Source organism: Quercus lobata, chromosome 6 (genome assembly GCF_001633185.2).
Source record: "Quercus lobata isolate SW786 chromosome 6, ValleyOak3.0 Primary Assembly, whole genome shotgun sequence".
NCBI lineage: Eukaryota > Viridiplantae > Streptophyta > Magnoliopsida > Fagales > Fagaceae > Quercus > Quercus lobata.
In genome coordinates, this window is record NC_044909.1 from 30,408,029 (window position 1) to 30,480,117 (window position 72,089).

General features: G+C 37.2%; 3 protein-coding genes across 6 annotated transcripts; 1 reads left to right on the forward strand and 2 right to left on the reverse strand.

Annotated features, from left to right (window-relative positions):
• The first annotated feature begins 16,716 nt into the window (after positions 1–16,716).
• On the forward strand, positions 16,717–38,644 carry LOC115994990 (protein TONSOKU). 4 transcript variants are annotated; one of them, XR_004093292.1, is made up of 20 exons: positions 16,717–17,229; positions 17,401–18,198; positions 19,872–20,048; positions 20,348–20,439; positions 22,150–22,248; positions 22,556–23,037; positions 23,296–23,339; positions 23,430–23,696; positions 23,919–24,063; positions 24,743–24,859; positions 32,809–32,915; positions 33,055–33,178; positions 33,324–33,433; positions 34,049–34,160; positions 34,426–34,530; positions 34,615–34,681; positions 34,763–34,883; positions 34,991–35,158; positions 37,677–37,805; positions 37,885–37,976. XR_004093292.1 is itself a non-coding variant. In XM_031119373.1 (20 exons), the coding sequence occupies exons 1-20, from the start codon at positions 16,954–16,956 to the stop codon at positions 38,433–38,435; spliced, it is 4,080 nt and encodes a 1,359-aa protein (XP_030975233.1). In that variant the 5' UTR covers positions 16,720–16,953; the 3' UTR covers positions 38,436–38,644. The 4 variants fall into 4 exon arrangements, 2 of the variants coding, with proteins under 2 accessions (XP_030975233.1, XP_030975234.1); XR_004093291.1 differs by having other exon boundaries at positions 16,718–17,229; positions 37,888–37,975; XM_031119373.1 differs by having other exon boundaries at positions 16,720–17,229; positions 37,688–37,805; positions 37,885–38,644.
• A 732-nt stretch (positions 38,645–39,376) lies between these two features.
• Positions 39,377–40,812, reverse strand: LOC115950109 (nodulation-signaling pathway 2 protein-like). The gene is given in 2 exon segments (XM_031067358.1): positions 39,377–40,122; positions 40,125–40,812. Coding segments are annotated over 2 exon segments (1,434 nt in total).
• A 10,181-nt stretch (positions 40,813–50,993) lies between these two features.
• LOC115995119 (autophagy-related protein 13b) lies at positions 50,994–59,079 on the reverse strand. Its single transcript, XM_031119556.1, has 4 exons — positions 58,915–59,079; positions 57,269–58,742; positions 57,007–57,188; positions 50,994–51,595 (listed from the first exon to the last, which is right to left on the reverse strand). The coding sequence occupies exons 2-4, from the start codon at positions 58,628–58,630 to the stop codon at positions 51,280–51,282; spliced, it is 1,860 nt and encodes a 619-aa protein (XP_030975416.1). The 5' UTR covers positions 58,631–58,742; positions 58,915–59,079; the 3' UTR covers positions 50,994–51,279.
• Positions 59,080–72,089: the final 13,010 nt, after the last annotated feature.

Consider the following 72,089-nt stretch of genomic DNA (forward strand, 5'->3'; position numbering starts at 1 on the left):
TACTTAGTCAAATTCTTTGTGACTTACACCCATTGAAGGGATCTTGACATTTTTGGCTTCGTCAGTAACTTACATTCATCTAGGCGGAATCTTGTTACTTAGCCAAATTCTTTGTGACTAACACCCATTGAAGGGATCTTGTCATATTTGGCTTCGTCAATAACTTACATCCGTCTAGGTGGAATCTTGTTACTTAGCCAATATTTTTTTTTATAGCTTTACACGCATCACACTAGCTAAATAATTCTTTTATTGCCTTATTTCAAATATGAATACAATTGTCCATTACATTTGCTGATGGTATTGTTTCAAATGCTCGAAATTCCTTGGTCGTGGCAATCTCCTTCCATCTAGTGTTTCCACGTGATAGATGCCTTGCTTGGAATAATGGGTTACTTTGTAGGGTCCTTCCTAGGTTGGGCCAAGCTTCCCCTGGGTTAGGTCCTTGGTAGCCAATGTGACTTTGTGTAGGACAAGATCTCCTATGTTAAGTCATATGAGCTTCATTCTTTTGTTGTAGTACTCGGCCAACTTCTGCTAGTACTCTACCATTTTGTGGGATGCTCCGTCTCTGGATTCGTCCAAGCAATCCAAGTTGATTCTTAGTTGATCATCATTGTTGCCTTCGTGGAAAACTTCTTGTTTCGTGCTAGTGATCCCTACTTCAATTGGGATTACTGCTTTGGTGCCATAAGTGAGACTAAAAGGGGTTTCTCCTGTTGGGGTCCTCGTTGTAGTCCTATATGGCCACAGAACGTTGGGAAACTCTTCTGGCCATGCGCCCTTTGCCTCGTCTAACCGAGCCTTGATGATCTTGAGCAGAGTTTCGTTCGTCACTTTTGTCTGGCCATTAGCTTAGGGGTGACCAGGGGATAAGAATTGGTTCTTGATTCCTAGCCCCGAGCAGAAGTCCCTGAAACCTTGACTATTAAACTACAGCCCGTTGTCTAATATAATCGCCTGTGGTATCCCAAATCGGCAAACTGTATTCTTCCACACGAAGTTGTGGACCTTTGCCTTTGTTATGGTTGATAGTGCTTCTGCTTCAATCCATTTTGTGAAATAATCAATGGCAACTAGTAAAAATTTTACCTGTCTTTTACCTTGGGGTAATGGGCCGACGATGTCAAGTCCTCACTAGGCAAACAGCCACGGGGAGGTTATTGTCGTCAATTTCTCAGATGGGATGCGTTGGATGTTCCCAAACCTTTGGCATTTGTCGCACTTCTTAACAAACTCCTTTGCATCCTTCTGCAAGGTAGGCCAAAAGTAACCCGTTCGGATAACTTTGCTAACCAAGGATCTTAGGCCTGCATGGTCTCTGCAAATTCCTTCATGGATCTCCTTCAAAATATATTTGGCTTCCTCCTCGTTGACACACTTCAGGTAAGGCATGGAGAAACCTCTTTTGTATAGGGTGTCATTCAGGATCATGAACCTTGCTACTCTCTTCCAGACCTTCCTAGCCTCTTCGACGTCCTGTGGAAGCCGTCTGTTCTGAAGGAAGGATAGGATTGGGGTCATCCAACTACTTTCGCTCTGGATTGTGAAGGTGTGGACCTCTTTGATACTGGGGCATTTCTAGACTTCAATCTTCAGGTTTGTGCTCGTTGGTCCTACTTCTAACGACAACTGTTTTGCTGGCTCGTCTACCCTCATATTCTAGCTTATGAGGATCTGTGTGAACTTCACCTGATCAAACTCCTATGTCAAAAGTTTCGTCAACTTTAGGTATTTTTGCATCCTTTCCTCCTTTGCTTTGAATTCCCTTTTTATCTGACCTACAACGAGCTTTAAATCGCTCTGGAGGAGCAAGTTTTTAACTCCTAGGGCCTTCCCGACCCTTAGTCCTATTAGTACTCCCTCGTATTCAGCTTCATTGTTGGTGGCCGAGAATGCTAGCTGAACTCTGTATTTAAGCGTCTCTTCTTCTGGGGTGATGATAATGACCCCTACTCCGCCCCTCTTTTAGACTAACGAACCGTCAGTTTGAATCGTCCATCTTTCCACTTCGTCTGTAGCTCCCTCCTCGTCGGGGATTGTAAATTTGGCGATGAAATTTGCCAATGCCTATACCTTAATAGCTATCTTGGGGTGGTACTTAATGTTGAATTGGCTGAGCTCGATAGCCCACTAGATCATCTTTCCTACAGCCTCGGGCTTGTTCATCAACTTCTTTATAGGTTGGTCTGTCATCACCAAGATGGGGTTCACCTGGAAGTAAGGGCATAGCTTGCGTGAAGCTACAATCAAAGCGAATGCAATCTTCTCTATGCATGGGTATTTAGCTTCTGCCCCTTGGAAGGCCTAGCTGACATAATATACTGGGAGCTACCTTCTGTCCTCTTCTCAAATCAAGGCAGCACTCACCGCTGTAGTTAACACTGCTAAGTATAAATACAGGTTTTCTACCTCCTTGGATGGGCTTAGGAGGGGTGGATTGCTCAGGTAGCAATTGAGTTCCTGGAAAGCTTTCTCACACTCATCCGTCTAAGCGAATGCCTGCTTTAATGTCTTGAAGAAGGGTAAGCATTTGTCCGTTGCTTTCGAGACGAATTTGTTGAGCGCTACTATCCTCCCTATGAGCTTTTGGACTTCTTTCATGGTCTTAGGCGACATCATCTCTAGTATGGCTCATACCTTCTCTGGGTTCGCTTCTATTCCTTTCTGGGACACCATGAACCCTAAGAACTTCCCGAATGCCACCTCAAAGGCGCACTTGCTGGGGTTTAACTTCATCTGATATTGTCTGAAAGTTGCAAACGTCTCTTGGAGATCATCCAGGTGAGCAGACTCTTCTTTACTCTTGACGAGCATGTCATTCACGTACACTTCCATGTTCCTCCCAATCTATTTACTGAACATTTTTTTTTACCAACCTCTGGTAGGTAGCTCCTGCATTTTTCAACCCGAAAGGGCATCACCTTGTAGCAATAGAACCCTTGGCTTGTGATGAAGGCAGTTTTCTCTGGGTCTTCCGCTACTATTTTTATCTAGTTCTACCCTGAAAATGCGTCCATAAAAGTCAGGAGCTTGTGTCCTGCTGTGGAATCCACCGGCTAATCTATCCTCAGCAGAGGGAAGCTGTCCTTCAGGCAGGTCTTGTTCAAGTCTGTGAAGTCTACACACATCCTCCATTTCCCATTTGCCATTTTTATAAGGACGACGTTAGCCAGCCAGTCCGAGTAATAGACCTCGCAGATGAAGCTTGCTACTAGTAGTTTATTTACTTCATCCATGAACGCCTAGTTTCGTTCTAAAGCAAACGCTCGTCGTCTCTACTAGACGAGCTTTTTCTCAGGGTCCACTTTTAACTTATGCTTAATGATCTCTATGGATATGCCTAGCATGTCCTCATGGCTCCAGGCGAAGATGTCCAAGTTTTCCTTAAGGAATTGGATTAGTTTCTTCTTCATTTCTGTACTCATGGTTGTCCCTACTCTTGTAGTCTTCATTGGCTCTCTGTCTACCGGCTCCAAAGTTTCTAGGGCTTCCACCTTCTCCTCTTCTTTTTCCTCGATCATCCACGTATGGTTTTCCTTTGCTGCCAACACTGCTTGGTAGCACCCCTAGCCAGTACTTGATTTCCTTTTGCTTCACCTACACCATTTTTCGTTGGAAACTTTATCTTCAGGCAATAGATGGATGTGGCTACCTTCCAGCCACTGAAGCTAACAAGAGGGGACTCAAAAGGGTGTAGCCTCCCTGTGTCTTTATCTCCCCGATCACACTTGGCGGACGTTGGGAAGTGAGGTCTTCATCCTTTGGTGAGGCTTCGCACTTGCCCTTGTTATCATCCCCGAACCTACTAGGTTCTCCCTTCTTTACAAACCTTTGCAATTTCCATTTTTGTATGAGTTCCTCTATCTGCTCCTTCAAATCCTTGCAATCCTCTATGTAGTGGTCGTGATTCTTATGGAAACAGCAATTTTCTTTTTGTCACGTACATTGGGTGACGAGTGTAATGGCCTTGGCCATTTGAGGTAATGCTCATCCTTAATTTGCGCCAAAATTTTGTCAAGAGGCATAATTAAAGGAGTGAATTTTACCAATCGAGGAGCTTTATCGTCCTTCCTTTTGCCCCCGTCGTTGTTCTAACGATCTGAACGCTCCCTTTTTTGTCCTCTCTGATCGTCCTCCTTCCTTCCCTTTTCATTGGTCTTCTCTCTGTCTTTTATCGTTGCTAAGGTGTCTTCGATGTTCATGTACTTCTGCGCCTTTAGAAGCAACTTTGCCATCGTCTTTGGAGGATTCTTTGTGAGTGAGACCATGAACTTCCTGAATTTCAATCCAGCTTTAAAGGTTGTCAACTGTACCTTGTCATCAACTTCATCGACTTCTAACGTTTCTTGAGTGAAATGCTTCATGTACGACCTCAGGGTCTCATTTTTTCCTTGTCTGATGGTAAGTAAGTGGTCAGCTGGCCTCCTCGTGCGTTGTCCCCCAACGAAGTGGCATACGAAGGAACTGCCCAACTACTCGAAGCAATCGATGGACGATGTTGGTAACTTCTTAAACCACTCCTTTGCAACTTCTTTAAGAGTGGTGGGGAATGAATGGCACAGTATTTCGTCGGGAGGCTGTTGAAGGCCTAAGGTTTTCTTGAAAGTGTTAAGGTGATCCAGGGGGTCCTTCAACTCGTCAAATGATTCAAGCTGAGGCAGGCGAAATTTTGACGGCACTGGGCATTCCAGGACTGCTGCCGTGAAAGGTGAATCCGTCATCCTGACCATTCTATCCAGGCTTCGATCTGTTTTCCCTTTAATGGCACTTCTTAGCTCGTCCATCTCTTTTCTCATTTCCTGGAGAAGATCCGAGTTTGGTCCATCTAGAGTGGCTGGCTTTCGACGGTCACTCCGTCTATGACTGTCTCCATCATCCTCCTGATTGGACCTAGACCGGTTCTCCTTTTGTTGAAGTCGTAGTCTCATCTCTTGGTTCTGACTGGTGAGTTCTTCCACACTAGCTGTAAGTGTCTGGATTTGTAGGGCTAATGCTGCAGAATCTTGGTTGGACTCCACCTGAATTTGGAAATTGACTGGAACTACGCTTTGGAACCTAAGTGCAAAAATGTCGTCCCCATAGATGGCGCCAAACTGATGATGTGAAAATCGTCAGTAGTTGTCCAAATGGAGTGAAATCCTCGTCACTATACCTGCAAATGTAGCGCAAAGGCTTTCCTTAGGTGGTCACTGTTGTGGTGCCTGCCACAACGCCTCTGATACCAAAGTCAGTGTACAAAAGTTTTTGGGGAAATAAGAGAGTTTAGAGTATCAGAATTACCTCTGCTTGTGCACTTTGGGTGTGTATATATAGTTTTGTAGTTTCTAATCGTTGGGGCCTTAATTGTGGCTTTAGTGCTTCTTCTGTTACGCCTCAGGACTTGTTAATGCGGGTTTTGAAGAGCTATCAACAGTTTGACAGTTAATTGGTAACAGTCCGAGGCATTGAAGCTTCTCATTAATGGTTTGCTTTTCCTCGTCCATGCCATGGCTAGGTAGACGGAGGTATTTGATGAAGTCGTCTGGGCAAGGGAGTTCGTTGATCCCATCAATTATGATAACCAAACCTCATCACAAATTTACAATTGATATTACTCAAATAATTTATAGACACATTCAAATAAATAATCATGTAAATTGTATTTTGATATAAACTCAAATTCTCACTTCTAGAATATCTAAAAATTAACTCAAACCAAAACTATAAGAGGGATAGAGAGTACATGTGATAAATAACTCAAAAAATACACCACAAAAGTGTATCATCCAAAAGTAGAGTTGCAAGAAAGAATTAATAAGAGAGAGAGAGAGTAATCACTTTTTTTTTTTTTTTTTGAAGAGAATGTGAGACAAATAACAAAATTATATAAAAGAAGATGAGTAGAAGAATATTCAAAAGAAAATGTATAGTTGTAAACACCAAATTATCCAAGTCATGCTATGTATTAGAATAACTTTAAATCATTCTGTAATTTCATAGGATAACATGTAACAAAAAAAAATGAAAAATTAAAATGAAAAAGATAAAAAATTAAAATATAACTAAATCATATCAATCTCAAGTAGAGTTATGCATAAAAATTCATCAATCTAAATTAGAGGTGTAATAAAGAGTTAAAAATCCATCAAAAGAAAGAATATATATATATATATATATATAGAGAGAGAGAGAGAGAGAGAGAGAGAGAGAGAGTATTCATCTTTTTGTGTGAGAAAAATATAGATTGAATGGAAGAGAATATAACAAATTTTTATAGTAAAAAAAATGAGGAGAAAGAGAGTCAAAATAAACGGAAGATGAAGGGATGAAGAAATTGTAAAGTTAAGGTATAGAATAGTGGGGAGATAAAAAGGTAAAAGTAAATAAATGTTGGAAAAAGTGTAATTGTAAAGTGGGAAATTAATATGGAGAAAAATAATTAAAAAATGAGAGAGAAAATATTGAAAATAAGTTGATGATGTGACGCTGATGTGGTTCAACAGGAGCACAATAACATTAAACATTACGCTTCAACATTTTTTTTTTTTTTTTTGAGAATCCACATCACAAACTTTTATTAACTATGGCTATGAAAATCAGTCTGAAGTATATTTGCAATCTCTAGTGGTACATCTTCCATCTAGACTTGTAATGAAGAAAGAAATTGCTCGCCTCGCAAGCGAGTGAGCTACAGTATTACAATGCCTCTACATAAGAATAAGAAATAATGGAGAACTGAGAGGCTAAGTGCTGTATATCATTAACAATGTGACCAAACTGTGAAAAGCTGTGAGAAATTAATTTTAGGGCGTTCATGAGGATCAGTGAGTCACCCTCCAAAACTCCCTTATTGAGGCTAGTTTCCAAAGCCAACTCCATTGCATGCCTTGCTACCAACGCCTCAACTTCTATAGTTGAATAGGGCAGGGGGATTCGCTGTGCCAAGGACACCATCACCTGCCCCTCACTATCTTGGATTACCACCCCTATTTCGGCCTAATTCTTTGCCTTGAAAAGTGCCCCATCAAAGTTAATTTTGTACTGTTGGTGTGCTGTGGGCTGCCACTGAGTTAGAGGTCTTTCAATGGGTCCTACCTCTGCATTATTATGCAGCAAAAATTCCCTTACCCTACTGCAAGCTTGCTGCACAAGATTTGGGAGAGTTTCTCAACTTTTCCCCACCCTCATGTCATTTCTTCTCTTCCATACAGCCCATACTACCATAGCAAACAAATCTGGGTCCCTATTCTCCGCCAGAATACATCCCATGAGATCAACAAAACTCATCGTTTGCCGTAGACTGCGCTGATTCCATGCTTGTATTGAGATCCAAATTTCCTCTAATTTCGGGCAAAGATAAAGGGCATGGAGGGTGTCTTCATGTTCTGTTTGACAGTGATCACAATAGTCCTCGTTAAGAACCTTTCTTCTGAATAAGTTTTGCTTTTTGGGAGGGAGGTTTTTGAAGTTCGCCAAATTAAATTCTTCACTTTGCTTGGTACATTGAGACTCATATCCCTTTCCACTGCGACTTGAGCATCAGAGGTTCGGATTGTCCTAGTTGTTGGTTCTGGTACTCTATTTGCAAAAACCTATGACCCGTCTTGACCGTGTAAGCACCATTAGCACTTTGAGGCCAAATTAATTCATCGGGTTGCTTAGTAAGGCAGAGGGGTATGCTTTTCACCATCTTTGCCTCAAAGTCCAACAATGTTTCATTGATTAATTTCATCCTCCAACATTTTCTATCTTCATCTATCAAACTATTGACTTTAGCTTTAGCCAGCCCACCTACTTGGGAGATAAAACCAGTGGTGAATGTTTTTGGGGCAGCCACCTATCCCCCCAAATATGAACTAACTTCCCATCACCAATTCTGCAAATTGCTCCACGCTCTCTCCCCTTTATAATGCTCTTCCATGCATAGGGTGTCGAGCTTAGACAAGTGGCTTCCATGATCGAACAATGTGGGAAAAATCTCGCTTAAAAAATCTGGTAAAACAGTGTGGATTTATCATGTAGGAGTTGCCAATTTTGTTTAGCGAGCAATGCATCATTGAAGCGTGACAAATCCTTGAAACCCATCCCTCCTTGCTCCTTTGGCTTACATAGTTCTTCCCACCTTACCCATGCACCTTTCGACTGTCTCCCTGTTGCCCCCAAAAGAATCTTCGAAAGAGAGCTTCAATGCCATGGCAAAGAGTAACCGGTAGTTTGAAACATGACATAGTGTATGTAGGTAGTGCTTGAGCCACTGCTTTAATTAAAATTTCTCTCCCCGCTTGTGATAGTAGTTTGCCTCCCCATCCTTGAAGCTTTTTCCACACTCTTTGCTTGATATTGTCAAAACTGTCCTTCTTTTTTCGCCCTATGAAACTTGGTAATCCCAAGTACTTCTTGTATTGTTTGACCACGGGTACTCCAAGGGCCTTTTGAATTGAAGCTTGCATTTGTTGGGAAATGGACTTGCTAAATAATAGAATTTTTATCTCTATTTATTTGTTGCCTAGATGCTCATTCATAAGTGGCTAAGATCTCCAAAAGCTTCTCACACTCATTTATTTTTGCCTTGCAAAAAATAAGGCTGTCGTCTGCAAAAAGAAGGTGTGTTAGTTTTGATGCACTTCGACAAATAGAAATACCCCTTATGTCTCCATTCTCCTCCGCTTTTCTCAATAATCCATGGAAGCCTTTCGTGCATAATAAGAATAAGTATGGAGACAAAGAATCTCCTTGGAGCAGCCCCCTCGTGGGAGTGATGTGACCATGTGGCTCCCCATTAATCAAGACAGAATAAGTAGCTTTGGAAATACATTGCATCATCAGATTTATCCAAGTGTCTCCAAAACCTATATTCTTCGTCAGTTTCTCCATATACAGCCACTCCACTCTATCATATGCCTTGCTCATGTCTAATTTAAGTGCCATATACCCCGTCTCCCCCGAACTATGGTTTGTCATATAATGGAGGGTTTCGAAAGCCACCATAATATTATCAGAAATCAACCTGCCCTTCACAAAAGCACTTTGTTGTTCTGACACTAAGTGGGGTAGAACTTTCTTTAACCTGTTAGCCAAAACTTTTGAAAAAAATTCTATACAATACATTGCTAAGACTAATAGGGCGATATTATGAAATATATTCAGGATTATTAACTTTAGGGATCAAAGTTATAAATGAATGACACAAAAATGGAGGGAGATTACCCGAATTTAGGAAATATAGAATATCAACAACCACATCGCTGCCCACCAAGGACCAATAATGTTGGTAAAAAAAGGGTGGCATTACATCCAGTCCGAGTGATTTCAAAGGAGCCATCTACTTAAGGGCGGTCTCTACTTCGTCTACTTTAAATTTGGCCAACAAATCATTGCTCATCTCGGCTGTTACAACCCGAGGTATTTGTGCCAAAATCTCATCAAAGTTATCTGGCCTTTGGGAAGTGAAAAGAGCTTGATAAAAACTCTAGAACAATGTCCTCTACTCGGCTAGGATTAGTGCACCATTGGCCATTATTATTATACAGCCCCTTAATATAATTTTTCCTCCTTCTCTATGAAGCTATGCTATGAAAAAACCTTGTATTCCTATCCCCATCTTTTAGCCATTGCATCTTTGCCCGCTACCCCCACATCTGTGCTTCTTTATCGAGGAGTTTGTTTATTTCTTTCTCTAGCTTTTTCATCAAAGTCACTGACCCCCCACTGCATGCTAGTCTCTCAGCCTAGGCAAGTTTTTTCTTTTTTGTTCTAGCTCTCTTCTCACATTTCGAAAACATGTCTTGCTTCATTTGGTCAATCTTTTCCCACAGTTGTCAATTTTTTTATCACTTTCTCACCCCTCAGATCAGCCCCTGCCTGCTGCCATACCGCTTCAATTGTTGCCTCACACCCCGGTTCACACATCCATATTTGCTCAAACCGAAAAGGCCTCTGTTGCTTGCATTCCATCCCATCCTGATTAATTAACAAAGGCTTATGGTTCGAAGTAGTAACATCTATATGATGAACTTGTGTATCTGAAAACAAAGAAAACCACTCATTGGTTGCCATTGCCCTATCCAATCTCTCCCATATTGTGAAGTTATTAAAATGCTTATGCCAAGTGAACTTTGATCCCACAATACCAAGATCCATAAATCCACATTCATCCAAGATGTCTCTAAATTCTTGCATCTGATTATGAGGTCGAGTTCTTCCACCCAATTTCTCCGGTTGCTTTATAACTTCATTAAAATCTCCCACACATAACCAAGGTGCTTGACTTCAGGTTCTCAAATTTCTCAAACGCGCCCAAGCTTCATGTCTAAGTTGTGTATCCGGTTCTTCATAAAAACCTGTGAATCTCCACTCCCCTTCCTTGTTTTTGCAAATTGTGGCATCAATATGGTTCTTTGAAAAAGTCTCTATTGTTAAGTCAACCTCCTCTTTCCAGTACATCACCAAACCCCCTGATTTGTTTCTCCTAGGTGTAATAAATTTGTGCTTAAACTTTAAATGATCTTGAATTAAAATTAGCCTAGCTTCATTCGTCCATGTCTCAGCTAAAAACACAATGAAGGGATCTTTTGCCCACACTAATTCTGCAAGCTGATTTTCTGTATGTTGGTTCTTAAGTTCCTGACAATTCCAACATAAAAGACTCATTGGTTTTGGCAGGGCTGGGAACCAGCCTTCGCCAATATCACATTGTCACCTTTGCCAACCCGAGAAATAATCTTCTTCTTTTTCTGTAACCCCGACTGACCCCCATTAGGATGAGCACTCCTCTTTGATCCGACTGCATTTGCCATAATGACATCCGTGCCTATGATGAACCTAGCCAAACATTTCCAAGTAGCTGAATTCCTTGTGTTAATGTTTGAAGTATCAGGTAGAACAGAAAGTGGTACACAAGGACAACCATGTGATGTTGCATGTGATTGAGTGGACTTCAGAAAAATCTCATTAATTGTCATTGAGTCCAAATTATTTTCCTTACCCATGGGAGAGTTTGATTTTGAATGAAATTCTGTTGCCGCATCAAATTTCCTCAAATCACGATTTATTTCCTCTAATTTCTCTTCAAATAACTCAGCAGATAAACTCCCCCTATTTAGATCCGTATTAATAGCATTGATTTCACCCAAATCGTTGTGATTTGTATGGAAAGGACTTGATTCAATCGGATTTGCCTTTTGAAAATCTGGGAATTTAATTCCTTCCTGATTTGGTGTCTTACTACCCTGGCCTGATCTGACAATCTTCGACGCCGTACCTCCTCTTCGGATCACCACCTGTGGTTTTGCAGACGACTTTGGGGTGGACATTGTAGTTAGACTGACGGATTTTGTTTTATAAAATCCAGGAACAGAAACTGAGTTTCTTTTTGATTGCACGAAAGGTGGTGCTCTAATCCATGCACCATATTGTTGAGCCTCAGTTGGTAGCGTGCCCTCACTCTCAATCCACAACTCGCAATCTTGTTCATCATATGTGAGGCTGCCACACCAATAACACAAGTTTGACAGCCGCTCATACTTGAAGGTTACCCAAAGTTCCTTGCCATTCTTCAAAGAAATCACTCGGCCTCTGCACAAAGGTTTTGAAATGTCCACCTTAACCCATACTCAAATAAAACCATCGCCCATAATTTCCCTTTCATCCATGTTCTTGTCCACCAAACCAGCAGCGCCACAAATTTTTTCAACTACAGCCCTTGTTCAAAAAAAAAACTGGTATGTTGTGTACCTGAATCCAGAAAGTAACCATATTAAAATCAATATCCAGTACGTCAACCTCTTTATCATACCAATGTAAAACCATAAGGTGCTTATCAAAGCTCCATGGTTTTGTATTAAGGACTCGCTCCACGTCAGTTTGGTTATCAAAAGTAAAGAGCACCACATGATCACTCTCTTTAGTCACCCTAAATCCATTTTTCATTCTCCATATGGGTGTGAATGTTTTGGCAATAGCCTCCACGTTCAAAGCCTGCTTGGTGAGAAACTTTATAGTAAGGACGAAATCTGAAACTACTTCTTCCTCTGTAATGCCAACATGAGAACCTTCCACATCCGAGAGGGTAAGACAACTCCAAGATTTTGCTAACTACTCCATTGATCTGAAACTAGAATAAAAAAGGGAAAAAAACTAAAAACAAGAAAGCGTGTTTCCCCACCCTCGAAAGAAAGGAAAAAACCACAAAACCTTGAAGGTAAACCTATTACCTCAAGGTACAAAAACACCTTCAAGAGAAGGGACGGCTATTCTACGACGTAGGAGAAAATTAAATTCTACATAATCTATATCTATATATATCTAAAAGCTGAAGTGTAGCATTTATTGTTACTATACTCATATTGCACCACCTCATCCGCCATGTCATTGATTACGTAATCATTCTTTTTCTTATTTAATTTTTATTCCTAAATTTTGTTGACAATATTAAATATATAAATATTTTTTGAGAATATATTAAATATATGTATAGATTGACTTTACACATTTATCTTGAGTGGTTTTAACTTTATATATAACTTTGCCTTTACACATTCATCTACTTTAATTTAGATATTATAACTAAGCAATAAAATCAATGAAGAATCTAAAATAAAATAAAACAATGTCTATACATATCTATCTATACTATTATACAATAATGGAAGCATTAAAATAAATTTTACAAAAGCTCTTTTTGTGTCATGTCATTAGCAGTCTTTTTTAATTTTTTGCAATTTTTACTTTGTTTAACCTTTCATCTTTTTCAACCATTGTCTTCTTAGTTCAATTTTTCATCTTCGCCAATTATTGGCTTCTTAAATTTTTCATTTGATTTCCTTTATAAATTTTTAAATTTTCTCATTTATATCTTCATAAATTCTATGATTTCATTTTTTTGAACCTTTCATCTACTTCCACCCTTCCAACCTTTCATCTTCATAAATTCTACAATTTCACTTTTTTGAATCTTTCATCTGCTTTTACTCTTCCTCTTCCAACTTGATTTTCTTATAAATTTCTTTTACTTCATTTCCACCTCTCTCCCCTATTCCATCCAAGTTGTTCATTGCAAAAAAGGCCAATTCTCTCTCTCTCTCTCTCCAATTTTGTCTCTTTTGATGCTTTTTTTTTATTTATTGCTTCAACCACTTTTTCCTCCATAATGGTTCTTTTTGTTATTGTTGATTTAATTGTCACTTCACATTTGTTTCTCTTTTTGGCAAATTTGTATCAACTTTTATGCATATTTAGGTATTCCAATTCCCGATAATAAAAAAATTCCTTTTTTTTTTAGTGATTCAATTAGATGTTAAACCATGAGACTTTACTAAGTTTTGTTTACTTTTAAATCATTTTGTGTGAACAAAATTGTAGTTTTTGTAGAGAAAGTACTCTTAATAATTGTATTAGAAATACTCTATAGTGCCACTTATTTAGATAAAAGCAAAGGTTAATCAAATGGAAATAATTGAATGAGTGACATATTTTAGCTTTTGCAATTGTATTTTCATTATTATTTTTGTTATTGTTGTTGTTATTATTATTAATTATTATAATGATGCACATAGAAACTTAATTATGAGATTTTGCTAATAATTGTTTATTCTATAATCTTTTTGAGTGGACAATTTTGCAGTTTCCATAGAGAAAATAATCTTAATAGATTATAAATAAAAAGTAATTTTCCTAATCGATCAAATTAATCATTGTTAAGCAATGATTGATATGACATTTTGCAAAACGATGATTGATGAGACATCCTTTTTTTTGCAAAGCATCTTCGTATAGGTATGTTTTGATTCGATGTATTTTTATGGATGTATTGAGATAAGTAATGTATTCAAGAAAATAGATCATGATTATACTTTGTATACTTCAAAGGAGATAGATTGGTTTGGAAGTAAAGATAATATTAAAATAGGATGCTAGAAGTTGAAATTTATTAATGGTGGGAAAAAGCTATTTTTCTCATTCTTTTCTAAATGTCATAATTGGAAAATTTTAATCCACACTATATTCTATCACTAGCAAATTGGCTCATAATATGAATAGATGAAAACAATCTTAATATAAAAAATATATATATATATATATATAATTTTTTATTTATAGGGAACAAAAAATTCATTACTTAAAAAAAAAAAAGGAAGACCCTTGCCCTTTGTTGGTTTCGTAAATAGTTATGTAAAAAAAAAAAAATTCTTAATTAATAGTTTAATACATTTAAAATGAGATTCTCTTATGAGAAAACACTATTTTAGTCCTAATATATAATTTAATGAATAATTAAAAAAAAAATTATACATTACATTTTATTTTAAAATAGTTAGAAATTTCTATGCATTGCGCGGAGTTGTGACTAGTAATTTTTTAAAAGCAATCAAAGCACTGATAAGGTATATAACTTTTCAAGCATTACTATACTTTCAACACTTTTATATTTATTCATTTTATCAATTTATTTTTGAGTAATCAAATTACATGTTTAAACTTAATGTACATAGATTTAATTAATCTATTAATTTCTTGATTTCAATCTTGTTCTTAATCTTGCCCTCTCTCAACTGAAATCCTGGCTCCACTACTGTGAATAACTACATGATTGTCACAAATTCACGATACATAATCATAGGCAATTGCACAATAAAACTCAATTCCTTTATAAGTTGCTTGATTCACATGAGTTCACATGACATATTGGTCATGACTCCATATTTAGCCTTTTTCACTAGAGCAGGACACCACACTTTGTTTCTTACTTTTTCATGTGATCAAGTTCGCACCTAAGAAAAAGCAACATCCTGTAGTAGATCACATATCTGAAGGTGATATTGTCCAATCCAAAGCTATAAAGGCCTATATATACAAGCAAATGTCATAGCTATATATAAGAGTCCACAATTGGGAATTTGGGATGACCTTAAAGATATTTCACAATTCGAAGGATAGCCTCCCAGTGTGGAAGGTGTGGCATTGGCATGCACATCTTACTACACTAAGAGCAAATGATATACTTGGTCAAGTGATGGTGAGGTATTTGCATAAGTTAGCAACTGCCCAAGATCCATGCGCTCAACTTGTTTAATAGTTGAGTCAAAACTTAGGCTTAAACTTTGATCATTTGCAAACTAAATGAACATAAACAATTTTCCACTCTCCTTCGAGTTGTACCTAATCTATTCACAAACATGTCAATCCATTTATAACCCTACAAGCAATCCAAATTAGACATGACAAATGGGTTAGATCGATCCGGTTCATGTTTAGGTTCAACTAGACCAAATTCGGGTTAGAAATGGGTTGTCTTAAACAAGTTGCAAACCCTATGTCCCATACTTGAACTTTTAAGGGTTGGGTCAACTCAGTATGATCCATACTTTTTTCACATGCCAAAGAAACAAAAAAAACTTGATCATTGTATTCCTTTTAATACAAATAAGATAAAGAATAATGAAAATAATAAAACATGAAAGCTAAAAAAAAACATAAATTTGTTAGTTTACATAGTTCAATGTTTCACTAATATCATCACCCCACACACACACACACACACACACACACACACACACAAAAACTAGATGCCATGGATCATATTAAGAATTTTTATCAGTTAAACTAATTGGAGCCCACAAAATATGAAATAAATTTAATTACTTATTCTCTCAAAAAAAGAAAAAAAGAAAAAAAAGAAAAAGAAAGAAGTTAAATTTCCTACAAAGATAACTAACAATATAAAAATTTATCCATAAAACATAACACGTTAGGTATAGAAAAATTGGTCAATAATTATGTTAGTTTTTTCATCTAAAATACAAAATTTTAATATACAATGAAGATGCGTCCAAGTCTAGGCCCTTCCAAATGCAAGTGATGTTGGGAATTTTTGTTGTTGTTGTTGTTGCACACTATTTGAATTATTATAATAATACTCTAATTCTTTAAACAATTACAAGTAGTTTGGTAAAAAAGAGAAGGAAAAAAAAAAAAAAAAACAAAAAGCAATAGAAAAAAACCCTTGAAAAAAAGGTCAATTCATTAACCCATGAGTCCAACCCAATTGAACCTGACATGTTTATTCAATTTTACACACAAAAAAATTATTGGGTGTTCCTAGAGTATGATAACTTACTCCTTATTCTTCTTATGTTCATGGTGAATTTTACCAAGAATTTAATTATTAGGACTTATTAAGAATATAAGAAAAATAAGCACCACATTACCATATTTTAAGAACACCTAGTAATTACTTTAAGGTCAGTAAAATCCAGATTGTTTTGCCATTTTTTTTGTTTTTTGTTTTTCTAATGGGTTGAAAAGTCCCTATCCATATGAACATATTTTTTCTTTCGAGTTTGAAGGGCTAGTGGGTTTGATTGTCGAACGCAATTTTGCCAAACAATAAGAATAGCAATTGGCATAGGGTGCTGGTGTGGTGTACGGAGAAAATGCAAGGCAAAGTGGCTAGCCCTTAAAACTTAATAAATGTTTTTTTTTGGTTGAAATTGAAATTTTTTTACTAAAATTATTATAAATAAATATAAAAGTTAATTGAAATAGTATAATAAAATCAATGAATAATATAAAAAAATACAGTGAAACCCATAAATAGTAACAAAAATAAATTAAATAGTAAAATAAATTGACATTTTATTTGAAGCCAAACACACACTTAAATAAAGGAAGATGATCTATACGGATTGTGAACTTGTGATGTGGTGTGGATGCCAGCAGTAGCACAATTTAAAATGTAGGCTGTAGCCCTTAAAATGAAAAAAGAAAAGGAGTTTTGGCGGGAGTTCACTTTCATTTTCGCACACAAAAATATTCTCACAGGCTGTAGGAGTAGGATCAGCCCCCAAACAAACAGTCTCCACTTTCCACCTACAGAAAGATTAGAAACCCTTGTTCAAAATTCAAATCCCACATCTCCTCAAAGTCACTGAGAGAACCTGTTGGGGAGAGAGAGAGAGAGAAAGAGAGAGATCAATGGGTGGAGAGGATGGTGCGAAATTAAGCGTAGCGAAGAGGTCGTACCAGAGCGCCAAGGCGGAGGGTAATCGGCAGGAGGAGGCCAGGTGGGCGAACGTGATTGCAGACATCCTCAAGCAAAGAGGCGAGTACGTCACCGCCCTCAAGTGGCTCCGCATCGACTACCACGTTTCCATCAAGTACTTGCCTGAGAAGCACTTGCTGCCCACCTGTCAGTCCCTCGGCGAACTCTATCTTCGCCTCGAGGACTTCAATCACGCCCTCATTTATCAGGTCTATATTGCCTCTCTCTTCTCTTCTCCTTTTGTTGTATATGTTTCAGAAAATCTGTGAATCAAATCAATCATTAGCTGAGCTGATACAATTATACAGTTAGTAATTAAAATTTGAAATATTTTTTTTATTTATATTTGTATTTATATAATATAATGTTTTTGGGTTTAGAAAAAACATTTAGAGCTTGCCAAGGATGCCAATGATCTTGTTGAGCAGCAACGGGCCAGCACCCAACTGGGTCGTACTTATCATGAAATGTTTTTGAGATCCGAGGTTGACCATTTGTCTGTTCGGAATGCTAAAAAGTATTACAAGTCTGCCATGAAGCTTGCGGAGACTCTTAAGAGGAATCCGCCTGATAAGGATAGCAAATTCCTCAAGGAATATGTTGATGCACATAATAATCTAGGTTTGGTTGAAATGGATCTTGATAACTTTGAAGAGGCCTTGAAAATATTAAGTGTAGGATTAAAGATTTGTGATGAGGAAGAGGTGGATGAAAATGATGATGGGCGCAGCAGGCTGTACCACAACCTTGGAAAAGTTTACATGGACCTCAGGATGTGGGTTAAAGCTCGGGAGAACATTGAGAAGGACATAATGATCTGTAAGAAAATTGGGCATTGCCAAGGGGAGGCAAAAGGGTACATCAACCTTGGTGAATTGCATTATAGGGTTCAAAGGTATGAGGAGGCACTTCGTTGCTACCAGAGAGGACTTGATCTGGCAAATTCCATGGAAGATGAGGATGCTTTGGTTAGGCAAATTGATGATAATATTGAAATTGTTAAAGAAGCTATTAAAGTGATGGATGACCTGAAGAAAGAAGAGCAGAATCTTAAGAAGTTGACAAGAGACATGGTCGTTGCAAGAGGAACTCCACGCGAGAGGAAGTGTTTGTTGAAACAGTATGCATCTCTTGATTGCCTCGCAGAGAAATCAAGATCGATATTTGATTGGTTGAAGGTACATACTCTGCTCCATACACATTTTCTGTCTTTCTGCTCTTCTCAACAGTTAGATGAGTCTTCAGCAATAAATGTTGTATTTATATTTGTTGGATAGTGTCACATTTATTTTCTTATTTGAATTGGGGTTGTAAATTACATGCTTAGCTAGATATAATCTTCCATAAACATTATCTTCGATAACTTTATTGTCTCCTCTCAAGTAATTTGGTTTGTATGTATGTCAAGACTGATGCATACAGTAAGTAGTAGGAAAAACAAGATTCGATTACCAAATGATTCAAAAATTGTGGTTTAGTTTCAATGTGGGGTTTCTTGTTACCTTTCATAGGCTACTTTAGTTGTTACTGAGTCTTAATATTAAGTTTCTTTTGGTTAGAAACTTGTTGGGTCAGTTTTAATAAAGTATACTAAAATATGGGTAGTTTGGTAATTTCTAGATTTTTATAGATTGTGCTATAGTCGGCTGTGCATGAGCCATTGGTCTTATTTTATGTTTTGAGCCTTTTTTCCATTTTGTTTAGAAGTCCTAGTCTTTCTAGGAAAAAGGTTATTTAGGACTGGTTTGGCTTACCTCTAGTGCACCAGTGCCAGATGGGCATGACACATGTCTTAAAATGGCCATGTGTCGGCTTGGTGTCCTGTTCAGTGCACATGAGCATTGAATGGAAGCCTCTCACCCATTTAGGAGTCCTAGTCCTTCCAGGAGTAATAGTGGCAATAGAGCCTTTATGTATTCAATAGAGATAGAAATACAGAGATTGATGTACTCTTGCCACTCAAAGCAGGTGTATTGCTCTAATATTGGTTCAGGTTTAGACTTTCTGACCTTTTTGGACAGTTTCTTTCCTGAATCTTGGGGCTGTTTTGTTTTGTTCTTTTTCTTTCATATACTCTTGCTTTTGTTCTCCTTTGGAGTGTCCTTAGTATACTCCTTGTGTACTTTGGCCTTGGCTTTTTTTCTTCTTTTTTGATTTAAAAAAGTTTCTTTTCTTACTGATTAAAAAAAAGAAAAAAAGAAACTGAAGTGTGATTGTCTGGGGTTTATCTTGCTCTCTTTCTCATTCTATTTACTGTTTTAGCACCAAGCATCCCTCAAACTTATTCAAGATCTCATCAATCCCTATTCAAGATCCTTTCAAGGACTGCAATTTAGTGCTGAAGTCCTAAAGATCCTACATGACATTTTGCAGTCTTGCGATTTTGTTTTTGAAATACTTTCAAAAATTCAACGGTCCATTATTTTTAATTGGAATGTGTGGGCTAAGATAATGAAATGAATGCTGCTTTGAAAATTGACCAGGTTAGATGGGAATCTTGGTCTTTGTTTGGGTGTGGGAGTGTGATGCCAATAGGCAAGTCTCCGTAAACTTTTTCAAAGTTGAATGCAGTTGGTGTAAGATGAATGTAAATGAAAAAAGTACATATCCCTCATCCCCCACCAACCCTGCGCGTGGTTTCTTTTTTCTTAAATCTTTGAGGCATATTGCAAATAAACTGGATTTACATGGCAAGGGAGTATTGCATTCATATTTATGCTACACATAAACACTAAACAGTGCTTGATACATCTAACAGGCAATTGGAAGTTATGAATGTTACCAAAGACTACATTATAGATTCTTGTACAATTTAATGCGGCTTTATTTCTTATTCAAATTTTATGTTTAGCTTTGTGAATATGCGAAAAGGAAGAAGAGAGTTGCAAGTGAACTATGTGACAAGGAAAAGCTGAGTGATTCACTTCTCGATATTGGAGAATCATACCAGAAGCTCAGAAAATTTGACAGATCCATTAAATGGTACAAGAAGAGTTGGGAAATATACAAGTCAATTGGCAACTTGGAGGTAAGTTGGTGTTTTGTTCTATCATCTTCTAACATATGATACACATTAATTATTGTTTTTCTTAGATAAGGAGTAGCATGGAACTTTGCTTGAAATCATTCTTATGATATATTTGTATGTGACCTTAGTAATAAAGTTGAACGTTTAATTTTAGTTGCTTAAATTTCAGTAATAGTGATTGCTGTATAGGAAAATTATAGGCATCACAGTTAAAAGTATGTGGGGGCAGTTCTGTCCATGGATGTGCTGTGTATTTGTTGATTAGTGAATTTTCACTCTTGAGTTGGTATTGATTTCAGGGGCAAGCATTAGCAAAAATAAACATTGGTTATATTTTGGACAGCGATGGTAATTATACTGGAGCACTAGATGCATTTGAAGAGAGCTACAGGTAATTATCTATATATACACACACACACACATGCACAGATATATATATATATATATATGTGTGTGTGTGTGTGTGTGTGTGTGTGTGTGTGTGTGTGTGTGTGTGTGTGTGTGAATGTGTGTGTGTGTGTATAATAAGAAAGTTAAGAAACATTTGTATTAATTAATTCCTAATTAGCATGAGTAGTCAGAAGAGGAGCTTCTTTCATGCCGGGCAAGCAAGCCTAGATGTTTCTGACACATCTGGAACTATTTTGATCTTGTTTGCATCACCAAAATGAAACCTATTCAATATTGTAGAGAACCAAAAGGGGGTCTTGCAATCCATGAAATCCCACATCTTCTAGGGAAGCATATAGGGATGTGTTTATAAGGAGTGACCTCCCTTTAATGTGTAGGGCCTTTTTCCCCCACTACTATGTGCTTTGGGGGAGAACAAAACCGTAAGGGAGTATGGGCTCCAAAGCGGACAATATCTACATAGTTGGGGTGGGGTCGTTACAAATGGTATTAGAGCCACTCCCTAGCCAGAAGTGTGGGCCCCACACGTGAGGACGCGTGTACCCATAAGGGGGTGGATTGTAGAGACCCAAAAGGGGGTCTTGCAATCCATGGAATCTCACATCGCCTAGGGAAGCACGTAAGGAGTGACTTCCCTTTAATGTGTAAAGGCCTAGTGGACAATATGTACACAATTGGGGCGGGGTTGTTACAATATGATATGCATGTCTTCAGGCAATGGGCAATGCTGTTTTATTGTTATAATATGAAAGACTAATTGCTACAACAAACAAATTACAAGTGTATAGTAGTTCGTGTACTATGGCAGTGAGTGTATGTTAACATAGATCAGCAAATAATCATAAAATAGCAATCTGTGGAAATATAAGTTCTTTATATTTCCATACTCAAACCCAATTAATCCAATTGTTGATCAATGCTTATTTAATTATTATTATTATTATTATTATTTGAAAAATAAGCATGGGTATTTATGTCAATTCATTATTTTTAACAGCTGTAACAGTGCTCTAAAGAACTGTAACACTAAAGCTTGGAATTCCAGTTAAGCTTAAAGCTATTTTTTAACTTTAAGGGGGTTCATATTGCTTCCAATGTGGTGATCCATGAATGGACCAAATATATCAAGCCGTTGATATGTTCACAAAACCATTGTGCTAGACTTGTTATGTAACTTATTATTAATGAATGTGTATTAGGGTTAAAGTACCTTTCATCCCTCAATAAAATTATTCAATTACTCTGCATAGATATAAATGGCATCAAATTTATAAATTTGATCCTATTGCAAGGGAAACTTTTTCTTGCATATATGGATAATTTGGTGAAACCACACTATTAAATATATTATTAATCACTACACTAATTGAGCCTCCTTTAACTTTATGCTATTACAAGAATAATGCTCAATTTGGGGCACTAGTTGTGAATATTGACAAACCAGATTCAACCTGCTTTTGGCTTTATAGAAAGGATTAAGAACAGATGTCATCATGATCATCATCTTATGTTTAAGTGATTCTTATCATTATGATTGTGCTTTATATTCATCCAAAGATATTTAATTAAAAAAAAAAAAAAAGATCTAGCAGCAATAGCAGTAATTAATCCTTAAACATGCACAAATGCACCATTGTTAACTTAAGAGGTCAATGTTGCTTGTGCTCATCTAGTTTATCATGTATTGCAGGATTGCCATTGAAGCTAACCTTCCTTCTGTACAGCTTTCTGCACTAGAGAATATGCACTATAGCCACATGATAAGATTTGATAATGGTGAAGAGGCCAGGTAATTTGGATCATGCAATCCTCTTTAACCATATAGACTAGCCATTAATTTTCTGTGATGCTGCAGGTGAAGCTTCCAAGTTTTGCAGAATATAGGCCAAAACATTGATTTAAATTATAGTAAACTTAACTTGAAGGGACAATTTTTGGTAGTTCCATAAGAAAAATTAAGTTTTATGACCCTCCTTGGCCTTTTCTGTAAGTTTATTTATTTATCAAAAGAAACTATTAAGTTCGGTGAATTTTTTAATGGACTTTATACCACTTGGAAGTTATAATATTGCCTAAAGAAAGATGCTCCTGTGTAGGAGATTGCAGCTTTTAATTGACAAATTGAAGAAGTCAAAAGATAAAGAGCTTGAAGCACATAATGTAGCAGAGGATTGCTGCTCTGAAACTTACACAGAAGGGAACTATCATTCGTCAGAAAGTAGGTCTGATGCATGCTGCTCCCCAGACATGAGTAAATTGAATTCTAGCAGATCAAATTCTGTAGCCAGTGTAGAAGAGTTGAATGATGATGTACCTCTGATTTCTCTGCTTCGGTCCTCAAAAAATTCGCCCAAAATGAAAGCAGCTCAGTCAGAAAAGCACAATATTTCTACTCAGCCAGCTAAAGTTCTACCAAAAAGTTTGTCTATATCAACCAGCAATCAACAGACAGGTGTTGGTCGTAAACGTGCTCGTGTCATCCTTTCTGATGATGAAAGTGAAGTGCCATATGAGGTGGAGCGCTCAAAAGGAAGGCCTGATAAGTGTCCAGTAGAGGCTGTTACTACATCTGATGAATGTAGGTTTAAACTAAGAGTCCTAGTGACACAGCACTTTTACAACATTCCCAAATCTGCATACTACCTCATATGTGGTTCATTAAAAAAAAATTAAATTAAATTACAGATTGTGGAGGGCTCATGTGTGAGATGGTAGGCTAATTTAGGAATGTTGTGGATTTTTGTTGTGTCCTTAGCTTTATTGTTAAACTAATTTGTGCTTTGGACTTTTTACTGTACAAGCAGAATACTGAGCTGTATTTCTTACCTGATTGCAGTTAAGAGTCAAAGTAATTCAGCAAGTCATGATTGCAAATCTCAGGTAAAAAAGTCTCTTGCAATCCTTGATCAAAATTACTACCTCGTTCAAGTGTTCTGTTGGTGTCTGGTGCTTAATCCTTTAGTTTGGCAGGAGGTCTCAGCAACTGCCTCCAAATGTGCCACCAGGTCCTGCAATCCCGTTAATATTGATGAAAGTGCTGGTTCATACAAATCAAAGAGTCCTAATGTAGCCACCCCAAATGGCAAACTGTTCAGATCTTCAAGTAGTGCTGAAGTTTTGATTGCATCTGATTTTGCTGCGTCTGGGTTTAAATGTGATATTGATCTCTCTGGAAACCTATTGCCTAAACATGATGCTTCCAATCTCAAGTTGCACACTTCTTGTGACGAACATGATGTGAGTGTTGCTAAAATTATGTGTACAAATGTATCTGAATAGTAATATGTGATTGCAATTTGTTGTATTTTGCTACCCAAAGGGTAGCACAATCGGCTAGAGACCGCACCTCTTGAATTAAAGGTCACTAGTTCGAATCTCCCATCCTCTCGTCGTGGGGGCCAAAACTTATATAGAAATATGTCATATTTTGCTAAACTGTCTTTCATACTGTTTGCACAGCATATTATTTGCAAGATTGACAAGGACCTGATATATTTAGAATCAAGCTTATGCATGGATGGTGATAATTTGAGCACTGAGGCCATGAAGGTTGAACTTGCATGCCTATACTACTTACAACTTCCCAGTGAAAAGAGATCAGAGGGTAGGCACTCTATTGAACATTACATGCTAGTATTTGCAAGTCATCAAATTTTTCGCATCTAAGGTGATTTTTTACTTGCAAACCTGTCTGATTTAAATTAACGATGAAGTTAGTTGCAATTCAATTATTTGTGAACATAAGAAAAAGTAGCAGAAAAATTTCAATTGTAGTTAAGATGACTAATGCATTTAACTGGATCCCTCAACATCTTGAGTGGTCCCCAATATGAGAAGGAGGTTTCAGATACTAGTATTTTATTGTTTGAGATACGGTTGGCAGTGTATTAGAAATGGAGGGACATATAGAGTTGCTATAGAAAATTGGAGAGATATAGTGGCACATATAGTGTTGCTGTAGTAACTTGGAGAAGCAAAAATGCTCTTTCTAATGGCATCTATGCTCAAATCATGCCTACTTTATTGTTGGGTCGACTGCTCAAATCACAAAGCTTGGCTTCCACACAATAAGCCTTGGCTACTTTGTAAATGTTTGTATCTAAAGGAGACATGCAAGTTTTTTGTTTCCCTACTGTCATACTTTTCTCTCTTGTGATGCAAATCAGTAGAAAGATTGAAAGTGTGGTGGGTGCAGCCAGCAACTCACTATTGTACTTGTTCCATTGGTACTTTTATGTTGGTTATGATTTATTAATATGGTGGATTATTTTATTTCTCATTAGGTCTTTTGCCCATAATTCAGCAAATGAAATGTGGTGGAAGAGTTTTAGAATCCTTGGAAAAAATTGATACTCTTAGGGATCATTTGGGAAAAGTCTTGCTTGAAGCATTCATCGATGGTATGTGTTACAATTGCTTTATTACATTTCTTGGTGTTTTGATTCTTTCATTTTCATTATTTATTGTGATTATGCTTGATGATTTCAAATTTTTATCATTGATCTGAAGGAAAATGGGTAGTTGTTTGACATGTTTTTGAGTATTAGGTGTTACATACTAAATGTTAGTGCAATGGTGAAGTCTTGAGCTGTTGAGCGTTGGTCTGTTTAATTTTTGAGAATGGATACCTCTTGCCAAAATGCTGCATGTTAGGACCATATTGATGTAGGATTTACATGTGGTTGTGATAGGCTTAGGGAAAGGATTTATGTGTGATTGTGTAGGTTTAGGAGCATTTGTGAATTTTATGGTTTAGTCTTCAAAACCTTTTGAAAGAGGTGTTAGGGTTCAATAATTATTAGAGTTTTGTAGGGAAGGTAAAAGATTCGATTTAGGGTTGCAAAGTGGTAAGAAGACACAGAAATCAAATCTGCCACAATCAGTGAACAGTGCACATGCACAATATTTGGATAATGACATAATATGAGAGAGAGAGAGAGAGAGAGAGAGAGAGAGAATAGGGCTAACTTGCCTCAATATTTGATTCATTAACTCCGTCTTGTTTGAGTACAATAACACACTTATAACTTAACCTTCCTAATAGATTTAATCCTATTTTGACTAGTAAGCCAAACCTTAATTGAATTGAACCGAAGTCCACCCATAAGGACCTGATTATTATTAATAAATAAAACCCAAGGACCAAAACTTACAATTATAGAACTAGAAAATTACTTTTGACTTTAGAATAGCCAAATAATACATAAACTAAGATACTAAAAACTTAATTAACTAATATGGACACATATTCTTGGACTTTGCCGTAATTTTAAGCTTCCAAAGAGGATTTTTTTTTCTTTAACGATGCTATGGTTGGGACATCACATATCTATGTAATGTGGTGAGAACTTCAATATAGTATAGAGGAAGGGTTTGAGAAGAAATCTGCATCAATAAATCAAGATTCCAACTAGTAGACGAAAATAGGATTGAAGTTGGAACACCAAAACATTGATCTCTGGGCTCAAAGAGCTCAAGAGATATTCAAATCTAAAATTTCATAGATTAGATTAAAAAAATATAGCCTACATTGGCCAAAATAGGCTATATATAATGGTGTCTAGTAACCCTAGAATTTTACTGTTCATCTTACATATTCCAATTAAATCCTAACCAACCAACTACATTAAATGTCACATGCTAGTTTCATGAACTTTTAAAATACTCAATACATAAGACAGTGCACTAATGGGCCTTTTTAAATTCTTTTACATCAATTTTCCATGATCCATTGGAGTCTTGGATACTGTTGTTCATCATTTCTTTCTATGTCAAAGGACATCAAGAAATAGTTCCTTGGCCTTAATATGCCAATAAGAACTTGTTCATAACAAACTTGAGAACTTTCCTTCAATTCATAACATTAACAATCCATGTAGAGTAAATTATCATCATTTGGTATCATACAACTTTGTTCTAAAAATTGGTTCAACCTTGTCCTTACATCTCTTGGATCTTGGCGACCTAAGCTTCACTCTATAAATTCTTCCTAAACACAATCAAATAAGATTCAAAATTTATGCCAATAGAAGAGTTATTAAAAATCACATCGTTCCAAGTGAAAATATCCATCTTGTCTAAAAAATTCTCTTTAGAATTTTCATCAAACGCTAGTGGGTTATTAAAATCAATATGTGTATGCAAACATTCTAGATCCAAAGAACACTCTTAGGACTTGCATGGTGGTGTGCATAACCCTCTTGAATAGTTTCTTTGATATGTGTTGAAAGACACGCCTCTAATTTGATGTACACATAGTATATACTTCCTGTGTGCTTGGAATCCACGTTTTATTCCTATTAATAAATATTTTTTTGATAGGTAATGAAAAAAGTTTTATTAAGAAAAAACAAGCCAAGCCAAGTACATTGGGGATGTATTGTAGGGGTAAAAATCAAGAACCAAAACTACAAAGATGAAGTAAAGTGGGAAGGGAAAAGCAAGAAAAATGCAATAAAGCCACACTCCAAACAAGGAGAGTATGCAAGAAAAAAGACTTAATCTCTAACAAGGACCGCTCACATCCTTCAAAACATCTAGCATTCCTTTCTCTCCAAATACACCACATCAAGCAATGTGGCACAAGTCTCAAAAAAAAAAAAAAAAATTGTGATGTCGCCCGAATTTACCTTGCCAAGACTCAAACAACTCAACTACCTTAAGAGGCATAACCCAATGGAGTCCAACAAAGACCACAACTCATAAGCTATTGGGCAATGAAGCAGAAGATGACCCATTGACTCCCCACACCTCTTACACATATAGCACTAATCAAGAATAATAATACTCATTTTGTGAAGGTTATCAGTTGTAAGAATCTTACCTAAAGAGGTTGACCATGAAAAGAAAGCCACCCTTGGAGGGACCTTGATTGCCACACCAACCTCCAGGGAAGGAAAGAGTAGGAGGGTAGAAAAAAAGATAGAAACTTCTAACCTTAAAACGCTGACTCCTTGCTAGCTTCCAACAAACCTTATCAGGGCCAACCCCCCCCCCCCCCCCCCCCCCACCCCCCACTCTCAAAGAGTAAACAATGGCCATAAACCGATCAAAAGAGTCTTCTTCCCAATCCTGTGGTGCACGACAAAATTGAAAATTCTAATGAATCCTCCCACTAGTCCAACACATAACCTCCGCCATCGAAGAGTCCCTTGCCATACTAAGGCAAAAAAGACCTGGAAAAGCTTCTTTAAGGGCAAAATCCCCACATCACACATGCTTTCAAACTTCACTCTTGTACCATTACTTACATCATACTGTAAGAGTTTAGAGAAGTTCAACTAGCCATTTCTAATAAACCTCTAGAGGCTAACACCATATGTACTTGTCACATTTTTCGTGCACCAACCACCCCAATCATTCCCATATTTCGCTTCCATAACCTTCCTCCATAACGTATTTGTCTCTAACCCATACCTCCACAACTACTTGCCCAATAAGGTAGAGTTAAAGCTTCTTAATCATCTTATACCTAGCCCTCTAACCTGCATTGGCTTACAAACCTTAGCCCATTTCACCAGGTGTAACTTAGAATCACCACTAATACCACTCCAAAGAAAATTTCTTTGTAATTTCTCCATGCAATTAGCAACCTTCCTAGGTATAGGGAGTATGGAAAGGAAATAAGTAGGTAAGGAGGAAAGAGTACTTTTAATAAAAGTTACCTTACCCTCTTTAGACAAATACAGCCTCTTCCACCCTGCTAGTTTTCGTTCCATTTTCTCTAATATTGGATCCTAGATTGACAACTCCTTGAATTTAGCCCCCAAAAGAAGTCCCAAATATTTCAAAGGGAAGAAGGCCTACAACTCAACAGCCCCACCAACACATCCAAATTACTTACCTCACCAACTGGTACCAACTCTGATTTCCCCAAATTAATTCTTAGCCCTGAAACCTCCTCAAATCTATTCAGAATCCCCCTCAAAGTAACCAACTGATAAGGATTAGCATCACAAAAAATAAGGATGTCATCTGCAAATAATAGATGAGACACTATCATCGATGAAGTAGGAGTAGAACCTATAGAGAAGCCCGAAATTGTCTAGCAGCTGTAGCCACATCCAACATATGGCTCAAAACTTCCATAACAACATCAAAGAGCAACAGAGATAGAGGATCCCCTTGCCTAATCCCCCTAGAGTTTCCAAAAAAATCCGAAGGACTCCTATTAATCAAAATGGAAAATTTAACAATTGAGATGCAACACATAATCCATTTTCTCCACTTGTTTTAAAACCCATAACATTGCAACATATACATTAGAAAAACCCAATTCACATGATCATATGCCTTCTCCACATCCAACTTACACAATACCCTAGAATTCTTGTCTTCAATTTGCTATCAATACATTTAGAAGCAATTAACACGGAATCCAAAATTTGTCTACCTTTTACAAATGCATTCTGAGAACTTGAAATAAGCCCATATGCCACCCTTCGGAATCGATTAGCCAACACCTTTGAAATAATCTTGTACATCCCACCAACTAAACTGATTGGCTTGAAATCCTTGATCTCCATAGCATCTGCCTTTGTAGGAATAAGGGCAAGAAAAGTAGTGTTAAGACTCTTCTCAAATATAGCTTGAATATGAAAGTTCTGAAAAACTTCCATAATCTCAACCTTCAACATACTCCAACGAGACTGGAAAAGAGCCATGGAAAACCCATCTGGGCCAGGACCTTATCGCCATTAAAACCATGGATCACCCCATACACCTCATCCTCATTAAACGGCCTATCTAACCAAATAGCATCCTCCTAAGAAATTCTAGAGAATTCCACGTCATCAAGTACAGGTCTATTAACCACATCTTCGGAATAAAGCTGCCTATAGAAGCGAATAATACACTCTTCTATTACCTTCGGGTCTGAAGAGAGCTCTCCATCCACCATCAGCCTATCTATGGAGTTAAATCTTCTGTGGGAATTGGCTATACAATGTAAGAATTTCATATTCCTATCTCTTTTTCTAACACAAAGTACTCTAGTTTTTTGCCTCTAACATATTTCTTCCAAAAGAGAAGCTTTTTCAAGCTCCCACCGGATTCTTTCCAAATCTTTCTTCTCCTCCTCCGTTAGACCACAAATCTCCTCAATAGTTTCAAACTTACTAAGATCCTTCCACAACTGTTTTCCTTGTTCTTCTACATTTCTAAACACCTCAACATTCCATTTTTTCAAATCAGTTTTCAACAACTTCAATTTATTTGCCAACACAAAATTTGGAACACCTTGAAAATGATAAGAATCCCACTAGGAACTCACCTTATCCACAAAGCCTTCATCCTTAAGCCTCTTGTTCTCAAATCTAAATGGACTCCTACCCCTATGCTGGAAGGATCCACCCTCTAGGGCAATCGAAAAGTGAGCCAATAAAAGCCTAGACATTCTTCTCTGGCACACAGTAGGAAACTTAGCCTCCCAATCTGCAGAGAACAAAAATTTGTCCAACCATGCCTTCAACTCAATTTCCCTAGAATTAGACTAGGTAAAAATTCCTCCTTCTAGTGGGATATCAATTAGACCTTGCTCAGAAATAAAATCAGAGAAATCACGCATAGCAGCTGTAAAAACAGTAGAACCAGAACGTTCGGAAGGAAATCTTACCACATTAAAGTCACATCCCACACACCAAGGAATATTCCACCAACTGCTTAATCCAAACAATTCCTCCCATAACAGCCTTCTATCTTTCACTGAGTTAGGACCATACACTCCAGTAAATGCCCAGGCAAATTGGTCAACCACACTTTTAAACTTACAAGACACCAAAAAGCTTCCCACTGCTTCCTCCACTTTATCTACAACTTGCGTGTCTCACATTAGCAACATCCCTCCAGAATCTCCACAAGAACCTAAATATGACCAATCAACATGTTGGCCACCCCACAAACTGCGAATCATAACTCTGGTTATCAACTCCAATTTAGTTTCTTGAAGACAAACAATATCAAGCCTCCAATTTCTAATCAGGTTTCTAACTCGAAGCCTTTTATCCCGCTCATTTAACCCCCTAACATTCCAAGAAATAATCTTCAAATTCATTGATGTACCACAACAACCCTCTCACTATTGACACTCCTTAACTTAGTTGCAAATTCAACATTCAAAGAGGTCATTAAATTCTTTAGTTCCCGTTGGCCCTTCTGCCCTAATGAAACTAGCTTCTTTTAACTACCTACGTCTTGTTGCTGTTTATTATTATTATTATTATTTTTTTTTTCTGGCCTCTAAAGCTAATAATGGACCCGTTATTTGCTCCTCAAAACCTTCTAAAGAAGTCCCCACATATTTCCTAAATGCCTTAATCCTATTAGTTACCCACAGTAATAATTGATTACTATCAACATTCTCCTTACAACCCAAGCTCCATCCCAGTATTACACTCAATTTCCAACGGAATTTCTGTGGCCAAAGGTACCACAACTAAGGGTTCCCCACCTCTCTCCCAAGTCACTGACCTTTAATCAAATTCCTATAGCTCATCCTCCGACCCATTAAGACAAAGAATCAACCACCTTATCATGTTCCTCAGTCCAGCTAACAATTTTCCTATTCGTGACAAAAGCATTATCACTTGTACCGGCTTCTCCCTCCGTGACTGAGCAATCCGACTTGCTGTCTGGAGACTGATAAAATGACAGTTGAATCACTATCTATCTACCATCTCTCAGTTGTAACATTCAGTCTTTAGAATTACCCTATGATTTATCCAAATCTCCAAACAATTCCCCAATAGTGGGACAATGAGTCGGATTGGTGAAAGGTGCTCACCTCTAAATCACCATCATCAAAGTAGACATCATAGATTGGTGAAGAATACCTATGGTACAAACTCTTTCAAAGTTTTGATTCAATTCAATTGAACACACCAACCAATCCTCTGGCCTGTCACGTTTCACACATTCTATTCGTATCATGAAAGCGGTTTTATTCTTCTATATCATCATACCACCTTTTGATATGTCCCAGGGTTTGTAGTCGGCTTCCAGAATCTCCATATGAGCTCCTGCTAGTTCCTGGTCACTGAAGAACTTGTACAGAATCTCCATATGAGCTCCTGCTAGTTCCTGGTTGCTGAAGAACTTGTACAACTCGAAACAAATCTTCACTTATATGCCTCATCGTAGCCATCTCTATCTGTTGCCCTTGATTACTCTACCCCATGACATCAACCATGACCAACCATAACTTATAATTGCAACATTTTGATTCAAATATGAATTATGTGGCTTAGATTATAATCTTTTGCTCTAATACTACTTGTTGCTTTGGGAAGAACTTAGATATGGTGTAGAAGAAGGGTTGAAGAAAAAATTTCAAGCAAAAACAAGATTACAACTATAAGAAGAAAATGATTGAAGTTGGAACACTAAAAAATTGATCTTAAGCTTAAAGACCCCAAGAAATATTCAAAGTTGAAAATTTCATATATTAGATCAAAAAAGGCTGCCTACAATGACTCAATAGAGGTTATTTATAATAGATTAATAGTCTTTAGTAGTCCTAGAATTCTGGCCCTCATCTTACATAGGACAATTGAATCCTATTCATTGAACTTCATTAAAAGTCATATGCTAGTCACATGACCTTTTTAAAATACTGAAGACATAATAATAAGTGAAACATAACATAGAGAAGTCAAAGACAATGGGGGTAATATGCCTTTATTATTATTATTATTCCTTTGGGCTTCTCCCACATTACTCCTCAAGCCACTTTGCTTAGCTGAGAACGACATTGTGTACTAGCCTTATTTTCATCTTTGTGATTGACCGTGACATATGGGCAAACCATGAAATTATTCATGGTAGTTTGAAAAGGACAGAGCTGATCAATTTTGGAAGCTATTGGGAAGGCTACTTTGAATGTAGCTAAATACTCCAGCAGATGAGGATTATCTTTCTTTCTTTTTTTTTTTTTTTTGTGTGTCTCCCCCTTGTTTGTTTTTGCTAGTTAGCCAATGGGAGTTCTTATAGTGGAATTATACCACATCAAAAGTGTTTACAATGATAAAGACTAATCAAATCAGGTCCTTGCTCCATGGAATGAATGTGTTTGTGCAAATGTTTCAAGGGATGATGGTTTGGAATGGAATTCACGGAAAACATTATTATGGAGCTCAACTTTGGTTCTGAAATCTTGGTAGCATGTTAACTTATGTTGCATATATGACATGTTGGCTGCACAAATTTTGTTGTCAGTCTTTTAATTAGGAAAAAGGAATAGATAGGCTTATCTTGTACATTGGATACTTCTGCATTATATTATTTTTAAACTTACATTACATAAATGTACTTTTGTTAGTGAGATATCTGTTTAATTCTTTTGTTTTCTTTCCAGGCTGGGTTCAAAAGCCTCTGATAAAGCTGTACATTGACAGCTGCAATGAGTTATCCGAGGCACCTAACACGAGGCTGCTGAAGAAACTATACAATAATAGAATGGAGGTAGTTGCTGGTGAACGAGGGAAAAACTTAATACTATTGTTACTTATGTATTAATAATCATTGCATGAAAGTTCTTTGATTTTCTTGCCTGAGAGTGGAATAAATTTTTTTATTCAGGATGTATGTTTTTGTTTACCAGGTTTCAGATGATGAAGTGATTGTGTCTGAATGTGAATTGCAAGATTTATCAATAACTCCATTGTTGAATGCACTGCATGCCCACAAAACATTTGCAGTGCTTGACTTTTCTCACAATTTGTTGGGTAATGATTACCAGCTTCAAGCTCATCTATTCTCATTGTGTCTGAACAGCAGCATTTCTCTTCAATTCTCTTTACATTAATTCAAGCAACAAGTATTGTGATTCTTTAATTATTAATAGTTGTGCATTGGCTTGCTTATCCCCAGGAAATAGAACAATAGAGAAACTTCAACAAGTATTTGCATCAGGTCAAAATTATGGTGGCTTAACTTTGGATCTGCATTGCAATCGATTTGGTCCAACTGCTTTGTTTCAGGTTTGTAACTTTGTTTGCAACCATTTGCACTTCTGCATGTTAAAAACTTTAGGTAGTGATTTCTTTTAAAATATTCAGCTTCCTCATTCATTCTATAGTCAAATATTGATTTCTCTAAAAAATTGAACCTTCCTCTCTCTCCTTTGGTTTGCTGTTAGAGTGGGGTAGTAGATATCAGGTTGAACATATCTAACAAGGAGACAGCATGGGTATCCCTGGACTTAAGGGCTGGTATTTGTGAAGATTGAACTTATAGGAGGACATAATACAACACAATGATGTTGTGCCCAACAGCCTTTGTAGCCTGGTACCTTGACCTTTTTACAAGAGGAAGTATTGGGTCCAATTCAACCAATGGAAGGGGAGGAGTTCTAGGATGCACCTAGTATTATCTCTATCATACCTTATTTGAGGCAAAATTCTAAGGAATAGGTTTTTCAACTCTGGCATAGTGATACATATATTATTTGGAAGTTCCATGGAGAAGTTGAGATTTACTTAATTGAATTAGATTTTAATTCATTAGTAGCATGACTAAAGTGGGAAATACCTTAATTTTTAATTTGGTATTTATTATAAGCTTATTACTTATTTATTTATCTTTCTAATCTTCAGATTTGTGAATGCCCTGTGCTATTTGCTCGACTTGAAGTGTTAAATATCTCTGGAAACCGTCTTACTGATGCTTGTGGATCTTATCTTTCCACTATTTTGGAAAACTGCAAGGGTAAAGTGCTATTCCCACAGACCAGTTAATTTTGATATTTATTTCAGTGTCATCTCCATTATCGTCAATAGCTTTTCCTGCTTTTTATTTATTTATCTTTATATATCATGTGCATTTAATGTTGTTTCATACCAGCTTGTTGGAGGTAAAGCTTTGTGGAGTTCAAGGATATCTATTATCAATCGTTCATCTCTGTCAAATATACTTGATTGTGGATTCTTGCTGTCGAGAGATAATCAGATCACTTGTGTTCTCTGTTTTGTAGGCCTTTGTAGCTTGAATATAGAGCACTGTTCAATCACATCTAGAACAATTCAAAAGGTTGCTGATGGACTGAGTGCTGGATCTGTGCTTGAACAACTTTGTATAGGTATGCTTGACTTACCAAGTAGGTCTTGAACAATGTATACTTTATCTGTATCTTACTAGGTTGTCCAACCCTCTTCTTTTTCAGGATATAATGACCCTATTTCAGGAAATGCCATAACCAATCTGCTGGGCAAGCTTGCCACTTTGAAAAGGTTTTAACAATTTAAAATCTTGGCGTTTTTTAAATGGCCTATTGATGTGAATGTACAAAATTAAGCTCTCTTTTTATATAGGTTTTCAGAACTGAATCTGAATGGTTTAAAGCTAAGCAAGCCCGTTATTGATAGCCTTTGCCAGCTTGCTCGAACTAGATGTTTGTCAGGATTGATGCTCGAGGGCTCCAGTATTGGAACTGTGAGTTTCTGTGTCACTCTGTCTTCTTGTTATAATTGTAGCCTTGCAGGTTGACTGCAACTCTAGGCATTTATCTCCTGCTTATGACTAGATTGATCTATCTGCAGGATGGGGCATTGCAATTAACTGAATCATTGTTCAATGGGATTCAAGACTTTGTCAAGCTTGACTTTTCATATTGTGGACTGACATCTAAATATCCTCTTGGACTTAACAATGATATCATGTGTAGCATTGTTGAGCTGAACCTTGCAGGAAATCCTATTTTGCTAGAGGTTTGTTCTTCATCACTTCCAAGAGCTTTATTGCATAAAATTATACTTTTTATGCAGTCTCCTATAGTTAGTTTCTTGATCTATCACCAAATTTTGACATTTTAAAATTCCATTTCTTTACATTTCTATATATTATTACAAGTGAGGGTTGGCGAGGTGGAGAAAATTGTAAAAGTACTCTTGCCCCCACACATGCAAGGGTACTTTTGGATTGCAAGTGCCCAATGAAGTATTTGGGCTAGCTCTTGGGAGCTAAATCCAATGAAAAGTCGATCTGGAATCCTATCATTGAGAAAATGGAGAAGAGGTTGGCGGGGTGGAAGCACTTGTATCTCTCGAAGGGAGGTAGAGTTAATTTAATCAAAAGTACTCTTTCTAATTTTGCCCACATACTACATTTCTTTGTTTCCCATCCCTAGTGTGGTAGCTAGTTGCCTTGAACAAATTTAGGGGAATTTCTTTTGGAGTGGGATGGGAGATGAGTCTAAGCTACATCTGGTTAAATGGGACAAGATTGTGCCCCTTTTCAAGCTGGAGGTTTGGCAATTAGAAATTTGAGATGTTTTAGTGAAAACCCTTTTAGGTAAATGGATGTGGAGATTTGGGAATGAGCAGGATGTGCTATGGAGGAGGGGAGGGTAATAGAGGCGAAGTACGGACGCATGTGGGGGTGTTGGTGTACCAATGCTGTCTCTGGCCCTCATGGTGTGAGCCCCTGGAAATCTATAAGACGGAGATGGCCTACCTTTTCTCAGTTGATTCAGTTGGAAATTGGAGATGGGTCAAAAGCGCAATTTTGGGAGGATGTTTGGTGTGGGGAATGCTATTTGAAATCAGTCTTCCAGAATTATATGAGATCAGCTGAGATAAGGGGACTGCAGTGGCGGATCTTATGAATATTCCTAATGGCATTCTTCAATGGGATTTTTATTTTATAAGACCTGTCCAGGATTAGGAATTGGAGTCTTTGTCAAATTTTATGGAGTTTAATATACTCTAGGGTTGTCCATGGGTCGGGCGGGTCGGGTTTGTGCCCAACCCGCAACCGACCCGCTGGAGATCGGGTAGGGAAGTGCCGGACCCGCAACCAACCCGTATTAGGGTCGGGTTTTACAGGTCGGTTTCCCGTCGGGTGAGCGGTGGTTTCGGGTGAGGCCGAAACCCGCCGGAGAGGACGAAAAACGTAGAAAATCGACGAGATCTCTCTCGATCCGTCCAAGATCCGGTGCGATCTAGCCAGATTTGGCAGAGATCTCGCCAAATCCGATGCTTTTTCCCCCAAATCATGCTGGGAATCGCCGGATTTGGTGTTTTAGTCGCCGAAATCTACCAAATCATGCTGGAAAACTCGCCAGAAAGCTTGAAATCGCAGCTCGTCGTTCTCTCTTTGGGCGGGTCGGGTTGAACGGGTTTTGAAGGAAGGGAACCGAAACCGAACCGCCGGCGTCGGGTTTTGAAGCTCGGGACCCGCATCCGACCACCAGAGCTGTTGGGTCGGGTTGTAGCGGGTCGGGTACGGGCGGGTTGGGCAGGTCAGCGGGTGAGATGGACAGCCCTAATATACTCTACTTCATTAAATGGAGCTGGGCCTGATAAGATGGTTTGTAAGCTTGAGAAGAGAAAGGGGTTTACGGTGAGTAGGTTTTATCTTTTTCTAATCTCTCCCAATGACCTGTCTTTCCCATGGAAGAGCATTTGGAAGGCAAAGATCCTGCCCAGAGTAGCATTCTCTTGGACAGCAGCCCTAGGAAAAATTCTGACCATTTGTGTAAGAGAGTTATTGGGGGTGTTGGAATGGTGTTACATGTGTAAGGGAAATGGAGAAACAGTGGACCATTTATTGCTTCACTGCCCGTTCGCCTTGGAATTATGGTCTATGGTGTTTAGGCTGTTCGGTGTGTATTGGGTCATGCCTAAATCCGTTTTTAATCTTATTGCTGCTTGGCAAGGATGCTTTGGAAACCATAGAAATGGTATTATTTGGAAAGCCGTTCTGCATTGTGTTATGTGGTGTATTTGGAGGGAGAGGTACGCTTGAAGTTTTGAAGATCTTGAAAGAAACTTACTGGATTTTAAGATGTTCATTTTAAGAACTCTGTTGGGTTGGATATCCTCTTTGGGCTGTTTTTCTCTATCTTCTATTTTTGATTTGATGGATTTGTGCAATTTGTGGCTCTGATTGTCTTGTCCCCCTCGTATACTTTGGGTGACTTCTTTTCTTTGGGTTTTAATAAAACTCCTTTTACTTATCAATATATATGTGTATATATACACACACACAACTGATTATGTTTTTGTATGATTTTTGGCAGTTCAAGTTTAGTTTGTTGATTGAAATAGTTCTAAATCACATACTGTACTTTTTATTTGTTTGAACTCAATGTTTTCAGTTTCTTTGGTAATTTGAGAAAATTTTGCATGAGGTCATCCATTATGTTATGCTTCTAAGTTATTTTTTTGGTCAATAATGATAATTTGTATCTAAGCTTTCTGTATTCTATGGCTGCCTGACCGCAAGCATGATTACAGGGTGCCAATGCATTATCGTCACTGCTTCTTAACCCTCAATGTTGCCTAAAAGTTTTGATTCTTAACAAGTGTCAGTTTGGGCTTGCTGGAGTTCTTCAGATAGTTCAAGCACTAGCAGGTTAAAGACATAAGCCAACTTTGCTTTCAGTATTAGTCCTAGAAACTATCTTCTCAAATGTTGATTTTGATGTTTCTAGCAGGAAATGACTCTCTTCAAAGGCTCCATCTTGCTGATAATATTGACCAGGGTAAACACTATAGTCTACAACATGACATAATTGGACAGGGGTGCCCAGAAATCTTAAAGCAAGAACTCAACATGTATGAATCTTCCCCAAAGGTGTATGTAACCAAAGAAGTGGACAATGCTGAGCCTCTTCTATGTGCTATGAACAATGAATGCAATCAACTTGAAGTTGCTGATAGTGAAGATGCTTCAAATAGAGTAGAAACAGCTGCATCTACTGGAATTGATGACAGTTGTGCAAGCTCATGTCAAAGAAACATTTTATCTCCCTACTGCCAGTTTATTCAAGAGCTTTCAACTGCCATTCATATGGCAAAGAACTTATGCTTACTGGATCTTAGCAATAATGGCTTATCAACAAAGGCTGCAGAAACGTTGTACACTGCATGGTCGAGTTTAAGACCTAGTTCTGTTGAGAGGCACATTGAGGACCAGACAATCCATTTATTTGTGAAGGGAAATAAGTGTTGCAATGTTAAACCTTGCTGCAAGAAAAATTAGTTCCCCTTCCTCCTCCTTGCCCTTGGAGCTTCTTCCAAAGGAATTCAGATTCACGGAAGCAGTTATCCATAAGTTATTGAGAAATGTGTAGTGTCCTTACTACCATATGGTGAATTGTCAGTTAATGGAACTGGGGTTCGCTTCTGTATAGTACCTACTACACGTTTGATTTATAAATTATTTAATGTTTGGTTATGGTGGTTTCTTTATGTCGTGATACATGGAACTGACAAAAAGGTATAGGCGCATGGCAGTTAAGTTCGAATGAAATTGAATGAATCAGGACTGGGTTTTTTTTTTTTTTTTTTTTTTCAATACTCTATTGAGTATTGACTTAAATATGAATGTCAACTTGGCTAGCACTCTGTTGTCTATATGTGATGTTGCAGAGGTTATGCTAGGTTCTCCACTTTCCTGAGGGTAAAATTTAGGTACACTTTCTTTGGTATTGTTTATAAAGTTCTTCAATTAAATTCAACCTCCTAGTTAGTTGCATTGAACTTAATTGTTGTTTGAAAAAATAACATTATAAGTTCTTTATAGGGGGTGAAGTTTGTGTCTAGTGCCTTCTGCACTAAACACAAGCCGTATCCCTTTATAGGTCAATTCAACCATTTGAATTTAATTGAGAAATTTAATTTATAACACGTAAGAACTGTTTGCATATCTTGTATATTTGTGTGCAACATTGGGCATTTGTAGCATTCCTAGTTAAACCATTTGTTAGGCCTTTAACAAGGTATTTTTGGTTTTTGTTATGACTTCTAGTATTGAATAATGCCGAAAGTGAGAAATTGCATTGCTATAAACAAATGGCTATACTTTACAAAATAAGAAGTCCTAATCACCCTACCAAGTGGAGTTCCCCCGAGAATATACGTCAATCTACAACAACTCGGTTTTGATTTAGACAAAAAGAATTAAATTTGATTTGACCTTACTCACTTTGCTTTTGTTTTTGGCACCCAGATGGATGCTGTTGTCAAAGGCCTTGACTTCCAACACAAAGCCAACATGCAATTCTCATGCTGCACCCAATACCCCCCACCAAACAGGCTCACCAAGGACTTAGCTTGAGAAATATTACTAAAACTCAGTGGGATTCTCCTAAATCCCTTCAAGTAAGCAAACCCATTTGCCCACAACATTTTCTCATTTTTCTCACAAGGGAACTGCTTCAAACTATCTAAAATCCTAATCCCCAACAACTCCTCTATTAGCCTAAACCTCATTTTATACCCACCACAAAAGCTGTTCTCCAGTGAGTCACTGAGTGCAGTGTAATGATGGAAGGCCTCACAGCAGAACTCTACAAAGGACATGGATTGGATTCTATTAAAATTGAACAATTCTTCTTGGACCAAAATTAAAATTTTAGGGGTTAGTTTGAACATACCAGCCAAAAAACTTTTGACCAATTGAAAACTTCTGTTAGGCATGTGAAGCTGGTAAATCATACAATTGGCTATCAAAGTATTACCAACTACTATTTTTTCATAATCTTCTTCTCTTACTATCACCATCTGATCAAACATGAATGCTAGATTGATTGAATTGGCAAACTCTTTCAATCTTCTTCCTGTCTGTTGAACATTGACAGCATTTGTCTGGTCTGCTATGATGGCTGTTATTCTGAGGAAAGCATCCTTCCTCATTGCAAGCTCAACCATCAAAGGTGGCCACTGAACCCCTCCATGATGTCAAAATCAATGATATGGACCTCATGATCGCCTTGTGTAGCCTCAAGGATCGCTTGGTTGGCTGTGAAATGCGCAAACTTTACATAAGGAGAGAGTTCTTGAAGCATCTGAAAGGCAAAAATATTGTTAGTGTGTTCAGCTACTGGTTCATTCTTCATTTGCAGAGAAGTATTGCTCTTGTAATTCAGACCTCGAGTGAAGAAAAGAGCCAACCTCTTGAATGAATCATCTCCATTCTCTGTATTACTTAAGAGATCGTTAAGCTTCTCAACAGTAGCTGAAGCAAGAGACCAGTTCTGTGCTTCAACAGCTTCAGCTCCCATCAATAATAGATCAGGCAAGCTGCTTTCTTGCATCAGCTCTTCTTGAATTCCGTTTATGGGAGAACTCCGTTCTACTGATGCACTCATGTTTTCTTGATTCATTTCGACACATGATCCGATTTCTACAACACTCTCAGGAGTACCCATTATTGTATCTTGACTGATGGAATCAAAGTCCATGACCCCGGCCTCTAGTTGAACTTGGAGCAATCTTTCTATGCACTCGTCATCTATTGCACCATCTCGGTTGGTGTTGGTGTTTGGGGATAACGTATCTTCTCTTTGCAAGGAGAAAGCTGTTTCTGAGCTACATTTCTGGAGTTTTTCAATGCAACTAGAGTTGAAGTAATCCATTGAATTCATGGGATATGATTAAACTTGCTAAGAATCTATCTAAAATCTTTGATGGCTAAAGCTAAGGCTTTGTACTTATATAGTACCAGACTTCAGGAGGAGAAGATTGGAAGAAATAAGATGGACCTCTCACCTTGTTGGTTGAACCTTCAAATTGTAATAAAAATGGTTTCTTACTGTTATCAACCGTACTATCCTCTCATAAAACTACTTGGAAATGTTAATATTGATGAAGCGTGACTTCACTAGTCGAATTGAACATGCCCAGAGGGATCCAAATCCTCGCCTAGATACCTGTGTAAATAACGAGACTGCTTCTGTGAGGGTGGTCACCGGTGTGGTGCCTGCCACAACGTCTCCGATGCCAAAGTCAGAACGGGAGAGTGTATTGTAAAATGAATTAAAATAGTAAAATGGCAATCAATATCCTTTTAGAGTGTCTGTGATGTCTGTCCCTTGTGTTGGCAGTGTGGGGGTTTTATATACATTGCCTTGGATTCTAGCTGTTGTGATCGGCATTGTGATGTTAATGTCTTCCTTTGGTAACGCCTCCTGCCTTGTAAGGGGGCTATAATGTGCTTTCAACGGTCTGCACAGTTGGTTCTGTAACCGTTCGAGGCATTATTGGTGGCATTGAATGATCCAACTGTCTCCGTCAGTGACGTGGGCAAGGGTTAGGCTCTTCTTTGGGGAATGGTCTTATCTCGTCTGTAGCCAATTTCGTCAGTCCTATCAAATATGTCATCCAATGTACCTAACACTAATTGAAGGAGAAAACAATCTTGTCGTCTTAAGCCTTCTGGAATATCCCCAGCATATTGCAAATTATTATCAAGCCATAGTTGTCCAATGTCACAAACATTTCATCAATCAACTTTACTAATTTTTGTACATGTGATTTCTTTATTAAGTTGCGAGAATCACATGGATATTGTATGATTATCAATCTAGTTTCTTGAAGATGTTTAAAAATCGTATGAATAACTATGATGCATCATACAAACTGTTGTGAACTGGTGAATCGTTACATTTCATGTAATACAGTTGGCTTTCTACTTAACTACATATAAAAGATGTGTATATATATTAAGTTGGCATTACTAAGACAATACAATATTTTAGGGCTGAAAAAAATTTGTAACAGCTACCTGCTTAAACAAAAGCCATCCTAACTTTTTTTTTTCTCCCCTCTCCAGCTCTTTTATCTTTTTATTGTTTCCCTTTTTCCACTATAGTTTTTGTTCTACTTCTCTCTCTCTCTCTCTCATGGATTGTGGAGGTAAATCTCACCCTTAAAGTGGAGCCGGGTCCGAACTTGAACTCATCCTTTTGGGAGAGTTATAAATGCCACTAGGCCTGGCTTGTTGAGGATTTAACCTCCATTTAAAATATTAAAAAACAAAAAAGCTTTCCATAGTTATTTATTTTCATTAATTATGTATGGGATTTGTGGAGCTTTTTTGGTGTGTGACTATCAGATGTTAGTGCATGACATTTTTTTATAATTTTTTTATTTAATAATTATATGCTTGTTTTATAGCATATTCTATTTAGATCGATAATGAAGACTATAAGATTAGCTCAATTACTACTCTTATAGTTGAATAAGAGATTCAAAGTTCAATTCTCATCTACATCACAAATCAATTGATGTCTTAGTTTGATAATAAGAGTAAGCATCAGAAGCTAATGTCATAACTTATAACTTTATAAAAAGGAGGAAAAAAAGAAGAAGATTATTTTTATTCTATATCATGATTTTCCACTTTTTGTAGGCAATCCATTTAAATGTTACATGTGAAATATATCTATGTGTTTGCTTTGTTACTTTAAAAATATATAACAAATATATCTCTTATATATATATATAAATTATTTTTTCTAAAAAATTTTATAAGCATTATGGTGTCTCACAATATATGAGACAATATCTCCCTCCCTTTCCTTCTATCCAAATTGGCCATAAATCGCGATTATGATGCAAATGAATATAATCCATAAACCAACAGATTGGACACGGCAAATATAAAATGGAAGACAACAAAGTTTGATGATATCAAGAGAATATGCTGCTTGCATGACCCATGGATGACGATCTTTGGTCAGAGTAGTTCCAGTTAAATTTGGCCTTTCTATTGATATTTTAGGTGTTCTAGATGGAAGGCAAAAAAAAAAAAAAAAAAAAAAAAAAGATTGATGAAACTAGAAAGAGGCCAGAAGCATTGAACTAGTAATGGGCAATGGCGCACATAAACAACTCTATTTGTTGTGATTGTGAACGTTTAGAAGTAGATATACAGCACATTTTTAGAATATCCTTTGGCTGCCGTAATTGTGGAACTTGTTTACTATAATCATTTTGTCATTAATGGGGAATTATCTGTCCCATTAACTTCTTAGAGTACATGAATGTCGAAACAAGAGACTATAAAATCGACAACCATTGAAGCAGATCATTAAAAAAATCAAAGTACAACAATGGACAAAATTGGCAAATGCCCTTTTTGGACAAAAAAAAAGCAGCATTATGCCTTCTTTTCCAAACTAATTAGGGAAATACTTCTCTTTTGAAACTCGATTTTGAGAGTGACGTTTTTAAGGAGTCTATAGTGACATTTTAAGGACATATAGTGTCGTTTTGAAACTCGAGCTCAATGAACTTGAGCTATAGGTAAAAAAAAGAAAAAAAAAATTGCAAGTAACTCGATTTCATGGAGCTCGAGTTCCAAAACGTCACTATAGGTCCTTAAAACGTCACTATAGGCTACTTAAAACGCCACTATAGGGCTCTAGAATTTTTTTTTTTTAATAACTCGATTTTGAGAAAATTGAGTTTTAAAAGAAGGGCATTTTCCTAATTAGTTTGGAAAATGGAGCAAAATGCTATTTTTTTTTCCCGAAAAGGGCATTTGCCAATTTTGTCCTAAAACAATGTCTATGACTATATATTTTGACAACCAAAAAGCAATTCATATTACTTCTAACCTAGTGATCCATAAACAGGGGCATAACATAAATTTTTACTTGGAGAGTAGGGGGAGGAGGCTGATTTTAATATTATACATATGCATATATACATAAATGTATAGATACTTGTTTGCTTTAACAAGTGTTTTCGCAAAAATATGAATGAGAATCATACATTTATATTATCTATGTAATATGTTTAAATATTTATTCTTATTTATGTGGAGAATTTTGCTTCCTAAAAAATTATAACTCTTGAATATTAGAATTTTAAAATATGTAATATATATATATATATATTTTTTTTTTTTTTTGAAACTTACACCTTTTATAATTCTAAGAAATATTATATCACTCAATAACTTTAATTGGAATAAAATTTTAAAAGCTCACTGTTAGATTACATGGTTTCAATGTTCTTAACACATATGTCGAATTTCATATTAATCAGATGCTATTTACTATTGCATCTAAAAACCCATCTTTTCAGCATAATTTTAAAATACAAAAACTTGACATTTAAACATTTGATATATGAGATAATTTTGATCTCTAATCATTTAGAAAATTTGCAAGGATATAGGGTATAAGAAGAAAATATAATTCAATGATGGACTTGTCAAAAGTTGCATCAAATTAACAAAAAAAAAAAAAAAAATCAGTAGTGTAATATTACTTAAAGTTACAAGTGTAACCTGACCAACTCTCTCTCTCTCTCCATGTGTGTTTGTATATATAATTGTGTGTGTGTGCACATGCGCTGTGTACAGGCATGCACAAGCTTAAAAGGGACACAACCCTAGTACATAGGGAGGAGTTTACAAAGGAAACATACCTAATGCACAAAACTCTCGCTTTTTGCTAGTCTGGAAGAGGTCACGGTAGGCACTAGGCAAAATAAACAAAAAGTGTAAAATAAAGGGCGCCCCCTACTAAAGAAAAAACAGTAGAATAAATAAAAAGTGTTTGGCGAGAGCTTAAAGTGTCCGAAAACTCTAGAAAGTTAGTAGTAGAGGAAGTATGAAAAAAAAAAAAAATCCTTTTTGGAACCTATGACCGATAAAAGCTCCCTTTTTGGAACTAGCATCAGAAATGCTCCCTCTTTGATGTTTTAAGTGTGAGCATCATTATTGGTGGAGGCATATTACTATTTTTAGCACCACAAACTACAAAATGTTGTGCTACATTGGTGGTGCCATAGGTAAAAAAATTTGGCTACATGCTGCAATAAACTAGTACTAGTTTATTGTAGCAAGTTGCTACTTGATTTTAATATATATATATATATTTTTTTTTTTAATTCTTTCTTCCTGTTGCTCCTCTTTTTTATTCTTTTTTTTTTCTTTCATCTTCTCTCTCTCTCTCTCTCTCTCTCCCGTTACTCCCCTCTCTCAAGTTCCTGACCATTTCTCTTTTCTCTTTCTTCATAGTTAGTCCTTCTCCTTTTCAATTTCGTTTCTTTCTTACTACAACCCAATCTTCATGGTGAGTGTGTTCAGTACTTCTCCCTTTCAATTTTTTTCTTTCTTTCTTCCTTCAGCTCGAGCTCTCAACCATACCATCTCACCACTGGGTTTGGGGTTTGGTGGCTGGGTTCATTTTTCTCTCTCTCTTCTTTCGTGGGTTTGGTGGCTGTGGTGGTGGTGTTGGTTGATTTTAGGTGTGAGTTTTGTGGATTGATGGCTATGGTGGTGGTGGTTGGTTTTGGTTGTGGGTCTTGTTGATTGGTAATTGATTTTAGGTGTGGGTCTTATGGATTGGTGGCTGTGGTGGTGGTGGTGGTTGGTTTTTGGTGTGGGGTCTTGTGGATCAGTGGTTGTAGTGGTGGTGGTGGTTGATTTTGGGTATGGGTCTTATGGATTGGTGGCTGTGGTGGTGGTGGTGGTTAGTTTTGGGTGTGGGTCTTTGTGGATTGGTGGTTGTAATGGTGGTGGTGGTTGATTTTGGCTATGGCGGTGGCAGTGGGTTGTGGTTGTGATGGTGGCTGATTTTGGTTGTGGATTTTGGCTGTGGAAGTGGGTTTTGGTTGCGTGGCTTATGATTGTTGATGGGTTTATGGGTTCTTGCCTGTTTGTGGGTTCTTGTTTGTTTGTGTGGCAATGATCTTTGAGAGAGAGACAAAGAAGTTATAAAGTGAGGTGTTAAAATAGATAAAGTATCTTTTCAAGTTGCAAAAAGCTAAAAATTATGGCTCCACCAATGTGGATGCTCAAATACCTTATTTGGGGTTGGTCCGTGTTTGGGACTTAGATACAATACTGTGCCACTAATCATGATTTGCTTTAAGAATTAATATAATTAGTTGTAGACTCACGCATTGCATGAGAATAGATAATTATTTTGTAATTGTGATATAATTTATAACTTTTTCTCTAAAATTTGTTGAAAATAATTTTTCTCCCTATAATTTAAACAATTTCTAAAATTATTTTATATATATCTATCTCTACTAATATATCATTCTATTATTTTGGGTTATTTTCATTGATATTATTCCCTTTTGAGGTGGTTTACATTCTTCAAAATTATGATATAGTGTGGTATGTTTTTCTATTTTTTTTTTTACAACTAAAATTTTTTTGTTTAGAATAAATTATTTGAATTCTGCATTCTCTTATAGGAGATCATCATTATAATCAAAAATCATAACAAAATAACAATTAATATTACTTAAATAATTGATAGGCACATTCAAATACATAGCCAAGATTGTGTTTTGATAAAAAAAATCAAATTCTCACTTTCAAAAAAATAAGTATTAACTCAAACAAAAATTAAATTAAAACTATAAGAGGGAGATATACTAGTTGTGATTGGGAACTCAAAAACACAACACCAAAACGTATTACTCAAAATAGAGTTATTAAAAATACAATGATTCATCAACCTAAAGTAGAGTTGCAAGTAAAAATAAAAAATCGAGAGAGAGAGAGAGAGAGAGAGAGAGAGAGAGAAGTCACTTTATTAGGAGAGAATGTCAAAGAGAATGGTAAATTTATAGAAAATAAGGTGAAAAGAAAAAGAGCCAAAAAAAAAAAAATAGTAATAAACAAAGTAGAGTTTTAACACAAAAATTCATTAACCTAGTCCTAGAGTAGAAATTCAAGGAAAAAAAAAAAAGGATTTTAGGAACAATCCTTAACAGCATAAACTCTGTCAAGGCAACAATTTGCATTCTCAATTGCTTGATCTCATTTTCTCGACGATCGGAAACTGCTAACAACATACCCGTAGGGTTGTAATGACGACCTTTTTTGCCCTTTTTAATGGAATTAACTACACGTGTACAGTCATTTAACTGTTGATTGCACTGGGCAATGTTTGATTTCAAATTATGGACAGTGAAATTGAAGCTCACGGTGAAAAGTGACTTTGGATACCGTGGCCTAATGGGGAAGGGAGCAGTTGATTATTTTGGACTAACATGGAATTTTGAGGAATTTGGGTGTGGGTATTAGGAAATTAAGGTCTATCAAGCCAGCCTTAAATTAATAGGGGAGACATACTACCCTATCCCTAGGGTTGAAATTTATCAAATTATAATTTTAGATTGCTTGGTGTTGGGAAGATTGGGGAAGGAAGGGCGAAAGAGGAGGTTATGTGGTGAATTTTAAGCTTAAATGATGATCTAGAATTGACTAAAGGAATTGGGAACAGAGGGAATTAGAATTGGTAGGAATTAAACTTACGCCATACCTAAATCCATAGGACTCATAGATGGTCTAATTTCTTGTCACGACCAACAGATAATTTAGCATTTGAGGAGTTAATTTTATTATTCTTAAATCATGAGAAAGTATCTAATGTTGTATTGCGTTGGTGTATGCATTAAAATATCTTTTGAGCTTGTCGTTATAGGTTCTAGTTAGTAAATTTGAGTGCACGAGTGTGGGCAATATAGTGAGTCACGTAAGGTGGGTAGAATTCGCTAATTTGGGTGTTTTTTCAACAACAAAATAAATTGGCTATCAAAGTTTTGTCTTCCATTGAAAAGTCGTTTTACTAGCTCTATTTAGTGATAAATTTAAATGTATTTGGTTAATTCTTTTTACTGTATTTTTCTGGGACTTAATTGTATTTGGAGTAGAATGTACTTAGAGCTATCTCACAACCTTTATAGTCCGAGAGTAACACGTGGCATGAAGCCAGAATGAGAGTATTGACTTGGCAAGTTGCAATCATCTAGGTCGTTGCAAGTTGCACGACTATTGTACTCTGTTCTCTGAACATTTTCTGTCCACTATGCTATTGCCAGCACATACACTGTGTGCTGTTGATCGTGGTTGAGTCTTCATATAAGAAAAAAAAAGAGGAAGAAATATTAAATTATGTTTCCCGAAAATGTCAAAAATATGAACTGCCCTTGCAAATGCCAGATTCTTTTCTAGTTGTTTCTTATCCTGTCCTCCGTATGCATTGGGTCGTCAAAATCATGCACACACCATAGTATGGCAATTTGGTCTTGTACATTGCAATCAGATTAGGCATTAAGTTAACCAAAATCAACGAAACTTGGTTCCACAAAAAACATGCCTATAATGCATCACCTGTTGCAATTCAGCAATTGCATTATTGCAAGGAAACTCAATTACACCACTCACTGTTCACCAAAAAAAAAAAAAAAAAAACCTTTTGGTCCAAAACTTTAAAAATGACCTATTACTTATGTGCAATATTAATACCTAACAAATAAACTAACCTAAAAAAATAGAAGAAGAGGTAGCATATAATTATATTTGTACAGAGTTATTAAAAGGTTTTTTCTGTTCATAATGTTTCAATATTTCCATAAACAATGTGACTCGAGATTTGCAAAATCATTTGATTTATACAAACATTTCATCTTGATTTTTTAAAATATATTTTTGTTACTCTAATTAATAGTAACACGGACAAAAATAATTTGACAAATTTATGCTTTTAATTGATTTTTTTAATATAAAAAAAATAAATAGTTTAATTTGAAACCATTCTAATTGATAATAATTATGTAATTTACTCAAGTATCCAATAAAAAGCAATCACTTGTCAAAAGAATTATGTTAGTCACTCACCTAGGTAGAAGACAATCACTTGACATAATTATTGTCTGTAATGATCAACTTTTATTATCTAATAATATATAATGTGTGCCTTGTTTAAAAGATTATTCGGTACGTTTGGATACTGCTTATTTTGCTAAAACTGAAAAAATATTATTGAAAGTATTGTAGATAAAAATAAAAATTAGTTGAAATAGTATAGTGGAGCCATGAATAGTGTCAAAACGTGCAATGACGCTCATAAATATTAACAAAATTAAGCTAAATAGTGTAATAACTTTAATTTTTCATTTCAATCCAAACGCATACTTAATGTAACTCAAAAAAAAAAAAAAAAAAAAAAAAATCCAAAAATACATTATTTGAGGAGTCCCAAATCTGAAATCAAATTGCGTTTAGTACAAACTAGTGGTGGTACTAAACAAAAAATCCAAATCATCATTTTTTAATCATTCATAAAATAAGTCCTAATCACCATATATACCGACTTTCCCATGCATATATACGTCGATCTACGACAACCTTGCATTGATTTAGACAAAAGAATTCAATTGGGTTTGATCTTGCTCACTTTGCTTTTGTTTTTGGTACCCAGATGGATGTTGTTTTCACAGGCCTTGTCTTCCAACTCAAAGCCAACATGCACTTCTCAAGTTGCATCAATCAATATCACCTCCAAACAAGCTGCCCACTTAGCTTGATAAATATTCGGTGTAATTCTCCTAAATCCCTTTGAGTATGCAAACCCATCCCCCACAACTTATTTCTCCTTTTTCTCACAAGGGAACTTCCTCAAACTATCTAAAATCTTAATCCCAGCAACTCCTCTATTAGCCTTAACCCCATTTTATACCCACCACAAAAGCAGCTCGCCACTCCAGTGAGTTAGTAATTGCAGTGAATTGCTGGAGGGGCTTAACAGAGGAATTCTACAAAGTACATAGATCGGATTCTGGCAAAATCGAACAATTCTTCTTGGATGAAAATTACAATTTTAAGGTTAGTTTGAACATACCCTACACCCAGGAAACTTTTGACTAATGGAAAACTTATGCCATGTGAAGCTGGTCAATCATACAATTGGCTATCAAAGAAAGTAAATGCTATTCTTTCACAATCTTCTTCTTTGACCATCACCATCGGATCAAACATAAATGGCAGCTTGATTGAATTAGAATTTCTCTAGTCCACTATGATGGCTGTTATTTCGAGGAAAGTACTCTTCCCCATTGCAACTTCAGCCATCAAAGGTGGCCATTGGACCCCCTCCATGATGCCAAAAATGAATGAATGAACCTCATGATCGCCTTGTGTGGCCTCAAGGATCACTTGGTTGGCTGTGAAATGCGCAAACTTTACATAAGGTGAGAGTTCCTTCAGCATCTGAAAGTTAGTGTGTTCAGCTACTGACTCGAGCTTCATTTGGAGAGCAGTAATGCTCTTGTAATTCAGGCCTTGAGTGAAGAAAATAGCCAACCCTCTTTCTTTCTTCGCAAGTAAAATTAGCCAACCTCTTGAATGAATAATCTATTCTCCATTCTCTAAGTTAGTTAAGAGATAGTTAAGCTTCTCAACAGTGTCTGAAGCAAAAGAGCAGCCGGTTCTGCTCTTCAACAGCTTCAGATCCCATCAGTAATAGATCAGTCAGGCTTCTTTCTTGCATCAGTTCTTCTTGAATTCCCATAAAGGGAAAACTTCCTTATGTACATGACCCCCACATTTTCTTGATTCATTTCAAGACATGATCCAATTTCTACAACACTCTCAAGAGTACCCAATTCTGTATCTTGATTGATGGAATCATAGTCCATGACATGAACCCTGGCTCTAGTTGGAGCAATCCTTCTATGCACTTGTCATTTCTAAGCTACAGCACAATCAGAACGCTGATAGAGATTCTGTAACTTTATGGGCTAATAAAATCAACTGATCAAGTCATCCCTAAAGAGATGCAGACTCAACACCCCTGGGAGATCTATTTCCCTATAGAACCATTTTATGCACCAAGAGAGTTTGACTGATATATAAAGCATTAATTACATTTCTTGATTGGAAGTATGTAGAACAAACCTTGTAAAGCAACTCGCATTGGGATCAGGCCACCCCTGGCTTATAGATGCTACTAAATGAGCATGATAGAAAAACCACAGTAATAAAAACAAAAGAAAAGTATAATCCGTAAGGCAAACTATTAATGTATTATACAATATGAACATTCAGTATAGAATGTGTGTATTTACGTATAAGTAATAACGCCAAACCTTTCTCTTTAGTTATCAAGTTTTAAGCATAAACTTAATATAAAATATAACTACATATGTACAAGAGAGAAAATCGGCACCAATAAACATATTCTTCAGAACCAAAACGCTGTACATGTCCAAAGGATTTAATATCAACATAGGTTAAAATCCAGCTATAACTCTGCCAGAAAATTCTGCCGTCCAGTGTAATTGGATTAAGTGTATGATTTACTGCCTTGCTTAAGCAACAATTTCTTCATCTCTCTATAACCCTGGAGCTCTTCCAATGCATCAGCTGTTGTCTTCGACCTACCAGGCCCAGATGACGTGACGCTTGCAGAAACTTCATTCTGTGCAGCAGGATGGGGTTCCTGGCTGCTGCTACTCCATATTTCAGACCCAGAGACTTGTGGCACATTTACTGAATTGGAAAATTCTGGGCAGAGAGGTGGAGCTTTCTTCAACATGCGTACAAGATCACCAACAGCAGCATCTTGGGATATATGTCCTTTCTGATCAAAAGAACCTGGTCTGAGAGATATGCACTACAGGTCAGTTTTTATTCACTACAGCACAATCAGAAAACCTGAAAGTACAATTTTTATTTCACAAGTAAATCAATCCGATCTAAAAGACAGGCAGAGAAGATTCTCCTCTATGATAATGGAGATACTTATATGATAGATGATGGTGCTAAAGTATAAAGGTAGTAGAGACTTCACTCACTAGAAAATCAGCAAACTAAAAAACTAATCACTATATCATACAAGGACTCCAGTACTAAAAATTATGGACTAATTTTTCCTGCATAACTAATTTTTGTAAACCATTCACTTGTTTTCAGACATTAGAGTTTTATGACCAAGAGCCTTACAAACCCATATTTGAAGCATCCAAACTTCTGCATTCAAAATAAAAATAAAATAATTAGAAAAAGGTCCCTCCATACTTCTAGTCCAAGATTTTTTTTACCATAAAAAATAACTTAGCAAGAAAGATTAAAGATATCTGCTCAGGTTAACAGATACACAAAAGCCACAAAAATCTTGTCTCATAACAATGATGAAGAATTCTGATGACTACAAAACAATGATGTCTACTACACCTTCAAGCCAAGGCTAGGGAAATTAATACCCATTATGGCAAATGCAAAAGGGTTATTGGTAGTTTGGTACCAATTGTGGTTGTTGGAAGCAAAGGTGAGGTAGCAATAAAGCCTTGCTTTTCACTAATTTCATTGATGATGACACAGAAAACACTATACTTCTCTCAATTGATCAGTGAAAAAGGTCTTAGACCCTCAGGTTTCATGAAGAAATATCCATATTCTTCAAATAAGCACATTGAAAGATGGGTAAGAACTGGATAATTATAATATTTGTGGCACAGTTAAAATTAGATTACTTGAAGGCCTGTGGCATAATCTGGGTAATTGATTCAGAATGCAAGGGACTTTTTTGTGATAAGTGAGAATGCAAGGGATAATTAATGAAAACCACAAGCTACTCAGTGAAATCTCCCAAATAAATAAATAAATAAATAAATAAATATATATATATATATATATTAATTAAAATACTACTAATATGAATGCACAAGCTAATACCATAAAAAATAAAATAAAATAAAAGACACAAAAGGAAAAGGATGATGACAACATACGCAGATGCATTACGATAAGACTAGTGAGAAACTACAAGCAGTTAAAAATGCCTCCTAACAGCATTTCTAATATAGAAAAATTCAAGCTTAACCAACCATTGTAATCTCTTATGACAATCAAAATGTTCTCCGCGAAATTTACACCAATCACCTCCCATAAAGGATAATGTTAATGAAAACCCTTCAAGAAAATATCCAGCATTATTGATACGTAACATCTAAATGCGTTTCTTTTCCCTTTTTTATTTCTTTTATATTCCGTTCCATTTCCTTTAGGTTGGAGGACAGTATATTTATTGTTCATTGGGAGGAGGGGGATAGTCATCTTGTTTAAATAAGGTTGTAGCTTTGTATAAGGAAGCATTAGAAGTACTAAATCTAACATATGCACTTGAGAAAAAAATAAGAAAAAAACAAATTCCTAGTATACATCAGAAATTCTGTTATGGATTCTACCATGTGTTTCAACTTCAAGGTAACCCGTTCAAAAAGTATTTGGTATTTTTCCAACCCCATTTGTTTTTTTTGGATTTAAAAAAAAAAAAAAAAAATCATTAAAGTAGGGTATAAAACTGACACCCTGCCAACTAATATTTCCATTATATAACACTTGAGTATGATAAAATGTATTACCATATTTCCATTATATTACCACTTGAGTATGCTGCTCTTCACTTATTATCAGGCAGAAGCATTTCTAATATAACCTATAATTATGCATATTTGGTACACCAGCTAGTTCAAAATGTCATGTTAATGAGGTGTGGGATATCAGTATATGATATGGCTTTAATCATTATTTGCAATCCATGCACATAGGTGCCATGAGCAGAATACCAGCTTATTAAGCAGAAAAAGGAATCATGGACTCATCTTCCTCCCTAGTAAACCTATTCCCAGTGCTCTACTTGTCTATGCAATTGTTGAACCTCCCTTGAGCTCAACTAATGGTCTCGTTTCTTTTCAGGCTAGCTCCATAAATTTAACATTAATCTTTCGCAATGGTAAAATCAATTCTTCCACCATCCATAGCATCTAGATCATAACTATGGTGTTTTGAGGAAACTCTTTTTTTATATATAAGCAATGTTTTGAGAAATTCAGTAAATCAAAATATGCCAAGATAGCTCTCTGTTATTGCAAACAACTAATCATTGGTTGGGTAGTCTCATTATATACTCTAAAACAAGGGATTTATTTTTATTTTTTTGGTTTTCTTTGGCTTCTTGAAAGATTGCTGACTTCAACTGCAGTCCTTCAACCACTTTTTAATATTTAAAAAAAAAAAAATCATGTAACTACTGCTGAGAGCTGGGGGAGGTTAAACCCGGTGAACCAACACTCTTGGTGAAAAAAATTATCCCGCCTTTATGATTCAGAGCAAGAGGAGGTCAATGAACTCAAGCATCACCATATCATCAAGATGGACCTTACTCATCAAGAACTGAGTGGCAGAAAGGCTGGGCATTCTACTTCTAAATCACAGGTCTCTTTGGAAGCCTAAGTGGTGCTTCATCAGCTTTCATCTCTCTCAGCCTTCTAGGCTCCAGTTCCAAAGCATGAGGATTAATCTAAGTTGTTTGGTTCTGGGTTAAGGCATTTGATAAATCAACCTAACCCAAGAGCCAACAGTGACGTGTGATTTGGTTTCTTTTTTTGAAAAAGAAAATGCATTTAAAGTTTTTTTTGTGTTAAAATTTAGTTGTTTGAATTTATTATTATTATTATTGGATAATTCAATAGTTGGGGAGGGGGGATTTAAACACTAAATGTCTCCGTTGGAAACATTAGAAGGTGCTAATTGAGCTGGAAAGATCCAATTGCTAATCCACACATGTACCATTCTCTTATAAGCTAAAATAGCTAAAATAAACCATCAACATAAAAGAATTGCAAAAGGTCCATTCAAGAACTTTCATGGATTAGGTCGATTATGTTCCATTAGCCAATGTGTTGGTTCTAGGTTGATACCAAATCTCTGCAACCATTACTTAACTACATCAGAATTAAATTATAACAACTTTGCTGGAAACATCTAGAAATTAAGACTGGACAAGCCCTCTTTAAATAAACAACAAGCAGGATTGGTTCAAACTTTTCTCAGGAAAAATATACAGGATTGGTAGCACCAAGCAAAGGTGGGGTGACATTGGAGGAGGTAAGAGAACAAAATGATAGCAAACTAATGATTAAGAAGATGAAGTAGGATGCAATGGTTAATTATTTGCTGGAAAATGCCACACCATTTGTAATGCTTGGTCTTATTCATCAGTTCCAATGGATGGCCATATTTCAATTTATTTAACTTAGATAGTTAAACTTAAGGATCTCACAAAATAAGCACCCAGGAATTTCAGTAACGTTGTAATCATTTATGTAATAATTTCGGTTTCAAGGAGGAAGATTTATGACTTGCAAAAGAACATTTTCCTTTTTATTGATTTTAAATGAATACTTTTAAAGTAATCAATTTTGTAAACAAAAATTTTGAATTTATTATACTTCAACTGATGTTTCAAGTAATATCATTGACCTCAAGTTTATTAAAATTAACAATTTACCAGTTAAGCAGTTTTCCTTAGAAAGAGAGCTAATTTACAATTCAACCTCCTAGTACTCATCTAAGTTCCTTGTCAAAACTATATGCTGATTGACTTAGGACAACTTTGGATTTGTTATCCAGGTGTTTTCTGTTTGCATAGTTGCCAAAAAAAAAATAAAAAAAAAATGAAAGAAACAAAAAAGGGGAAAAAAAAGAAGAAGAAAAGAATGAAGAATAAAAGGATAATTCTTAAATCATATTACAAATAAACAGCTTTTAGATATTCTTAGAAACAACCTTTTTCAATTGTGCTATGTTTCTATATTCTACATCTGGTTCAAGAAACCAAATCCTCTCCATGTGTAGAACAATCATTTAATTGTGTGAAGTGCCCAGTTTATGTTGTACTGACATTAAATCATATAAGAGTAGGGATGGTAGCTGGGTAGAGAAGGATCAGATCAAGGGTGCCTCATCCCCTCTTTCAGGAAGGGAAAACCTGCATGGAGCAGGTTGGGGGTAATTTGCCATCCCTAAATTGATGTGGCTTCCGCATAAATGAAGTAGAGATGAAAGAGAAGGGGAAGGGACATTCAGGAGAGTCAAGGGTGAGAAAGAAAGCAAATGTTTAGGGGATGGTACTAAAATATGAACAAAAAATAAATTATAAATAGGATTTGTATAAAAGAGATTAACTTAAATTAATTGAAATATATATTTAATAAAAATATACATATAGACATTCAGGGCAGGGCAAGACAGGTCGGGGCAAGCAAAACCCCTCCCCACCCCATTACCTCTTTAGGCCGGGGAAAACCCGTGTGGGTCAAGTGGGGCAGGGAATTTTTTGCCATCCCTATATCAGAGGTTAATGATAATTCATATGTTAGAATTTCTGGTGCTGTTATAAGTTAACTCAGGGGCAATTCCAAGAAGTTTTAGAAATACTGCCCCTTTTAAGCAATTAGAACACAACAAGTGTAGAAGAGATCGATTCAACGATTTCATAGAAGATAGATGACCTCAGAATCATGCAGAGGTCTAAAAACACTAGCCACAGAAAGATAGAGATTTCATCCAACTGTAATTAAGGGAACACGCCGAAATACTGAACCTTAGATGATTTAGAATATGAACTGCTACCAGCAATAAAGCAGGGTTTTTTCTTTCATAAGAAGAGTTACATAAATGCATACAGCAATTTTCTGTTTTAAACATATCAACCTTTCAAACTATATGAAAATGGGAGAGAAGCATATCAAAGTAAATAGTCCAATAGAAAACGAATGCTCAAAGTAGAGTTAAAAGTCTACGGATTATTAAATCTCAGAGTATAAAAAGAAAATAAATAATACAAAAAGATATGGCTATTTGCTAGCACTTGGCATTTTCCTTCTAACCCTTCTTAAAATCTCAGATCACTTGGTGGGTTTCTTTGATACTCGGTGCCTAATACATCAAGTAAACTTGGTAGAACATATCAAAAGCCAGTGAATCAACTACGATATGAATTTCTATCAAGTTTTTACACTTACACATAAGGGCCAACTCATTTACTAAGCAATATAAAAATTCTTGCATAATGTTCTCATTTTCTATTTTGTCATTCAAAAAACATGTCGTCAAGGAGAGAACATTACCAATTAGAACAAAGCAAGTGAAAACACTTATGATAAATATTAGCAAGCAAATCTGGTCACTAAGAAGTAGAATCCATTGAATGAATTTCAAACATTACCTGCTACCTGGATCTGTCATATCGACATCATCAACATCAAAAGGACAATCAAACTCAGGATCATCAAAATCATCTGGTAAAGACCTGCTTGAGCTTCTGGAAAATGAAATCCGCGGTGAGTCATTGGATGGTATCTTCGTTCCAAAATATTTTCTGTTGTCATCCTTCCCAAGAGAGAACAACTATAGCAGATAAAAAGAAATCATAAATGAAAGAAATACATCCAACACTACAACTACTGTGATGAAATACATAGATATACCTGCTCAACTGCGGCACCAGTCTGAATTGGACCTGTAAATTTATCAGTCCTCAAAGTACCAGATCTTGTATTCTTAATGGGAGGAGACGGTGGCAAATATTGCTTGTTGGACAATGCAGGCAAACTAGAGAGCCTAGTAGTAGGTATGTTTACCGGCGCACTTTCAGATCGTAAAAGATCCTTTGAAAGATGAGCTCCAGGAATATATATTGGTGGTGATGGAGTAGGGGAGGGTGAAAATGTAGGAGATGGACAGTACTCATCAAAACTGGTAGTATTCTTATGAGCTATAGATGTTCCAGGTGGATGAGGTGGCAGGCTTGTGGGTGGGAATCGGCGGGAAGCTGGGTTGGAAATTGAAGCATTCGATTCCGAATGTGTAGGTGAAGGTGAGAAAGAAACCGTAGGAGAAGAAGCTCTATAAAGGTCAAAACCCCAACTATGCCGCCTAGAAAATGGCAATGATGAAGGAGAGCCATGATTCCCCAACCCTGCCACAGGTAGGGATGGAAATCTTTTGAGCGGTTCTGCCAATGGGCTGCCTACATAATCTGGTATAACTTGTGGGGTAAGAGGAGTTGGTTCAGAGCTTAAATCCAAGAGTGATGAACGATACAAGACCAATAGGCAAAGCCTACCGGCAGTAGTTTCAATAGGGGTGAAATCAAAACGCTGCATTTCAGCCTCTGCACTACGAGGGAAGGGTTCAATAACAGAAGACACATGATAAGCAAGACTAAATGTTCGGAGCTGGGCAGAGGAATTAAGGTCACGAAAGACCTTATAAGCAGGTAAAAGCCTAACAGTGAGATACAAAGACCTGAGAAGCAACATGGATTTCTTGTACAAGGTATGCAAAGTAGTATTACCAGACCTCCTGCTGCTCCCTGAACTATGATTATCCTTAACTTTCCTAGTATGATCATACTGCAGTACCCATCTCTCTATAACAATTTCTTCCCTTGTGGGCGAAAAATTAAGTGTTGGGTCCCAATCAAGAGGCCTTTGAAGAACTAACACTACATCAACCACCATAGGTTCTGGGTTGCTGTGGTGCCAGAGATCAAGATTCTCCATGGCACCAGGGTATCCCCTAAGTGCCAAATTAAACCACTTGTCCCTCGGCCTCGGCCTCACACTCGATGCAGCAGAGGTCGAGGCCGAGGCCGAGGCCGAGGACGAGGAAGAGGATGGGGATGACAACGACATCGACATGATTTGCTCACCACTAAAATTACGAGAAGACACATATGGGGTTCTAGACTCCAATATTATGTGGAGGCTTTTGGTATAGAATTCTGTGATTATTTGTTCCAATTTCGCAGCATCAGAATGCGAATGATTACCACGAGAGGGTGGCATGTTAACTTCTTCTCTTTTTCCTCGTTTAGCAGAGTTTTACAATATCGTATAACCGAAACTCAGAAACCCTTTTTTCACAGCAACAACAGAAACCCCTATGCAAAGCAATTCACTGAAAAAATAAAACTATGAAAATTAAGAAACTGCAGCAAGAACTTAGATTTAAATAGAATCTAAGCTTCAATCATAAATAAGAACAAGGTACGATGATCTTATCATAAGCGAAGAAAAATTAGAATAATAATTTATAATAAAGAAAAAAGACCGAGCAAGCATAGACTCACAGTTGAGTAGTAGTTCGTGTCGTACAAGAAAAGCGTGTGGGTACTGAGTACAAGGGTTTATTTAATCGCTTTGGTGTTTTTTTTTTTCTCTCTTTAATATTTTTAAAAAGGTTTATTCTTCAGCAAACGCAAAACTCAGGAACCTGAAGGGACAGAAAAGGGATTTACGTATTTTTAAGAGAGAGAGAGAGAGAGCTTTATGGAGTATGTGTAGGTCCACTTTAGAAGCTGTATGGAATTATGTCTTGTCTATCTTCTTATTTGTTTTCTTATTTTTTTCCAAGATCCTAATATTAATTTTTTCTAATAGAGATACTTATAGAGTCAAATTATATATTCATTGAATATGAAGAAAAACTTGTGTCACTTTATTAATTATATTATCTATCACTTTAATGTATAATTTACCAAAAATTAATATATAAACTCTCTATAGTGAAGAAGTTAATATGAGTAAAATGTCTTATTATTGAAAAAATTGACATGGACAAAACTTTTATTTTTTCACTTTATTAATTATTATTATCTATCACTTTAATGTATAATTTACCAAAAAATAATATATAAACTCTCTATAGTGAAGAAGTTAATATGAGTAAAACGTCTTCGCATTGAAGAAGTTAGTATGAGTAAAAAGTCTTCACATTGAAGAAGTTGACATGGACAAAAAAGAAGAGATACCGGACAAAATATAAATCTAAAAGATAGAATTAAAATCTCACTTAACTTGTGTATTGAAAGTCCTTGACGCATTGGGCCGTGTGAAGAGGAAATAAGCAATTGTGATAAATAGACTTGCCATCATATACTACTTTAGTTTACCAACAAGTCTATAATTTTAATAAAAAAAGAATAAAAAAATTCATATCAACAAAACGTTAATAAAATATATATGTTAGAATAAAAAAACAACGTAGTAAAAAAAAACTAGTTGATAAAAATTCCAAATTTAATTCAATCCAAAATCTTTTAAAATTTCGGACTAATTTCAAAGTGAATTAATCGTTAATCTCTATCCACACTTTCTTAAAACACCATCTTTACTTTATAAAAAAATAAAAAAATAAAAAAGGAAAAAATAGTTTGATATAACTAAAAAGGTTGTATGTTTTTGAGAAGTTGAAAACAACAAATGAAGTGTTGTTTTTATCTAAAAAGTTACTGCAATTTTATCCAAAAAAATTGATAAAGCATTAGAGAAAAAAAAATCTAAATTTAACTTAATCCCTTTTTTTTTGGGACTAATTTATCTTCAAGTTTAAGAAGAAACCTTCTATTAGATAAAATAACGATTTAATTCAATCCAATTTTAATTTCAACGATTTAATTCAATCCAATTTTTTTTTTAAAAAAAAATTCAGAGTAATTCGTCTTCAATTTTAAGAAGAATCCTTGTATAGAAAAAATTATATAATTTCAACGTGTTAAGAAGAAGCTAATAAGAACAAATGAAATGGTGTTTTTATCTAAAAAATTACTGCAATTTGACTAATCCATTACTGCAATTTGATTAACTCATTTGGGGCAACTACAACTTTTAAGCCTTTACTACAATTTGGTGAAACCACTTAGCACATCCATGACTTCTAAGTCCAAATTTTATTATATAATATGTTATATGATATGATATAAGATGATATAACCTGTGTAAAAATAAAAGTAACCCAAATATATATCTCTTTGTGTATTTTCTTTATATATTTCATTTAAAATTAAAAGAATATAAAATAAAAACAAGCATAAAAAAAATAAAGATGAAGAAGTAAAAGTTTTATTGAAGAGAGAAAAATACCCAAAAAATTAATATTACCTTTCAAAAGTTTTAGGAGCTCAAATTCATTAAGGTAATAATTTATAATCCTTCATAAAAATTAGTATAAAGTAGTAAAGTTTTTGGAATAATTGATAATAAATTCCATATTTTGATATTGTTTTTGTAGGAGTATTGGGCTCAGGAGTTCATTTTTTATGTATATATTGGGCCTGAGGCCCAAGCCAAGGACAAGGGGTTGTCCGAGAAGGAGTAAACATTGTCAAGAGAGCCCTTGTTAGTAAATGAAGAAGTTAGTTTTGATCATAATGGCCCAGGAGGTTGGACCAAGGATGAATGCCTCCTCAGCTAACCATAGCCGAGGTCCGTTAAGGTGATCTACCATCCAGGGGATTGTTTTAGGAAGTTCTATTGGTATGGGTAAGAGTTGCAGAAACAAAGGACAGAAGGGGAGTCCTAAAATATCTAAGGAGAAAGCTGCTACCACCGCATTAAATGCTCTACAACTAACTCTTTAGCTGCATTAATGTGGAGGTGATATCTGAACAATGGTTTTCAACCTTACAGTTACTACATAAAGACTTTAGGAAAGTGGTGATGGGACAAGTATTAAACACCAACCATCTGGTCTGCACGTGGAGGGTAAAGATGAAAGGGGAAGAGAGTATAAAATGAGAAGGAAGCAATAAGACAGGGGAACCGAGAAATTAAGAGAAAAATACTATAGCTATCAAGAACTAACTTTGTAATCACACTTGAAAGAAATATATAAGAATTGATCTCCTCGAACTGTGTTGAGGACGATTTTCTTTAGCTTAAATAAGTTTATCTTCCTTTTCTTGTCTCTTGAATCCATTATATTTGTTGTCAAACTTGTTAAAGCCTAGTTTTTTCAATCCACTCTCTACAAATTCATTGTATTGAGCTTTTTGAACCTAAGTCCATCCACCTTTTGGGCTAAGGAGCCAAATTTGACCCTTACAATTGGCGCCATCTGTAGGAAATTCTGGTGTTATAGTGAGTCTAACGTGCAACTATGGTAGGGTCAGGTCCACACCAAGTAGAATTTATGGGGTCCCAACGTAAAGATCACTTTGCCAATCTTGAACAAAGAAGGGACCGTGATGTTAGTGTGCATACTGCCCACACCAGCAGGAGCCAGTCCTAAAATGCGAGCCACCTTTCTCACGAGGAAGATACTAAGGCTTTGCAATTGGAAATTGATCATCTGAAGAGAAAATTGCGCCACGGATGGCAAAAGAGAACTCTGTTCATTTCTGGCTCTTCTATTGATGATAAAAAGGATCGTAGTTACAGACGCAAATCGAGAACTCCTCCTAGTGAGTCTTTCTTATATGATGAGGACGTCCATCATGAACGCAGAAGCAGAAATTTGTCTTCCAAAGGCTTGGGAAATGACACGATGAGTAGAGCACTCAACCAAATCTCCAAATCAGCCTTCACACGCAGAATCGAGAGAGGGAGACTTCCTTGGCGGTTCACTCAGCCAACGTTCACCATGTATAATGGTCGGATGGACTCTATGGAGCACGTGAGTCACTTTAACTAGAAAGTGACTGTGCACTCCAAGAATGAGGCCTTGATATGTAAGGTGTTCTCCTTTAGTTTAGGGCCCGTGACCATGAGGTGGTTTGATGGCTTGGGAGCAGGCTCCATTGATTCCTTTAAGGAGCTCACTCAGGCGTTTGGATCCCGCTTTATTATATGTAGCAGGGTCCTTTGGCCCTTAGATTCCTTGTTGTCTCTATCCATGAGAGAGGGGGAGATTTTGAAAACGTATTCGGACAGATACTTGGAGATGTTCAATGAGATAAATGGTGACTTTGATGACGTAGCCATCGGGACTTTCAAGGTCGGCCTACCTACTGAGCATTGCTTGAGAAAGTCTCTAACTAGGAAACCTGCAACCAGTGTACGCCAACTTATGAATAGGATAGATAAGTATAAACGGGTCAAAGAGGACCAACAGTAAGGTAAGGGGAAGAGCAAGGTTATCCCTCAAGAGAGGAGGGATTTCAGGTTGGATCGCTACAACAATAACAAACCTAGGAGGGATTTTGCTGGGCAATCTAGATCTACGACTTCTCAGGTGGTTAACACTGTGTTTCGAGAACTAGTACATCAAATCTTGGAGAAGATAAAAAGCGAGCCGTACTTCAAATGGCCAAAAAAAGTGAGAAAACCCCTTAAGGCGCAACCATAGCCTCCATTGCCAATATCACTAAGAGCAGGGGCATACCACTGAGGATTAGAGAACTCTATGGAATCATCTAAAGCAGCTAGTCAGAGAGGGAAGGTTATAGCAGTTTTTGTTTCGGCCTAACAGGCAGGGAGACCATTCAAGGTCAGAGGCTCAGGGGAACGTTTCTTCAAGGCCCCTTTTAGGCAAAATTAATGTCATCTTTACTGCTCCTAAGAGAACCAATTTGCAACCCTTCAAGGTGATGTCTGTGGCTCAGCCGCTCGCTGAGGACGTTAATCTTGTGTTGAAGAAGGCTAGAGTGGAGGTTCGATCGGCGTTGAGCTTTTTGGATATGAACAAGGTGGGAACCATATAATCACATGATGATCCTTTAGTGATCATGCTCAAGATAGGAGGGTATGACGTGAAGAGGGTGATGGTAGACCAGGGCAGTGGTGCAAAGATTATGTACCCTGATTTATACAAGGGGCTGAACCTGAAGCCTGAGAATCTGATAACAACGATTCACCTTTGGTAAGTTTTGATGGAAAAGTTGCCATTCCAAAGTGTCAGATTAGACTACCCATACAAGCAGGTTCAGAGGTGGTGGAGGTGAGCTTCATTGTAGTTGATGCCTATTCTCCCTACACGGCCATCGTGGGAAGACCCTGGCTTCATGCTCTGAAGGCCGTTTCCTCCACTTTGCATTTGAAGGTGAAATGTCCGTCTAGGGACCAGATCAAAGAGCTTGTCGGGAGTCAATCCATGGCTAGACAATGCCTAGTGGCCACAATTTTGCACCAGCCTAGGGTTGAGTCATCGGCTTCTACTGAGGGGGGCTCATAGTAATGAAAGACCTCGGTGTTATCTATCAATGGGTTGGCTAAGGAGGCGAAGTGTGAGGATTTGGAAAAAGTTGTTGTGAGGGATGATTTAGAGAAGTTTTTTCAGGTTGGAGCTCAGCTGCCTCCTCAGGAGAAGGAAGAGCTGATAGAATTTCTCAGGAGGAACGTCGATGTGTTCGTGTGGAGTGCTTACGAAGCTTCAGGGGTGGATCCAAGCTTTATTTGTCATCATTTGAATGTCAATCCATCCGTCACCCCCAAAAAGCTACCTTTTCGATGCTCATCTAAGGATCATTCTGATGCTGTCAAAAAGGAGGTGATGAAGCTCAAGCAGGCTGAGGCCATTAAAGAGGTTTTTTACCCTACTTAGCCAAGACCGTGGTGGTAAAGAAAAAAAGTGGGAAGTGACGAGTGTGTGTAGACTTCACAGATTTAAATAAGGCTTGTCCAAAAGAGCCTTTCCCTATGCCTTGGATAGACCAACTAGTGGATGCAACTGTAGGCCATCCTCTGATGAGCTTTTTAAACGCCTTTCAGAGGTTCCATTAAATACCATTTACCTTGGGTGATCAGGAAAAGACGGCTTTTGTCATTCCTATTGGAACCTACCATTAAAAGGTGATGCCTTTTGGCTTGAAAAATGTAGGGTCTACCTATCAGAGGATGATGACTAGGATGTTTGAGCAGCAATTGGGCAAGAATATTGAAGTCTACATAGACGATATGGTGGTGAAGAGCAAGGTGGTGTTCGAGCATGTGCGAGACCTTGAGGATATTTTTGGGATACTAAGGAAACACAAGCTACGCCTTAATACTTCCAAGTGCTCTTGTGGCGTGGGATCAGACAAATTCCTAGGCTATATAGTCACTCATAGGGAAATTAAGGTCAACCCTAATCAGGTGAGGGCAATAAACAGTCTACAACCACCTCAAAATCCCAAAGAAGTCCAAAAGCTAACAAGAATGACTGCTACCTTGAATCGGTTCATCTCTCGGTCAGCGAATAGGTGCAGACCTTTCTTTCAGTTGTTGAATAAATGGAAGGGATTTGAGTGGACCGAGGAGTGTGCCTCGGCCTTTCAACAGCTTAAGGAATACCTTTCTCGGCCACCTGTCATGTCCAGGCCCAAGGTGGACGAGGTATTGTTTGTTTACATTGTTGTGGCTTCTCACGCTATAAGTTTAGTATTGGTGCAAGTTGATAGTGGTGTGCAGAGGCTAGTTTATTACGTGAGCAAGTCACTACATGAGGTCAAGGTCCATTACCTACCCCTGGAAAAGGCCATTTTGGCAGTTGTGCATGCTACGCATAAGCTCCCTTACTACTTCCAATCACACACTGTTGTTGTCTTGACCCAGCTTCCTCTTAGGTCTCTACTTCAGAGTGTTGATTACATAGGAAGGATTGCCAAGTGGGGAACGATCTTAGGGGCTTTTGATATCAAATACATGCCTTGCACCTCTATCAAGGGTTAGGTTCTCGCCGATTTTGTGGCCGAGTTTGGTCAAACCCTACTAGAAGGGAGAGTAGAGAAGTAGAACATGGATGGAAAATCGGTTGGTGCAATCTCTTTGCAAGAACCTTTGTCTTGGAAGATATACATAGATGGCGCAGCAAATCATAGAGGATCTGGAGTGAGGCTAGTTCTGATATCTCCCGAGAGGATTACAATTGAGAAATCCTTAAGATTGGGTTTCTCGGCTATAAACAACAAAGCTAAGTATGAAACTCTGTTGGTAGGGATGACCATGGTTCAGAAAATGGGTGGAAAAGTAGTGGAAATTGATAAGAATGCAAAATGTCATATTTTTCTCCCTTAATGTTTAGTCTTTTATATTTATTTGGTGCCTAAATGTACTTATTATTATTATATTTTGATTTAGGATGAAAATGGAGGCATTAAGTGCAAAACATAGCTAATTGGGCGATTCTAGATAGCTTTGACATCTCTTTGTAATCTAGGCATAACTCTCTCATCCGAGCTCCGATTGAGATGATTCAAGATGCTATGGAATGCCAAGACAAAGCTCTACAACTTTAATGTTTTGAGTTTTGAGAGATACAGGCTGCATCAAGGTTGAAATTGGGCTTGAAGTTGCTGCACCAGCACTGCTGACGTTCTGGAATGTTCCTTTGCCTGAAATTCTAATACGCAGATCTGATGGGGTTTATTTTCAGAAGCTTCCAGATCTGGTGCACGAAATTTCCAGCAGTAAAACACCACTTTCCTAGTTATATTAGGACTTTGTTTTATTTTTAATATTTTTCCTTAATTAGTTAGATTTGGATATTATTATTGAGAATATTTTTAGGAGATTTTGTAGGCTTGGGAAAGGGGAAATTAACGTGTAAAAGGGGGAGGAGAAATCATAATTGGACACACACAAATGCCTCTTTCTCCCCTCTTCTTTGATTTTTTCCTTTGAGTTTTCATCATGGCCCTACTTGGCTAAACTTTTATACTTGGTCAAAGGAAACTGAAGTCTTGGAATCAATAAAACTCTGAGGTCTAATTTGTTTTTATTGTTCGATTTATGCTTTGAATATCGGATGTTCTTTTGTACTTATTTTCATGATTGTCTCGTTTAATTACTAGGAGGCCTACTAGTTTATTATTCGTTGCAATCTATTACTAGGTTAGATATCAAATCCGTAATTGTTTGATCTCTCTAATTTGTGAAGCAACCAAGATTTAATGATTTGCTGCGTCAGAAATTATTAGATCTTAGGAAGAATGCTCGACTAAATTAAATGGAACCGCTTGTGTTTGTGTTCTTTAGTTTCATCGATCTCTTTAATTCTTAAGGCTGCTACTAGATTAAACCTTTAGTACTTGTCTTGGGTTGTTTAGTAGTTAGGGTTTATTAGATCGCTTGTTTTCTAATTAACTACGACTATGGAGAGATAGGAAAATTGTTCTGATGGTGAATATTCAAAGTGTGAATTGATATATGCATCGATGATCAGTTGTAAAATTCCGATGATGGATGTTGACTTGGACCAAGATTTGTTCTCTTGATTGATTTCGATATTTTAATTTGAATTGTTCCTTAATTTTTTTTTTTAAATTCTTTTCATTATACTCAAACCCCCCCCCCTCCTTGTTCATGTAGCATAAAACTAGGCTAGATACTCTCCGTGAGAACGATCCTTACTCGCACTACTACATATATTTTTAGGAGTATAAGTTTTATTTTTGGTTGCCTGCGACAGAACACCAGAAATCTTCTCTGATTCATGGCTGGTTGTGGGCCAAGTTCGGGGAGAGCTGGAGGCCAGAGATCTTAGAATGCAGGAGTATTTGAACTAGGTTAGACACTTGCAGTTAACATTTGAGTCTTTGAATTTATCGCAAGTCCCTAGAAATAGAAACACACATGCCGACTCTCTTACCACACTGGCAACCTCCTCGGCACAAAGTTTACCTTGGGTGATTCTCGTGGCCTTAATCCTCTATCCAGCCCTTGGCCATTTGCTCAATGGGGCTTGGATATCGTAGGTCCTTTCTCTAGGGTAGCAGGGAATAAGAGATATTTGTTGGTCGGTACAAACTATTTCACCAAATAGGTTGAAGCTGAACCATTGGCGAATATCAGGGACGTGGATGCCAAGAGATTCGTTTGGAAAAATATTGTCACTCGATTTGGAATCCCTCGCACCCTTATCTCGGACAACAGACTTTAGTTTGATAACAAAGTTTTTAGGAAATATTGTTGTGACCTGGGCATAACAAATAGATATTCCACCCCAGCATATCCCTAAGAGAATGGACAGGTTAAAACTGTCAATAAGGTCATAGTGAGTGGGCTTAAGAAGAGGTTGGATGACGCAAAGGGAAAATGGGTAGAAGAGTTGCCACACGTCCTTTGGATATACCGGACTACACCTCGTAGGTCCATTGGGGAGACCCCATTTTCAATGACTTATGGAGCCGAGACTGTTATTCTTTTGGAAAATGGATTCCCAACACTGAGAACGAGTTCTTTCACTTCGAGCAACAATGATAAGCTATTAGGAAAGAGCCTAGACTTAATTGAAGAGCGAAGAGAAAATGCCATAATCCAGTTAGCCTATTATCAACACAACCTCAAGTAAGGGTACGATGCCAACGTGAAGCTAAGGCCACTGGAGACTTGGTGTTAAGAAAGATTCTGGGTACTGCAAAGAACTCAGCATGGGGAAAGTTAGGGTCTAACTAAGAAGGGCCATATCGCATCACCTCGGTGGCTAGAATAGGTGTGTATCATCTTGAAGACCTAGATGAGAATGTTGTACTACACCCCTAGAATGTAAATAACTTGAAAAGGTATTATTATCAATGAAAGTCTTTCTGGTCACATTCTCGTTTATTACATTATCTGTTGAACTTCAGATTATTGTTATTCCAAGTATCAAACAAAACCTTGGTTATGCCTGACTCCTCGAACCACATACCTTGGGTAAATTGATACGTTAATTCACTTCCCTAAGTATTAAACAGAACCTTAGTTATGCCTAGTTCCTTGGACCACATACTGTGGGTAAATTAATACTTAATGACATCTTTTTGAGTATCAAACAGAAGTTTGGTCATGCCTGGCTCCTCGAACCACATACCTTGGGTAAATTGATATGTTAAATTACTTCTCTGAGTATTAAAAAGAACCTTAGCTATGCCTAGCTCCTCGGACCACATACTTTAGGTAAATTAATACTTCCTATCATTTTACCAAGTGTCAGGGCAAAGCCTTAGTTATTTCAAACTCCTCGGACTACATACTTAAGGTAAATTAGTGTTTCTTATTGATTACTTGAATGTCAAAAATGGTTAGACACTCTAAACAGCAAAGATTTTCACTATGGTAGCAGGCACAAATGGATGCACATGAGCATCACTTAAAGCATTTATAGGCATACCTATATTTGTTTGAGAATTGATTATCCTTCTGGTCCTTTAAACTTGGTAATGAATGGGGACTAGAGTAAGTTTAAACCTATATGTATGCCACATTATTGTGTATGCCCTCAAAGTTAAAATTATGCTTTGCCGAGATGATGGACTTAGTGGATTTAATTTATTTTTCTGCTAACCATATGAGATAGGATAGCTTTTCTGTTACTTATGCAGATTAATAAGAAGAGCTTTACCTCATTACTACGTTTACTAAGTGTTAGATAAGATAAAAATTATATCAACACCATTATGAGAATCATAGAAAGAAAGAAAATATGCATAACTTTCATTAATTAAAGCCTTAAAGCAAGGAAAATTGAGTACAAAAGGGGGTAGTTTGGTTACACACTATAAAAAAAGAACTATACAAAAATTTACTTCTTTTTTATTATAATTTTTCCTTGGAACGGGGCCTTGGACTATTGGACTGCAGCCTCCAAGGATCCTTGATCTGCTCCTTTAGGGTCACCTTTGGCAGGAATTGGAAGACTTGCAAGAACAATCTCCATCCTGGAGGCCTTTTTGTCTTTAGTAGGATCCTGGAGAGTAGTTGGGGGCTTGGTGGCATCAGGGGCCACCTCCTTAGTCACCTCAATTTCTTTTTCGTTCATCCTAGGCTGCTTGGCCACTTTTGGAGGGCTGCCAAAGGAGGGAGGGACCTTCTTGGGGCTGCTCTTCTTTGGATCGGCCACCTTTGGAGGGGTGTCTGCCTTGGAGCTGCTAGAGGAGGAGGCGCGAATGGCTTGAGGGTAGTAGACACTTTCTGCCTTCCTGAGTATAGAAGAAGCCTCAACCCCAGCTTGGTTGAGAGCCTTATTCCATACCTGGAGGCAATAAGTCCTGCATACCCTTGAGACCTCGGCCCTAAGGGCTTCCTCAGTCTCAGCCACCCCAATATCATACCCTTGCTATGTTGCCTCCTCCCTAGCTTTTTCTGCCTCCTCCTTGGCTTTCTCTGCCTAATCCTTGGCCTTTTGGACCTCTTTCAATTTCTTCTTCAAAGCAAGGATCTGCTCCTTGGAGGCGGCCAACTAGTCATCAGCATTGCGGAGTAGCACCCTTTGGCCTTCTGCCTGCCTTTCAGCACTGTTCAGGGCAGCTGCAACACTTTTTCTTTCTCTCTCCTCCTCGGTCAGCTTGGCTTTAAGCTCTTGGACACTTTTTTCAGCCATATGGAAGGCATCCACAACTACTATCCTCATCCCCTCTTCCTCCTTCATTTTTTGATGGGAATAATTCACCATCTCCTCGACCTTAAAGGTGGCTGGATGGCCTGGAAAGGAAGAGAATAACAGTTTAAAAAAAAAAAAAAACCCTTACCATGGCCAGGTCCCTTTTCAATCCTAAGAAGACCTCATGCTGCCTCATAGACCTGAGGTCAATCATATCCTTGGCAGTAGTAGGGATTGTTCCACCACGTCTGCCACATACCCAGCTGTGCCCTACTGGAAGTCTCGGATATAGGCATCACTAAGTAAAGGAGTCCTATCCAACTCCATGCATGGGGCCCAAGCTGGAGCTGCAGCTTTGTGGTTATCCCTCCGCTTTGCCTCGATGGCTGACCTCGTCTGAAAGCATTTCTGCTATTTAGCCCCCCTCTGGGGCTCAACTTCATGGGGGGAAGGTTTTTCCCTGTCTCTGCCACTTCTTTTCCCTTCTCCTCCCGCTTATTCTTATGGTCGGCAAGGTCGGCTCTGAGGGTTGGGACGAGTGGAGAAGGGGGGAGCTTTGTCTGAGCCGGCTTCTCGGGAGCGTCCCTCCCCGGCTGGGATTCTAGCAATTCTTGTAGGGTTGACCTCTGCTTCCGTTGGATCCCCATATCATCTGGTATAGGAGTAGATCCTCGGTGGTGACTGGATTGGGATGGGGAGGACTATTCGAGATCACCAAATGAAGCGTTCGGAGATAAAGGTTAATTAAAAACCCCGAAGTCGTCCTCGAAGTCGAACACTTCAACTATTTCTCCTTCTTCTTCTTGTTCTTTTTCCTTTTCCTTGGTGATGGAATGGGAAGAGGAGGTCTCTACCTTGGGTATACCCTTTAGTATGGGGTTGGTAGTGAGAACGCCTTCCGAAATTGGGCTAGATGAGCACGGAATAGCTAAGGTGACATCAAAATCCTCCTTTCTTCCCGATAAGCCAAAAAGAAGAATCTCAAGGGGCTATTGTAGGGGTATTGGGCCAAGGAGCTCATTTTTTATGTATATATTGGGCTTGAAGCCCAAGCCGAGGACAAAGGGTCGTCCGAGAAGGAGTAAACATCGTCAAGGGAGCCCGTGTTAGTAAATGAAGAAGTTAGTTTTAATCATAATGGCCTAGGAGGTTGGGCCGAGGATGAATGCCTCCTCAGATAAACAAAGCCGAGGTCCATATAGGTGGTCTACCATCCAGGGGATTGTTCCAGGAAGTTCTATTGATATGGGTAAGCATTGCAGAAACAAAGGACAAAGGGGAGTCTTAAAATATCTAAGGAGAAAGCTGCTACCACCGCATTAAATGCTCTGCAGCTAACTCTCTAACCGCATTAATGTGGAGGTGATATCTGAACAGTGGTTTTCAGCCTTACAGCTACTACATAAAGACTTTAGGAAGGTGCTGATGGGACAAGTATCAAACACCAACCATCTGGTCTGCACCTGGAGGGTAAAGATGAAAGGGGAAGAGAGTATATAAGGAGAAGGAAGCAATGAGACAGGGGGACCGAGAAATTAAGAGAAAAATACTGTAGCCATCAAAAACTGACTTTGTAATCACACTTGAAAGAAATATATAAGAATTGATCTCCTCGGACTGTGCTGAGGACGATTTTCTTTAGGTTAAATCAGTTTATCTTCCTTTTCTTGTCTCTTGAATCCATTATATTTGTTGTCAAACTCGTTAAAGTCTAGTTTTTCTAACTTACTCTCTACAAATTCATTGTATTGAGCTTTTTAGGCCTAAGTCCATCCACTTTTTGGGGTAGGGAGCCAAATCTAGCCCTTACACTATCTTTTAATGTGTTTTATAACATTAAAACTCAAGCTTGTGGGGGGTTTTTTTGTTGGGTTCGAGGGAAATAGTGTGTGTTTTTCTTCTTTATCCATCCTTATCGTAGACTCACAATATGGAAGACCTTGCTCAGAGGTAGGGTAATATGTCACTGTCTACTAAGGAAAATACTATTTTGTTCTAGACCGGGACCAAAGATCTAGGTAGTTTATTTTAGCGGCAAAGCTTTTGACTTCGAGATTTCTGATAATGGATGTTGTTGCAAGAACCTTCAAACAACTTTAGAGGTCCACCAATGGTTTCAAAATACAACATTTGGGTGACCACAAAGTTTTATTTGTGTTTGATAACAACGCCAATGTGGACTATATTATTCAACACCAGCCATGGAGTTTTGACAAGCATTTAGTTTTGTTGTAGAAGTATGATTCAGAT

What these genes read in the sequence shown, in the direction of transcription:
- LOC115994990 (XM_031119373.1), top strand. Translation starts at nt 16,954, where the DNA reads ATGGGTGGAGAGGATGGTGCGAAATTAAGCGTAGCGAAGAGGTCGTAC. An exon ending in GCTTGAAGCATTCATCGATG is followed by an intron (nt 24,860 to 32,808) that starts GTATGTGTTACA and finishes TTTTCTTTCCAG; the next exon opens with GCTGGGTTCAAAAGCCTCTG. An exon ending in GCTTGAACAACTTTGTATAG is followed by an intron (nt 34,531 to 34,614) that starts GTATGCTTGACT and finishes CTTCTTTTTCAG; the next exon opens with GATATAATGACCCTATTTCA.
- LOC115995119 (XM_031119556.1), bottom strand. Translation starts at nt 58,630, where the DNA reads ATGCCACCCTCTCGTGGTAATCATTCGCATTCTGATGCTGCGAAATTG. An exon ending in CTGGTGCCGCAGTTGAGCAG is followed by an intron (nt 57,189 to 57,268) that starts GTATATCTATGT and finishes TATCTGCTATAG; the next exon opens with TTGTTCTCTCTTGGGAAGGA. An exon ending in ATGACAGATCCAGGTAGCAG is followed by an intron (nt 51,596 to 57,006) that starts GTAATGTTTGAA and finishes CATATCTCTCAG; the next exon opens with ACCAGGTTCTTTTGATCAGA.